Source organism: Pelophylax lessonae (assembly GCF_965119305.1).
Source record: "Pelophylax lessonae genome assembly, chromosome: 1".
Taxonomy (NCBI): domain Eukaryota; kingdom Metazoa; phylum Chordata; class Amphibia; order Anura; family Ranidae; genus Pelophylax; species Pelophylax lessonae.
This window is the reverse complement of record NC_138768.1, coordinates 334,538,442-334,610,530: the sequence shown is the minus strand read 5'-3', so window position 1 is coordinate 334,610,530 and position 72,089 is coordinate 334,538,442. Positions and strand designations below refer to the sequence as shown.

The window sequence follows — 72,089 nt, the reverse complement described above, 5'->3', positions numbered from 1 at the left end:
TACAAGAGGTTAACTTGGAAGAAGAGTCAGAGCAGGAGAACAGTTGCCATGGATAGCCATGAACTGATGGCAATGTATAGTAGCCAGTCTGTAAGCATGGTACCTGGTGTGGGTGAAAGGTCCTTCGGTAATGAGGGGGTCGGTGTTCTGGCCCCCCTCCCTAGCAGTTGGTTCCCCCAAAGTAACTGGGACGAACCCACGGCATGGAGAGCCCATGTACCTGGCTGCATTGTAAGGGAGAGTGAAAGGAGTTTACTGAGTGCACACATGAGGTCCGTGCTAGATGCACAGTGGAGCCCCATTCTCTCACTGGGAGTGAGGTGACAGAGACATGCTGGACTAGTAGAGTAGGACACAGGCTCAGCGGTGTCCCTCCTAAATGCTACATATAGAAGGCAAGGTGTGTAGTGACATGGGACACAATGTTTCATTGAGGAACTCTGTATGTTAGACAGCTTAACACAGTGTACAGCTCATCTCTAAGCCGGTGTGCCACCTTAAAATTGACTTTGATGTGACCGGGCCCCGCCTGGTCCCAGGCATTGGTGAGCACGTACACAAAAATAGGCACCCCCACATGCAGCGTGAGTAGGCCCCGTCCACAAGCTCACTTTCTGGCTGCACGGCATTTCAAAGAACACATAATAAAGTGAAATAAGTAAAAGGTTTGATTTTAGCACAATTACAAATTTTGTTCATTACTAGTTCCCTGACTCATTTTACTTTTTGCATGGTATTGCCTTTTAAAAGAAGCTATAATAGTTTGAAGTACATGTAACTGTCTTTTTAGGGGAACAATTTATATTTTGTTTAACAGATATACTTTATTGTTTTATACCATTTTTTTTTTTACTAAATAACATAAATGATTAGTCTCCCTGGAATCTCAGGTGTTTAGAATGAAAGGGGTATGAAGATCAATGAATGCATCACTGCTCTTACATTTTTATTACCAGAGGAGCTAAGTAGCCCGTAAAAAATATGTAAAAAAAAAAACTACCTACTGGATCAAAAAGAAAATATGCAACATTTCATACTTAACTGGCAAAAAAAAATAATTTTGAAGTCCTGATCTTTATAAATAAAAAAAAAATGTACATCACTATACAGTAAATTACCTTCCAAGAAGATTATATACTGTATATTTCAATCTGACTAGAGGCGTGGAAGGGTCTATCTTTATTGCTACCATCTGCATACCTTTTCAAAGCAACTTAGAATCTCATAAAAAAATAAAGCCAAATTCACACCTTTGCATTGTAATAACATGTGAACTGCAGTTTGATTTGGTGCCATTAATTTTAAATATCATCCTGAGACCAAAGATTTCCAAAGCACTACAATGCACCTGCTTTTAAAACACCACACCACACATAGTTTGTAAGTCATCAATCCCTTTGGTGTGCTGGGAAAAATGGGCTGCCTTACTGCAACTATATAACGCATAATTACATTCACAAAGGTTTAAATCTGGCCTAAATTCATGTATTATTAATATTAAAAAAAATATCTGTCTGTTTGTCTATTTCATCTACGTGTATTAAAAGTACATTTCAGAAAAATATAGGATTTCTCCGTGGTACATATTCATGGAAGGAGATTGCATATCATATATTTGAGAAGAGTCTACAGTCTCACCCAGAACCAGTGTGATAAGCTTGCTGAATCTGACTGCAGAGAATTTAAGAAAACTCAATTTCAAAACACAGTCTATTTAAAGTGTTACTAAACCCACAAAAGTAAAATCTGTATATGCAGCAAAGCATGCTTATTATACTCACTGTAACCTAAGAGGTAATCCTCCGCATTGTGTAAAAAGGCTGATTGATATTGTCTGCTCTGATCCTCCCCTTCTTTTAACCATCCCCAATGTATCTCCTGATAGTACAGAGCCTTGGGGGCACTCTGCACATGCTGTTTGTGAGGATGGATGTGATCAGCACAGGGACAATCAGCACTGTCCAGACAGAATGTTAGGGTTCATGCAGCCTCATAGGACAGTCAGAGGAGAATGAAAACTCCTCCTTCAAGCTTTAACCAGTGCTTGGCCAGACACTGATAGAAATCACAAGACTGCTATAACTGTTGATGAGAAAAAATATTTAGCAGTTTATATTTCCAAAAAAATTGCCATTCCATGTTCAGTGTACTGTGGGAGACCAGATATAGTGGATGCAGGGTCCTGGGTTTAGCAACACTTTAAGTATGTAAATATGTATGAACTGTCTGTTGCTCCCACCCTCCTCGAAATCTCCCTTTTCTCTTTCATTCACTGACAGACACAGCTCCAAATCTTCTTAGACCCTTGAACTATGCTGCTCTCTCCACAGGAGTAGGACTAGGTGGAAATTTGGCTACGCCTCTGGGGCAGTCCCAGGGGGTATACTCCCACTTCCTGCTGTAGGACTTCAGTTTTTTCTGCCTAGTCAGGAGTAAGGACCTGGTTCCCTGCTGGGATCTCTGGTCCTGGCTTTTCTTCCTTTTTACAATTTTTTCTTTGTTTATTATTTTCTGTTTCTATGAGAACTACAAACAGGTGCCGGACTGCGAGATGCTCTGGACATCCTAGATCCTTACGTTCTTCCCAGTCTGTTCAGCGAGCGCGACCCAATTGTTAGCCCCGCGCTAGGTTGGCTGTGGCATAGCCCCACTGGATGGGGGCTGGCCGGTAAGTGAAACACCTCACGAGGACGCCTAGCCCTGGTCACGACATTGGTCACGGCCAGAATCGTGGCGTACCTCTAGCCTGCAGCACCCCCATTGCAAGATGGCGTGGTGGACTTTTAGGAGTGGTGACTGCTCCGTTATCAGGTGTGGTGAGTAGTGTCCCCCCTCTCCTCTGGGGAAAATTGAGGTGGACATGGGCCCTTCCCTCCGGTTGGTAGGCCCCTTCTGTGTCCATCCTTCCCTCATGGTCCCCCCCATCACTAGCAGGGTCCCCCTGCACAGGTCACCCTCACCTACCCCCCCACCCCCCCCCCCCCCTTAGTCCCCCCTCAGGGTGCACAGGCTGGTGTGATGTTGATGTATGTAAAACTTTTTTTTGCTTTCATAAGAGTAGTTCAGTGTCACCATAGTAACGTTGAACTACTCTTGGGGGGTGGAATCGGTTAAGGGATTTTTTTTTTTTTTTACACTTTGTTGTTACAATAATGATCATTGTAACAGCAATCTTTTCAACTGTCATGAATGGGTTAAATTTATAAGAGCTGTGATTACTAGTGATCTGTGATTGGCTACAGCTAATCACATGGTACAGGATGCTGTGTTTGAACCAGGTACCATGTGATAGCTGTGGGCCAGTCACAGCTCACTGGTATAAGAATCAGAGCTGTTATGTGCCTGCTTCAGTTTAGGAGCGCAGTACACTCCTAAATTGGAGCAACACAATGATATACATGTACGTGATTGTGCCTGCAGGTGCCACCGGCCACAATATATTTACTGTGGCAGGTCGGCTAGTGGTTAATTGTCACAGACATAACTTCCCATCCCCCTCATAAACATTACTTCAAAAGGAAGAACTAAGTAGGATTTTTTAGCCTGGAGCATTAACAGTAAAGAGCTTTAACCTCCCTGGCGGTATGATTGTTTCCGATTTTAGGTGCTGAAAGCGGTACCATTATTTTGCTAGTAATTCTTAAGGACGAGCAGCCCAAACCAACTATTTACATATGATTTTTTTTTTACTGTGCGCTCTTCTTTATAACATCTTGGGTATGATAAAGTTTGAAACAAAATCATAAATTATAATATAATAAATAACTATAAATAAGTTAAAGTGTATATATATATATATATATATATATATATATATATATATATATATACGTATACATATATTATATACTGTATATGTATGTGTGTGTATACATATATATATAGATATACGTGTATATCTATATATATATCTATCTATATATATATATCTATCTCTCTCTCTCTCTCATATATATATATATATATATATATATATATATATACAGTATATATATAAAAAGTACAGTAAAACTGCAGGAAAGGGCACTGGGGGGCAAACTAATGTCAATTTATTTTATTTTGCAATGTAATCCAATAGAATTACAATATATCAATGCGTTTGTGTGTTATACTATTTGAATTTGCCGCCGGTTCCACCCCCCTGCGAGCGTCACATCGCAGGAGACGGAAGCCGGGGCTCACAGCATCGGGCGGAAGATCTGACCGCCGTATGCTGCAGGGACCCATCGCGGGATCCCAGGGACAAGGTAAGTAACCTCTACCAGGATCCACCGATGCTCCCTGGCGGTACCCCGAGTGTGGCTCGGGGTTATCGCTAATGGCACTAAAATTTCACCCCGAGCCACACTCGGGAATACCGCTAAGGAGGTTAAAGGACATGTAACAAAGGGGTTGATTTACTAAATTGGGAGGGTGAAAAATCTGGTGCAGCTGTGCATGGTAGCCAATTAGTTTCTAACTTCAGTTTGTTCAATTATGCCTTGTACACACGTTCAGATAATCGTACGACTTATCGTTCGCATTTTGTTGCATGATGCTAACAATGCGTACTTAGCATATGATTTTTTTCGTATGATTCTGGAAAAGCTTCTTGGTTGCGTAGCTGCGTATCAGCTGCGTGCCTCGTACACACGTTCAGATAATCGTACGAAAAACATTGCTTTCGACTTGATCGCACGATAATCTGATCGTTAGTACACAGGTTTCGACAGCCGATCATGCCAGTTTGTCCAACAAAATCAGAAGGGAGAAACACGAAAACTTATGTCGTATGATAGCCTAGCAAACGACAATCGTTTAATCAGTACAGTACGCGTCCGCTAAAAATCGATAGACAAAGACCACGCATGATCAGAAACACAAAAATAACCCGGAAAAAGGCTGGCTGCCATTGTTTTTGTTTTGCACTACCTGATACGTACATAGCTACACAACCAGGAAGCTTTTCCAGAATCGTACGAAAAAAATCATACGCTAAGTACGCATTACACGCCCCCGTGAGGAAGTCAGAAGTACGAAACGCGTCGGGGCGTGGCCAGGCGGCGTAACCTCATTCCTGTACACAAGGAGTCTGCACACCCGGAAGGCGCGCAGTCCACGGCGTGGAGCCTGGATCCCGGTCCCGTAGGGTGTACACCTCCCGTTTTTGATATGCTGATTTTCAAGTGAAGACATGTGAGTGCAATATTACTTGTGTGTTTAATAAAGAGAGTTCAAACGTTATCACACTAGTGGAGCAATTTCTCTTCCTCTACATGTTCTGAACCTGATTGGTCCTAAGCCATTACCTCGGTCTTGGAAGTTTAGTGGATGATGTTATTACTGGCCTGTTTGCTCTGTCACGAGAGTGGCTGAGCCTGTGGAGTCGGTGAGTGGGCATTGCTTCTCCCCCTTCAGAGCACAGTGGTGACGGTTTTGGTGACCCCATACATCTGCACTTACAACTTGTTTCTTCCTAATCGATGCTTTGTGGACTATTGCTGCATATCATTTTATGAACTGTACCGCATTGGTGATTTAAATGTGCAAATGTTTTACATTGTCAGTTTTATCTGACGGTTTGGTAGGGGCTGTGATTGTGTTTCTCCCCCTTGCGCTACAGGAATATTTATCATCTATTTGATATTATATATATTCTTTTTTGTTTTATGTTTTTATTTATTAAGTAGCAGCATCTATTACCATACTATTCTGAGAGATGCCTCCTCATTAAGCGCTTGGTTGCTTACTATTAGTTTGGGTACCGTGTGTTTGTAAGCAGATTCTACATAAGTACGCATTGTTGAATTCGATATTAGTATCATGCAACAAAATGCGAACGATAAGTCGTACGATTATCTGAACGTGTGTACGAGGCATTAGGCTTTGACAAAAAAAACTAGAAGCTTATTGGTTTCTATGCAGAGCTGCACCAGATTTTGCACTCTCCAGTTTTAGTAAAAAAAACTCCCATACTTTATATAAAGTAGGTGGTACCCCAAAGTGGAAATATACTCCAAGGATTGGTTTCCAACCCTCCCTGTCTGAGTTTGCGCTACTAGATATGTGAGTGCTTCTTGGGTTTTTTGTCATCAGGCTACTGTTTCCCGAATTCACAAGGCTGCTACCTGGTTCTCTGTTCATGAATTCTCTACATTTTACAAGGCTGACCCCCACTCCTTCAACCTCGGCACCAATGCTGGCAGCACTCGTACATCTATTTCCCAAAGATAACCTCTGGATATGATGCTGAGCCCGTGCACTCAACTTCTTTGGTCGACCATGGCGAGGCCTGTTCTGAGTGGAACCTGTCCTGTTAAACCACTGTATGATTTTGGCCACCATGCTCAGTTTTAGGATCTTGGCAATCTTCTTATAGCCTAGGCCATCTTTATGTAGACGTAAAATAGGAGTAAGTAATAAATCACCCACTCACCCAGCGCTAAGAAAGTATAATATAAACTAAAAGCAGCCGCTATAAAAACTAATCAAATAAAAAAGGTGTATAATGAGAATCAGGAATAGAGGCTCACATACACTAGCAGCGCTCCAATACACTAAAATGCCCTTTACGAAATGTGTGCAATATAATGCACCCTATAGTGTCTCATGAGAGTGCAAACCAATGTCCATACAAGGTAATGCAATACACACAAATGCTGCATATCTGTCGAGAGTTCATAAAGTGCACTGGATCCTGAGGTTAAAACCTATAGACCACCAATAGTAATTTCTGTCGTATCTGGACCACCGTCACCACACCTCCAAACGTGTCCCCCTTGGTAGTGAACACTCACCAGACGCTGGGTAAAAGACCGCCTTGAGAAGGATACTGTTCCATATCGTGGTATGTGGATATATGGCAAAAGATCACCGGAATCTCCAATAACAGATAATTACTTGCACCAGAGCCTCAATGCACTATATGCATAGCGAAAATCATCAGAGCATGTGAAGAAAAAAAGGGGGAGGACCAATCGTGTAATTCCGTAAAACAATACACTTTATTAAAATATCCCCATTCCCCATATAATACACTCACAAAGGTTCAACTTGGTAATAGCATGTAGAATACATTAGAAGTCTGCAGTGTGTCGGTGACTCACCGCTACCTCTGATCGCCAGCGGGAACTTGAGAACCTGAACACCGACTTCAACGTGACAGTTGATGAATGCGTGCTTACGCCCTTACATGTTTCGTCACACCGGACTTCTACGAAGGGCGCGAGCGCGCACCATCACGCTCCCCTAGATTGCATATTAGCGAGCACGCATTCATCAGCTGTCACGTTGAAGTCGGTGTTCCGGTTCTCAAGTTCCCGCTGGCGATCAGAGGTAGCGGTGAGTCACCGACACACTGCAGACTTCTAATGTATTCTACATGCTATTACCAAGTTGAACCTTTGTGAGTGTATTATATGGGGAATGGGGATATTTTAATAAAGTGTATTGTTTTACGGAATTACACGATTGGTCCTCCCCCTTTTTTTCCTCACATGCTCTGATGATTTTCGCTATGCATATATTGCATTGAGGCTCTGGTGCAAGTAATTATCTGTTATTGGAGATTCCGGTGATCTTTTGCCATATATCCACATACCACGATATGGAACAGTATCCTTCTCAATGCGGTCTTTTACCCAGGGTCTGGTGAGTGTTCACTACCAAGGGGGACACGTTTGGAGGTGTGGTGACGGTGGTCCAGATACGACAGAAATTACTATTGGTGGTCTATAGGTTTTAACCTCGGGATCCAGTGCACTTTATGAACTCTCGACATATATGCAGCATTTGTGTGTATTGCATTACCTTGTATGGACATTGGTTTGCACTCTCATGAGACACTATAGGGTGCATTATATTGCACACATTTCGTAAAGGGCATTTTAGTGTATTGGAGCATCTTTATGTAGAGCAACAATTCTTTTTTTCAGATCCTTAGAGAGTTCTTTGCCATGAGGTGCCACGTTGAACTTCCAGTGACCAGCATGAGAGAGTGAGAGCAATAACACCAAATTTAACATACCTGTTCCCCATTCACACCTCAGACCTTGTAAAACCAAAGAGTTACATGGCACCAGGGAGGAAAATGGCTAATTGGGCCCAATTTGGACATTTCCAATTAGGGATGTACTCACTTTTGTTGCCAGTGGTTTAGACATTAATGACTGTGTGTTGAGTTATTTTGAGGGGACAGAAAATTTACACTGTTATACGAGCTGTACACTCACTACTTTACATTGTACCAAAGTGTAATTTCTTCAGTGTTGTCACATGAAAAGATATAAAATATTTACAAAAACGTGAGGGGTGTACTCACTTTTGTGAGATACTGTATATGTATATTTATTTTTTCCTTATTGTGATTGAACTAGATGAACTGGTGTCTTTTTTTTAACTAGACTATGTAATATACCCAGGTTTCCCTTAATAGTACAGAGGCTGGCAGTCACAGGCACACCGAAAATTCAGGCTAACTCAGCTCAGTAGATTGTTTTAAAAAAAAAAGGCCTGGATTATTTCATAAATGTACATATTATAACTGGATACTAACACTTATAGGTAAAGATGATCCAGGGAATATCTGATTGCCTCTTGGGGAATCAGAAAAGGATTGTTTTCATCCGCTGGAACAAATTGGTTCATGCTATATTGGGTTTTTTTTTTTGCCTTCCACTGGAGCAACTGTGGGCATTGGATAGTGTATATGGATGTTTTATATTTTTATATTTGTGTTTTTTTTTTTTTTTCTGTTGGTTGAACTGGATGGACTTGTGTCTTTTTTTTTAACCAGATTAACTATGTAACTATAATGTCTGGTTCGATGGATGTTGTAGCAATTCTCAATTAATTCTCACGGTGCTCATAAGATATTTTGGTTCTAATTTTGCCTTTCATGTGTTTCATCCTTGAAAATAGTTGCTCATAAATATAGGTGCTGCCAAAAACTAATGATATGAATATGGTGTGATTGTGAAGAGTGGGAGATTTTTCTTTGGAAAATAAAAGTCCAGTAAAGAGAAACTGTCAAATTTTAATTCAGCCGCATGTGTTTGCTGAGTGTAATCGCATTTGAAAAAAAAAACAAAAAAAAAAAAAAAAAAACAAGATTTTTAAGTAAGTTTACCATTTTTTGTTGGGCCACATTCACAGCAGACTTGGGCTGCAGGTTGGACACCCCAGCTTTACAACAAGTCCTTAATTTCTGTATCTATAAACACTGAATAAATAATTAAAAGTTCACACTGGCAGTGCATTTTTATATCTTGGGAGTCTGCCAGACCTTAATATAAAAAGCCAGCAAGTGTTTCAGCTGTCGGAAAAAGCTTCACACTATTGTCGGTGTGTGAGTCGCAGCAATTTCGGCACCCGCAACTAGCAGCAGTCAAAGCGCTTGCAGTCTAAACTGCCTTTTAAAAACACACAGGGTTGCCATTTATTCTTAATGGCACCCCCATGCATCCAAAAACGCAGCGCTTTTGCATGAACTTTTGGGAAATCACATGGTACAAAAGTACCATGCGATTTCTCTAGGGCCGTATTTTGAAAATGGTGCATGCACCTTTTTTCTGTGGGAAAGGCAGGCACACCAGCCCATTCAAATAAATGGGCTGCCGCGCAAACCCGCAGCAAAGTGAACCATGCCTTAGTCCATCTTCAATCTTTAAGAACAAATAACTTCACATTAAAAGCAGCTGGAGGGGTTACAGTTTCCCAACAAGTGGTAAAGCTCCTTTGCTGCTTGCTAGGAAACTGTAAATAGTTTATTGTCCATAATCTGGGCACGGGTGCACTTACATTTTGGATATATTGTGATTGGTTGGAACCTCCACTATCTTTATATCCCATGAGATTTCCTGTTTGGTTACCAGGAGAGAAAGTGAGGGAAAAACTGAACTTAACAAAAAAAGCACTTTGTACTTCAGGGGATCCAATACCTCCCAATGATGAATGACAAAGAACTACAATAGATCGTGTGACTATTCAATTATCAAATCATGTGAATAGAAAATTTGTGTTTACTTCTTTCATCTGCACGTGACTGGATAATTGAAGTTAACATTTATAGGATCGGTGAGGCTTATTTACAAAAGGAATTGAGAACCATTACACACAAACTTTTGTGAATATTGACTTCAATTATCCAATCATGGGCAGATAAAATAACCACGTAACGATCACCCTATAGCAGGTATACTGATACGGGGTGGCTGTTCTGTGCAGAATCACATACAGTATCTCACAAATGTGAGTACACCCCTCACATTTTTGGAAATATTTTATTATATATTTTCATGTGACAACAATGAAGAAATTACACTTGGCTACAATGTAAAGTAGTGAGTGTACAGCTTGTAAAACAGTGAAAATTTGCTGTCCCCTCAAAATAACTTAACACACAGCCATTAATGTCTAAACCACTGGCAACAAAAGTGAGTACACCCCTAAGTGAAGATGTCAAAATTGGACCCAAAGTGTCAATATTTTGTGTGGCCATCATTATTTTTCAGCACTGCCTTAACCCTCTTGGACATGGAGTTCACCAGAGCTTCACGGGTTGCCACTGGAGTCCTCTTCCACTCCTCCATGACAACATCACAGAGCTGGTGGATGTTAGAGACCTTGCGCTCCTCCCCCTTCCGTTTGAGGATGTCCCACAGATGCTTAATAGGGTTTAGGTCTGGAGACATGCTTGACCACTCCATCACCTTTACCCTCAGCTTCTTTAGCAAGGCAATGGTCGTCTTGCAGATGTGTTTGTGGTCATTGTCATGTTGGAATACTGCCCTGCAGCCAGTATTCTTCTTCTTTACACTTTTTTACATGAAAAAATATAATAAAATATTGTGAGACGTGTACTCACTTTTGTGAGATACTGTATATATACAGTATCAGATTCTGCACTTCCGGCTAGGGGGCACGCCGCTTCTGTGGTGATTAGTCAAAGCAAAAAATGATCAGCAGGTGCCAGCCAATGGATGTAGGCTGGCACCCACCGATCGTGGGAAGACGCACAGGACAGAGCTCTGCTTACGTAAACAAGGCAGAGTTCCATTCTGACAGCAGGGATGGGATAGAATTTAGAAAACACATCACATCCCTTAGTTAAAGTACTTCACAAAGTTCACAAAAACACTGGCTAGGCACACATTTAACCCTTTGATCGCTCTAGATGTTTAACCCCTTCCCAGCCAGTTTCATTAGTATAGTGAGAGTGCAAATTTTTAGCACTGATCACTTTATTAGTGTCACTAGTTTCCACAAAGTGTCAAAAGTGTCAGTGTCCAATTGTCCACCGCAATATCGCAGTCCTGCTATAAGTGGTTGATCACCGCCATTACTCGTATAAAAAAAAAACAATTCCAGTATATATTCCATAGTTTCTAGACACTATACATTTTGCGCAAACCAATCAATATATGCTTATTGGGATTTTTTTTACCAAAAATATGTAGTAGAATACATATTGGCTTAATTCTTTTAAGAAATTAGATTTTTTTTTATTGGATATGTTTAATAGCAGAAAGTATGAAATATATATTAAACCCTGATAACATCCACCTGTTACCCAAGATCACATTGTCAGTGTATTTTATTTGCATCTGTGTGTTTTAATATTAAACTGTTTTACACCACCGGAGGCTTGGCGTTTCTCTTTCCCTCCCCTCTTCTATTGCAGCACTTGGGTTCCCACCCAATTTTAAGGGCAGCTCCACTCTTGTCCAGAATGTCAGCCAGTGACTTATTGACTCAAACAATTTCTTACCTCCGGGAATACACAATTTTATACTAGCTTAGCACATCGGGATAATTGTCACATTTGCACTTTGGGTTTAATATTGTTGGTTGGATATAGACAAGGTTAGTGTTGAGTGTGCATTTTGGTTTCCATCCCTAGAATACTTCCTATGCACAGAAACTACTTGCAGAAGTCTTTGGAAGCCTGCCCAAGGACAGAACCAAAATGTGGAAGCTTCCAGATATATAGGATTATTTCCTCACCACAGATGCAAGGTTATGATATATCTGTACCATATTCTAAGGGAGTAAAAATATGCTCCTGGCTGCATGGATATATTAATACAAGGCTATCATATCAATTCTATATAATAGACCTATTTATTTTACATTGTGTGTATAGAACCCTATAGAGCCCAAAAAAATCTGCTGTTATTAGGAAAAAAACAGTAAATGTGGCATAGGGTATTTATGAAAAGACAATCTGTTGCACGCAAAATAGTCACATATTTGTCACCAATACTTTATTATACATGGTAACTTGCACAGTTTAAAACAGACCAGCAAAAATAATGTATAAGATATTTACAACCTTGCAATTGCTACCTAACTGTACACAAGGCAAAGTGATCATAATAACACAATCGTCATAATAATTGTGCACTACAGACAATATTTAGTCGACATATTACAGGAACAGAACAGTGAATGACATCACAGGTCCAGTGAAAATAAGAAATTTTACAAAACATATCAATGTACTGCAAACAACACCCTTTATTACATTAAGCATCAAATTTCATTTCAGTAGTAACTTAGCTGGAATCTGAAGTACAGATTTCTTGGGCAACTATAAGTCTTTTCAGCGTGGCAACCTCAGCAGATAAATTTGCAATACCTTGTTTTAAATACAAGCTCTCTGGCTCAGAAGCCTTGTAAACATTGTCTGTCATACCGACAATTCCAGCAGTTTTGCAAATATTTGGGATTTTATCAAGTTCCTTATGGTGCCACTGTCCTTTAATAGGCCAGTCTGGCATATTAGTCACTTGAACGGATAAAGGGGACAAAGTTGTATGTACCACATTTTCCCTACTATGGTTCTCGAGTGGAAAGTGCTTTTTTGAGGACATGTCAATTGGCAAGGGCAGTTTTTGTGTGGCATCAAGCTCACTCTCCAGTGCTTCCGCTTTGACCTGCATAGCTTTAGTCTTAATTCGCAGTTTGTGGGGCAGTGCAGAGGAATTCACTTCGGGAACTTTTATGACTGTTGTATGACCATTTTTTAGTTCAACAGGGGAATGAATGGGACCTTTAGGGACCTGCTGCTCATCCTCCCCATCAGACGTTTTTCCCACCACACCCTCATCAGTCTCTGATGTCCTTGGAGAGTTACTGGAGGAACTGTTGATTTGCAGTAGAGGGGGAGAATGGGAATAACTAGGAAATGTGCTTCTTATAAAGTTCTGATAAATAGATGGGGTGTAGGAAGGGTTTTCCTCTCTAGATTCCCGAGGAAAGGGCTCTATCTCTAAGGGTTCCTGCTTTATCCTTGAGAACTTCATTTCTGGCGTTCTGCAGCTGTTGTGAAAGGGGTTTGGTTGAATATGTTCTCCCGATGATGTCTCAGATACATCTGACAGAGAACTCTGAGGGGAGTGCTTGATTACAGAAATGCAGCTACTGGTCATGAGAGGGTGTTCATGATCTCCTGAGAAAGATGTCGCATTGGATTTGGCAGTTGCGTATTCCTGAAAATATACAGCTGTGCTGTTTGTAACCTTTTGTATCTCTTGAGCATATGATGCAGAACTTATTAAACCAAACTTAAGTTTTAAAGACAGCAGTTCAGTTTTCAGGTTAGCGTTCTCCTCTCCAAGTGCAAGGAGTTTATTTTCTAAAACCATGTCATTCAGCCTGCGTTTCTCTCGTGATCTTTTTGCAGCCTCGTTGTTTTTCCTTCTCTTCTCCCAATACATTGCATCTTTCTTTTCATCAGGAATGAATTCCCTTTTCCTACGACATGATGCCGACTTGTTTTTCCCACCAATACCTTCGTTGTACAACATATCATTGCTAGAGTCCATTGATTCAGATATATCTGTCATATTGGAATTTAACACAAGGATGTTCTCTATGCCACTCCTTGCATCTGTGCACTCCTCTTTTTTAATGGTTGGCATGTTCCTTAGCTGCATTAGCACCAGTTGGAGTCAGTCCCCGTTCACAGTTGCTGGAGAGAACGATTCCACAGCGTTTATTATAGTAAATCAACATGAAGACATCAGGTATACGAAATTCCATCTGCTATCAATGTTTCTTTCCAAGTGTTGAAGTTGTACATATATAGCCATTTTCACGAAATTATCTGTATAGGCATTTTCACCTGCAAAGAAAAACAAGAACACTTTAAAATATTAGCCAATTAAATAAAAGACAAACTGAATGAATAATCATTTAACTTATACTTAAGGGCTTTGGAAAGTCTGCCTATGAGTTGCCTAAAAGTCCCTCTTGTGAAGAAGAAGTTATGATACCACTAGAGAAGTTGGTTTGCTAGTATGACCACAAGTTCATATACTTCTGCATTTTCACAGACCATAATATGCAAGCCCTGTTTGCGGTTCATATGGAACAATGATCAGGTGCACTGATCTTGTTATAAACCCAGATATATTTAAGGTCCCTTTCACACATACGGTCCGTTTGTCATCCATCTGTTGACGGATGAAAAAACGGACATCGATGCATCTTTATGTAAAAACGGATGACAACAGATGATCGATGTACATTTTTTGGAACAGATGAATGCCCTATTTTTCCTCCGTCAAAAAAAATGTATCGGACGAAAAACGGATGTAAACGGACAAATGGTCCGTTTTTCATCCGTTTTTTGCATTGGTAGTGGATGTTAAAAAAACGGATGAAAAACGGATGAAAAAAACGGATGAAAAACGAATACATTTTGACGTGACCGAACTGATGAACTGAACGGACCGTATGTGTGAAAGGGGCCTAACTCTGACATACACGCAACATCCCATGTCTCATCTTGAAGTATGCAGAAAACAGAAGGAATCGAGACTGCGTAGAATGATTAATTGGTACTTGAGATTCAAAGAGAAATAAAAAAGTAAACTTTTGTGGAAAAAAACCCCTTGTTATGAAAACAAAACACTACAAATCATAAATGAATATCTCTTTGCAAAGAAATGATCTAGTCTAGTAGTAGGTTGGTCTATTTATGTCATGTAAATCAATAAACCAGTAGTACAAGGGTATTACTGGTTTTATACATGAAATGCAGGAAGTTTTAAAATCGAATGTGTTATGACTGCCCTTTAACACAAACTACCTTTACTACTATATTTAGTAACTTGGGATTAGCACAGTTCACGGATCAAGGTCAAAGTTAAGAATGGATGGAAATACAGGTAGATGTCAGACAACATCTGACAGTACGTGTGCAGAGTCAGGTAGCTTTTATTTTACACCACACTGTCAGCAAAATGTAAACATAACTCTTGTTAGAATAACTTAACTTGTGATTTGCTATCAGTTTTCATTATTTAGATTAACTGCAATTAGAATTTTCAATGTTCACTGATGAATAAATTATTTCACACGCACAGTCTTTCTGTATACTATTCTATATGCAGCAATTAAAAACTTTCATCATCTCATTTAATTTACACCTCCAGCGGTGAGGCAGTGTTAACAATATGTTAGGCATTACAAACTACTGCAAACCAGGAACCTAAATGATTGTAATTACATGACAAACTGGGTTCTACAGTCTGAAAAGGAATTCAATTCCCCATAGCAGCCAATCAGATTTACTTTACATCAGTTTAGCATAGTCAGCAAATTTTATGCGGATTTCCGGAAGGGATCTTTGCATATTAGCTTTTGCTTCATTAAACAATAGTGAAATCTATATGCCAACATACTGAGAATTAAAGTGGTTGTAAGGCCTAAACATTTTTTACACTAATGCATTCCTTGCATTAAGGTAAAAAATGTTTAGGTGTCAGCATCCCCCCCTCACCCCCTTTTACTTACCTGATTCCTCATTCGATCCAGCGCCATGCCCGTCTGCAGCCCTTCTCTCCCCTCACTTCCAAGTCTTGCTGGCTTTGCTGTCAATCAAAGCTAGTGACGAGGGAGCAGGACTGAGTCTCACTATCTGTGTCAATGGACGCAGCAGCGGTGCTTGGGTGCGAGCACAGGCAATACCTCCATGGGGGCACTGGACAGTGGGGAGGAGCCAAGAGCACCAGCGGGGGACTCAAAAAGAGGAGGTTTGCGGCCACTCTGTGCAATAGGCAAGTATAGCCATGTGTGTTATTTATTTATTTTTTTTTAATTTACCTTTACAATCACTTTAAACTAGACATAAATGGTTCAAATCTCGGCCGGTTCAGCAGGGTCCAGCTGAGATTCAAACCATGTATGGGCAAGCTGAATGTAGAAAACAAAACAAATAATCATCCTGTTGGATTTTACATGAGATTATTGCTAGTGGCTATTATAGCAGCTAGCATTAATCACTGTGTTCTCTGGGCGGGAGAACACAATGGGACACACTGACCATCTATGGTCGGCTTTACCGTTTGCATATTGCTCAGGTTATCCTAAAGAAAAAACAAAAGAGTGATTTCTAGCTCCAGAAAACTGTTAAGGGGATTCATGTCTGATAACTCTATTGCTGCTAATTAAAAATAACAAACTGCAATCATGTGACTTCCTTGCGCAGGCAATTCATACCACAAAAGATTAGCCAGTATGTGAAATGGATGGCTTGCCGACTACGACTCTGCTTGGCAGAAAAATGATGCTTCTGCTTTTTTGTGACTTACAATGGTTTGTTAGATTTTCAGTGAAACAAAAATAGTAAAAGAACAACTGTTCACATGAATATATTGAGCCAGCTAATGCTCACTGTGTTTTCTGCCAAGGTACACAAAGGCAGCCAACAAGGTTAGCTCTTCACTCATTTACAACGGCTCATTAATCTAATTTTATCTCTCTCCGTAGTATAAAAAAAAAACACTTGAAGTGTAAAAAACAATTTGAAAAGATAAAGTCAAGAGGCAAATAGAATGCAATGCACAAACCATCTTACACATTAACATAAATAAAGTAAATTTCTTTGTTCTTATGCTAGACACAGTTTTATCCTGCCATAGATCTGATGATCCTCTGTTGTAAATAGCAGTGCTTTGTCTACTTGTCCAATCCTTTCCCACCATAACAGGACATAATATTCAACTGATAGCATACACATAGATGGAGCACATCTATACTGTATATGAAAGGTTAGAAAGAGATCAAGACTGATAATTTCAGGTGGATAAGTACACATTTCATTTATGTACCAGTGCTGATGGTGACCTGTGTATTCATTTTGTTTATTATTGGAACATCCATGTTTATGCAACGTAAATCACCATTCTATAAAACATGGTACCCTTGTACCATATAAAGGAACTCTCATCCTAAACCCACTTAGGTCATTTACTTAACCATCATTACTGTGAAAATATATTTTAAGTAATATACAACTTTATTTGCTAAATTAGCTTATAGCAAATTACCACAAATATGTGAAAATAGGTATCACTGGGGTAAATTGTATTCTTTTCTTTTTACTCCTAAATGTCTTCCCACATAAAATTAAATCCAGTTATGTTAAAAAGAAAAATTATTTATTTCTAATGCCTCAACCTCAAACCCAAATGAGTCCAGTTAGGTTAAAATATAAATGAATTTGGAAGAAATGAAACAAGGAATATGTAAAAAGAAAGTATTCCAATAATTGTGCTGCAACATGTGTCCCAAATATAACCACTGGGCACACAAACAGGTGCTGATTCTTTCCCAACAGACGCCATGCCCACTGATTAACTAGTTTGGAATGTGGCATGGTGCCTTATTTGTATTTTGAGCAGACAACTGCCAGACTATGTCACATGTATTTCCAGCATTGAAAGATAATGTAATCTAAATATATAGTGATCTATATGTATGCAGTTTTATATAACAGATCTAGGTCTTCTATTATATACAGATAGGCTATAGTAGAGGTTATTTTATAAGAAGCGGCTCTATTCCCTTGAACTAACCTACATGTGATAGAGCCTATGTACACAAAGGTAAATGCAACCTGGAGGCTTTAACTAAACTCATAAAAGGTCATCAGTCCAGTTCCGACTGACATGCATTAAAGTGGGAGTAAACTCCCATGCATGAATTTTACCTATAGGTACTGTAAATATCTCCTAAATGTGCACAGTTTAGGAAATATTTACTGTAGATGCAGCAGGTGACGTCACCAGAGCATGCGCTCTGAAAGAAGGGCATTCCCGTTGCGTACCTTCAAAGTACTGTGCCGTAAACAGCAGCTCCTATGTGCATGCGCAGGAGTGACGTCATTGTAGCTCCGGCCACTCACACAGCCGTAGTCCGTGAAACCGGTAGGAAGAACGGAAGAAGATAGAAGCGCCTTCAGCAGTGACAGCGTACCACTGGAATGCTTTGTTCAAAGGCAAGTTTCACATAATGTACTAGTATACAATGCATACTAGCACATTGTTACATTATCTTGCAGGCTTAGAAAAAAAAGAAAAGCCAGTGGTTTACTACTGCTTTAAATAGGGAAAAATACAGAATCAAGAATAACCGTTTTACAACCATTTTATCTTTTTTCAGGATAAATTTTATGTCAATCAAGACTTAATCTACAAGCTGCTTAAGGTGATCTTTTTGTGCAGCTTTTGGTGTATTCTCGGCAACAGCTATGGAGACCATACCCAGACTGGATGATTGTGAGGCCTGCCTGGAATGTGACTTTCAGGAACTAGCCTCCAGACCTTTGTGTACTGTGTTAGTTAATCACAGTGGGCTATCCAGGTCTGGAGCTGCTGCACAGCCTCTGGTGTGACCCGGTCTCTGAAGACTTATGATTAGGCTGTGTGGGCCAAGCATAGGGAGCTACTACATTCCTTAGAACTGTGCCCATTTTTACACCAGTTTTCCATTGATCTTCACAGAAAGGGTTATTATGCTGAGCAATTAGGTTCTGTATCACTAGCTGGAGTGTTGCCCATATGCTCTGTTCGCACCTTTCTGATTGTGGTACAATCTTCCAGCCAATGATTGCCAGGAGACATGCAGTTCCACCTGTTAGTCCTTGCTGCTGCCTACCACTCCAGGCCATTTAAAACTTTCCTGCTCTTAGCAGCCAGTTTGTGAGTACCCAAGGTTTTTACCTGGTGTTCTCGTTTAAGTTATCTCTGTTAAGCAGTGGTATATGTCATATCTGAAGTGCAAGAGGAGAGAGTCCCTCTGTATTGGGTCTTTTCAGTTCACAGCCTACTATCAGGTCTGGAGCAGCCTGCAGTGCCCTCTCTCCTGTCTGGACTGACATGTTATCCCTGCTTGAGACTCTACACTCCACTATGTCTTCCTTAAGCCAAGTATACACCTCCTGAAGTTCAGCCAGATCTCTTAGATTGTAAGCTCTAACGAGCAGGGCCCCCTGATTCCTACTGTATTAAAGTGTGTTGTAGTTGTACTGACTACCCTCAAGTTGTAAAGTGCTGCATAAACTGTCAGCGGTATACAAATCCTGTATTATAATGATAATAATAATCTGTATGTAGCCTTCTCTGTTCAACAGAAGCCGGTGATTAGATCACTTTCTACATCACAGATCAGTGTGTGAAAAAAGCCAAAGAAAAGAAAACTGATGCAGCCACCACATCTCATGACTGGTAAGCTGCAATAGATTGCATTTTTGGTTTTGCGTTTAATACCACATTAAAGCGAAAAAAGAAATATGCTTACATATAGAATCTTAATGCCAGAAGAGGCGCTATTGGTATCTTCTGTCATAACTGCCTGGTAGCGGTAACATACACCTTAATATACAGCCGAGCTGCGGCCTGGCAAATCAAGTGGCAGAACAGTCAAAACCCGGAAGGAAGACAGAAGGTAGAAGGAAGGGACTAGCGCAGCACTGGAGGGGATATGGCTACTAGCTCCTGGGGCCTATTTAAAATAAACAGAGGCATTTATTTCCGCTTAATAAACTCCAAGAAACTGATTTTACGGTAGGTACAAGAATCCTATTTTTTTTTTTCTACCCTTGGCATACCCATCTGGTTCACAGACTTTGCAATTCCACTTTTTTCATGGAGGTTATTAAAAACCATAAAGCACATGAGCTCCAGCAATGAAATTCCTATTCTTGTACAAAAAAAAAAATGAGATTTACCATGAAAATCAATGATTATCATTTACTGCAGTGATTCCTCATAAAACAGATCTTAATCCTTCTTCACATGAGTCAGTGCTGCTTGTTCTTTTATTTAGTTTGTGGTAATGACAGTAAGAGCAGTTCAAACAGTATAATAGCATTTCTTTCAACAGTACTTTCATTATGTTTTATCACAAAGGCTCTAAATTACCCAGCACATAAAGTAATATGCATATATATATATATATACAAAACTGGGGCCACTTGGAAACTTTACAACAAACTTAAGCCTGATTTAAAAAAAAAATTCTTATTGGATATCGGAATAAGCCTGTTTTCAATAACCAAACAGGATTTTTTTTTTTTAACCTTCCCAACCGAAAACCAGATTTTACTAGGATCAAGATATATGTGTTATCCTGCGTTTTAAAGAGGCAGCCAAAAAGAAATACATATTTTTTATTTATCTGTCAACTTAGTTTTTTTTTTTTAATGGCCCTTAGGCCACATGTCAACTGGGCCCTTAGCCTGTGTGCAGCCAACCCTAGCATTTTAGTGTAAGCAGGAGAGACAAGTGCAGTGTGCCTCTAGCCTCTCAAAGTCTATGGAAGGCTGAAAGCTACAGCAGCTAGAAGGACTGAACGCTGTACCAAGTGGTATTCACATTTAAGGCCCTATGCGTTCAGGGATGAATGGCTGGAACACGAGTATTTTGCAATCTGGGCATTTGCACTAAATTGCTATCATGGGCCGCACACAGGTCAGACAAGAAATGTATAATTTGCTAAACATGGCTGGGCAAACCTCTTAGGCTCCTTTCACATATAGGCGATTTTCTGCTCTAAGCCTTAGCTCTAAAAATGCCCAACAAGACAAATCCCATTCATTTCAATGGCCCCGGTTTACATCTGAGGGTTCTGTCACCTTAAGAAAAAACGCCCATCGATCAAAAAAGTATATGAGCTTCTTTTTTGGCAGATTAAAGGCGTTTTACTGCTTTTCATTGGTCACTTCTCAACTCAAAATGCCTGTACAAAAAAAAAAAAAAAATAATGACATCTATATGCCTTGCCCCTGCATTGGGACTGTACTGGGAACCGCATGCCAAAATTGCTGGATCCCTTAGAGACCTAGCCACCTTTGATACAAGCAATGCACAAATAGACCTGAAAAATCTGTGTCTGACGCTATACCTCAGTCACTTACAAACATTCACTATCATTAGGCTATCCTGTGATGGTGGGACCACGTATAGCCAGACTTTATTTTATTGCAATGGTTTGTTGAATAGTTGAATAATTCACACTGGCAGTTTTTTTGTGGTTGCAGACAGAAACATTAGCTATGTTTATATATTAGACTCTTTTCTAGAATTGATCATGGACTGGACAGCTCTCTCGCTGACAAGACTAGTTGCTAGAAATCTTCTCATCACTCCTTAACTCGGAAACCTGTTCCCAACTCATCCGTTTGAGGCTTGTTTGTTTGATGCTTAACTGTGCTGTGATTAACCACTTCTAACCTGGGCCACTACTGGCACTTCGTTCCTACATGTAAAAATCTACTTTTTTTTTCTAGAAAATCACTTAGACCCCCCAAACATTATTTATATATATATATATATATATATATATATATATATATATATATATATATATATATATTTTAGCAGAGGCCCTATAGAATAAGATGATGGGTGCTGCAATTTTTTTATGCCACGATATTTGCACAGCAGTTTTTCGAAATGCTATTTTTTGGGGGAAAAAACACATTATTGAAAAAATAAAACAAAAAAAACACAATATTTACCCCAGTTTTTTGTATAAAGTGAGAGATAATGTTACCTCGAGTAAATAGATACCTAACATGTTATGTTTTAAAATTGCATCTGCCCATGGGATGGCGGCAAACTACGGTGCCTAAAATTCTCCATAGGCGTTACATAGGAGGCCTGGTGCTAGAATTATTGCTCTCACTGTAACGTTCACAATACCTCATATGTATGGTGCAATACATATGCATGCGGGAGTAACATATCCGTTCGCATTTGCGTGTAAGCTTTGGAAGATGGGGGTGCTTTAAAAAATTTTTTATTATTTATTTTATACAAAACTTTTTTTTATTTTTTTGGATTAACTTTATTGCTATCACACGGGATGAACAAAATCCCTTGTAACACCATGGGCCGTGACAGGTCCTCTTTATGGAGAGATCTGGGGTTGGTTAGACCCCAAATATCTCTTCTAGTCTCCATTGCAGCTGATCAGACACAGATAAGCCAGGTAAGCAAAGAGGCAGAACCTGAAGCAACGACACAGTTGTCGCTCCCGTTTTCTAGGGTCACAGAGAGAGAGGACCTCTCTCTCTCTCTTGTTGCGCCGATGCCACCCGCCGCATTGCTCCCATGCCCTGTGATCGGGCAGCAGAGCCTGGGAAAGGCAGCTGTGGAACCCCCTTCCGCCACCCGCAGAAATGATTGAGCCACTCTAATCACTTCTGCCTGTTAGGGAATTACCGGTTGAAAAATGTAATAAAGGCAGGTATCATCCCGGTATACCTGCCGTAAGCCAAGGACATCCATGGATGTCCTACTGGCAGCAAGTAGCCAAGGGCTGGTTCATACCAGAATTGCGGTGTGGAAAAGGTGCGTTTCCAGCATCAGGTTCAAAAGGCACTGTGTTTGTGATCTGCTGTGGGTGCCAATCTATTGTTAACTACACCCCAAACACAGATTGCAAACACAGTGCATTTGCAGCCACCAAACTGTATAGTACTGCAGTATTATGCAATTTGGTGCGGTGCGTTTTTTTAAAGTGGTTCAATACGTTTTGCAGCCCATTCAAAATTAATGAGTTGCAAAATTGCGCCGTACCGGAATGCGCAGGAATCCCATACAAATGCAGACGGCATTCCTGTGCAATTCAGGTGTGAACTAGCCTTAAGGCTGGCCATAGACAAGTCTGTTTTTTGTGTAATGCACTAGTTGAATGAGGTGGATAGGTAAATGCTTCCCGCTGTATCTTTGTATTTTAACATCGGAGAGATTTCCCTGCTATCAGAATACAACGATCAGTGCTGTAGGCTAAAGTATGCAGCGCTGATTGAGCTGAAAATTGTCAACAGTGAATCGGTAGATTGAATCTGTTCAACCACAGTGCCCATACATGGATCAATATTTGGCGGTCCCCACTGAACCAGCCGAATTCTGATCCATGTATGGCCAGCCTAAGTCAGAATATCCCTCTGTGGTATAACAAGCCCATTTAAAAGCTCTTGCTTTCTTTCTGATGTTCACTTCTGAATGGGCTAATTGTTGCAATCAATGAATGAAGAGTATAAGAATCAAGTCAATATGGCTGTTTAACTTGGATAATTCAAATCAAATACCTTCTCTTCTATCTAGTCTTAGGGCTCATTCACACCAGCTGCATTGGGGCTACACTGGCAGCTATTTTCAGCACAACCCCAATGTACAGTATAGACAAAACAAAATGCCTTGTTTCCAATTGTGTCAACTCACACCAGCTTTGCTGTAGTGTGCACTGAAACATTGCAACACCACTGCAGTGAATATAACTATATTGAAATGTTACTCCTGACATTCAAATAAAGTTCTTTAATAAAAAATAAAAAAGGGAAAACGTGTAATGAACCGAGAAAGGCACTGTATCTCCCAGCGCAAACAAGTGGCCATGCAATTAGTGTAGTTCGCATGTATGAATAAGCTATTATAGAAAGGAACAAGATACACACTACTACTACTACCCTGAATTTGTTGTTGGATAATTTGGAAGTGTTCTTGATCCCCCTAAAGTGGTTTGTAACGCCAAAACATTTTTTAAACTTTATGCATTTCCTGCATTAAGGTAAAAAAAATCCTAGCTGTTGTATCCCCCCTCACCCCCCCCCCCCCAAATACTTACCTGAGAACTATTTTGATCCAGTGCCCGCTTGCAGCGTTGCTTCCCTCTATCTCTCTTCCCAGGACATGGAGACAGCAGCGGGAGCCATTGGCACCTGCTGCTGGCAATCAAATCCTGTGTGGAGGGAGAGGAGCAGAAGGAGGGGCCGAGCCCCGCACTGTGTGTGTCACTGGACCGGCTCAGGAGTGAGCTCAAAGGTGCACCCCTTAGGAAGCGGCTTTCTATGATAGTGCACAGAAAGGAGGAGGAGACAGTGCAAGGGGGTTGGACCCCAGAAAAGGAGGTTCAGGGCTGCTCTGTGCAGTACCACTGCACAGAGCAGATAAGTATGACATTTATTATATAAAAAGAAAACTTTAAAACCTCTTTAAAGGGGGAACCTACACAGCAAATCAGTTGTTAATTGTTACAGGCAATATTTAAACTTGGAGCTTATATCATTCAGGCTGTATATGGCAATTCTTACGGTTTTAATTGTCAAATGACTTTTAGCTTTGACATTACACTATGAAAATTTTTAGAACTACTTCAAAGTAAACATTAAGTTTGGAATTGGCAGTTATTTAAAAGTAACTAGAGCAACTAAGTAATTGTTATGTAATGAAGAAGGTAAAATCTGTGTTTTGTTTAGTTTAATAAAATGGGTTTCTTTATTATATCTTATTGCAGTTTACTTACATGGAGTGATGGCAGTCAATTCGATAACTTGCAGTGTTTTTTTCATGTCACTGAGTGCATAAACAACCTCAAACTTTTTTTTGAGGTTTTTGTGGTGAGGTACTGTAATACATCAGGATGTTTCTAAGTTGTTTCTAACCTTATAGACTGTACTGTGCTGGATACCTTCATTGTATGGATTCGGAAACAATGATACGTCTTTAATAGCTATAATACAGCTAACCACAAATGAAACAACTAGCACATAGAGAAGAGAAATAGTGTATACCAAATGGCAAAGTAACACATTGATTTGTGAGTAAATGCTGTGTAGTGGGGGCCTTTAACTAATTACACTCTTATACGTGACACACATTTATGAGGTTTTAGTCATACTTAGTGTTTTAGGGGTTTTACCTTGGTGATTTGGGGGCATAGTTGACTTTTTTCTGTGCATTATGCCTCGTACACACGCAACGATTGTTGGCCGTGAATTTTCGGCCAACGTCCGATCGGCCGATTTTCGGCTTGTTAGTATGATGCTTCCGACAACCGACTTTGACTTTTCGGCCGAACAAAATCTGGTGTGCATGCTATAAAATTTGTGTTGGCCGTCAACAGAACGGCCGATTTTCCGTCAGTCAGTACAGATTTCGGCAGACAAAAATCAGATGAGCAAGACTGGGCTTTCTCAGAGAAGAAAAAACACACGGAAAGTTAACCAGCACATGACATCACTTCTGAAGTTGGTTTTTGTTGGCCGAGAAAATTCGTGTGCAGTCTAGAGCACATTTCAACCAACACAACAACACTGGACAAAAGACGGCCCATAATCGTTGCGTGTGTATGAGGCTTTAGGCAATATGTGTTTATTAAGAACATCTAGGGGTTGATTTACTAAAACTGGAGAGTGAAAAATCTGGTGCAGCTCTGCATAGAAGCCAATCACCAACAAGCTGAAGTTAGAATCTGACTGGCTACCATGCACAGCTCCACCAGATTTTGATCTCTCCAGTTTTAGTATATCGATCATGTTACAGAAATGTTGTAAGAATTATTTTTTCCAATTATTTGAATGCGACAGGTCCAGGTATTTGGTGGCTTGTGGGCCATGTTACAGCAATGTCTATTTAATGAAATGAAAAGATTTCCCCATTTGCTGTTATTCCCCTATGTTGGGGTTCAGTCACATAAAGTTACATATTACCCATTGTGATATGAAAGTGTACATGTATGTACAGAAGGGGGAAATCTTTAGGTTGCCAGATTGTTATTTTACAAAACTGATGGACATTAAATCCTGAAATCAGCAGGATCTGTAGGAAAGTGGTATGTCTGTGGGCACCTGGAGATTTCAGAGAATTCCCCTCCTACCCTTTCCAATAAGCACTGGGTGTATAGTGGAAGTCTATAACTTCAGTTTGATTTTTCAGTAGATAGATATTATTTTCCAAGATAACACTGGCACGTAGGGGGTATGAAATTATTCATTATGATTCTGCAAAAAAAAAACTGTCTAGCAGTTGGAACATGAAGAGATGCTACCTAGTATCCTAACAGCCACCTGCCTTCTAATGCCTTTGACACTTGCATAGGTTTAATCAGTTTGAGCTTATGCACAGAGGCCTAATAAAATACTGATATCTATTTTTGCTTGCATTGGTCGGTAAAGTCCTTCTGTTTACTCGTGTTTAGTCACCTAAACATCTATGAAAATTCTTCTTCCATTCCTGTAGCTCAGTCTTCAGTCCCAGCATGTACACACGTACATGGGTTTTCTTGTGTACATGCGTAAATTACCCATAAATATAAACCACAGACACAGATTTTTCTACTTTGATTGTAAGCAGCGCGCATTTCAGCGATTACTGAGCACAACACAGCAGTGAGCATCGGCCTATAATCTACAATACAGCTGTATTTAGTCATTTTAAAACACTATACACTGTATGGAATGTAATTGTTTTACCTCTGTGAGCATGAGCTCTTAAAAATAAAAGAAAAAGAGGATTTACATGTTAATCTGAATAAAAAGGGAGCTGTACAAAACAAGGCACTAATTACCTTTCAATCAAATCTACCAGTAAGTCATAATGACAGAATTTATAGCAAAATAAGATGGACAACAGTCAAGTAGGGGTTTCTCTCCAAAAACCAAGGCACTACGAGCTGGGTGATTGGGTTCTTTTGGTACTCCAACCACAGATCTACCTCCCCACCCTGGTGGCTGGCTCCACTACTTCCAAGGGATTTTGCCAGCCACTCTAGCAAAAAGGATCCATCTTTAGGTACCTCTTGTTCTTCAAATCTCTGTGTCTCCAATCTCAAGCCCCTACCCAACTTTATGCAATCCTCCTGGAAGCAGACATTCACTACCAGCCTCATTACATTTTTGCCTGAGAAACAGACCTGAGCCATCATATCACTGGAGACATCCTCCACAAAATATTTACCCTGATACACAAGCTCAGTATCGTGCCCCTGGCTCAGGAGAAAAACTTCAAAACCAATACCCCTCCTTCATACATATAATATTCCCTTCTGCCTTGGACCAGTGCTGGAACTGCAAAAAAGAGGAACCATGCAATGTGCTCATGCCCCTTGATCCAAGCACTCTGGTTACAAATCTTCACTACATATGAGAGAGTAACAAGCTTCAAACTACTATTGATATCAGAAATCGCACTGTTGAGTGCGTCTATGGGCTGCCTTTGTCAAGTCCATCTAAAATCTGCTAGCTTAACACTACCATCCCCCTAGACCAGGGATCCTCAAACTACGTCCCTCCAGCGGTTGCAGAACTACACGTCCCATGAGGCATTGTAAAACCGACATTCACAGACATGACTAGGCATGATGGGAATTGTAGTTCCTGAACAACTGGAGGGCCATAGTTTGAAGACCCCTGCCCTAGACTGACAATGCTGTCAGCTTTACTACTTCATCCAGAATGCAGACACCTAAAGTAGACCACAGATGATGCAATTTTCTTTCCTGCAACCAGGGGCGCAAGGAGTCATCCCTTCAAAGAGAGCACTATGATTACTGCTAGTGGCTAGGACCACTGGCAATAATTGTATTCTACAAATTTGAGATGCTGGTTGTACACAAGTCATTTGATGGATTGACTTGGGTACAATCAGCCTGCCCATACACGGTTTGAATTTCGGCTGGTTCCTGCTGAACTGGCCAAGATTCGAACCGTCTATGGCCGGCTTAAGACAGGAAGTGTGTTACAGGCAAGGTCACCAGGTGAAATAAAGGAAAAGAAGCCTAAAACTCCCCCTACCCACTTTTCTGTTCTTTGTTTCTTATGGTATCTCTTCTGAAACATAGGGTGATCTAAATGCCCACAACTGACACCTTCTACCACAGCAGCTCATATCACACTCTGTCCATCAAACAGACTTTTGTGTAAAGCCTAATGTTGTTATGATTGCAGATTTTATGTCCATCGTCGTGTCCCACTGTACATTCTAACATTCCATATGATGACTTTCTGCTGAAAATACCTTTAGTATTTAAAACAAAAAAATGGACAACAGAACATTATTAATGCAGGTCTTAGGAAGCTCATTATCAGATTTTTTTTATAACTGGCCACACCATAAACCTGACATGGCACCAACAGCCAGAGGATGAGTTAACCAACTTGATAGTCTGCTTTATAATTATTAGGTAATACTGTTATAATGGTAGATATGAGTTTTATGCTACCTGCCTTTCACACAGGGTGGAGTCTTAGGTTGTAGGACACGTTGTTGTCTTAATTACCAACAATTCCATGTTTTATCCATGGAGTTTTTTATATTTTATTTTATTGATGACCTACAAAAAACAACCTCTGTTGTGAATATCTGGAAATGTATTATTATGAGAAAGGAGAAAACACAGCTCAAAGTTGCCCAACACTTGCTAGTGATTGTCACCATAGATGCCATGTTTTCAAATATACACAATTCCAGTTATCTGATATTTTGTTTACACCTTGAATGAAGATCTGTTAAGTAAGTAGAAGCTAATGCTGGCCATACACGCACAGAATTTCGGCCGTTTGCAGACTGAACAATTATTCGTCAGTCGAAAGCGAATTGCCCACTAACTTACAGAATAAACTCTTTTACATAATCGTTTTCAGGATCATAATGATCGTTCGATAACATGCACAATAGGAGTCAGAATATTATTTTTGTTTCAATTTTAACATACACGTAACAACTTTTGCAGAAACAATAAAAGTTTTCGCTATGGATCCATCGACATTAGCCGGGCACACGATCAAAATCGTCTGTAAACTTGTGTTGACTAACGGCCCGATTTTCGAACGATCTTTCCTAAAACGACCATTTTCGGCCGAAATTCTGTGCGTGTATGGCCACCTTAAGATAAGCTATTTTTTATTATGGAAGTTACATGCTATCATATATTATTGGTACCACTTATAATAGAAATCTATGAATGAATGAACTACAAGTCCCGTCTTCCCCCAAAGCAGACCGACTTGTATTTCTCAATGAAACACAAATGCATGATCCACTGTTTGCTGTTGCAATGCTTTGCAAGGAAAAATAAATAAATGCACATTTTTTTTTTTTTTGCTGTAAATATATGTGCATTTATTCTTTTTTTTCCAAAAAGATGGGGTTAGCTTTTAACCAATCAATCAATCACTGAAAGGTAAAATACATGCATCAGGGAGGTACACCTGCCGTGAATGTTTGGTGAATATCACAATCACTGCTGTACACATACAGTTATATTTTTTCACATAGCATATTTTAGATGTGTGGTTTGTTTTAATAAATAATATAAATAGCTGTTATTTAAAATAAAACAAAACTAGAAATTGATTATAACTTGGTTGTAGCCCTGTCCACTGGTCAATTAAAGTGGTATTTAACCCCAAACTAAAAATATAATATATTGCAGCTTACTAATAGTTAGAAGTGGTGGCTGCATCAGTTTTCTTTTCTTTGGCTTTTTCCTTAGTTTTCACCTGCCCAGTAACACACCTCCGGTATTAGTGAGACATCACTCTGGAGGAATAACCACGGGAGGCACAGCAGACAGCACCATTGTCAGTCTGCAGGGAGGGTAGTGTTAAATGTATTAGCAGATTTAAAACCACAATGAAATTCTCAAACTCCAGCTGACACTTAATAATCAATTACAGCAAACTTTTTTTTTTGGGATAAAGGTTTTACATAAATTAATTAAAGCTAATCATTTTATTTAACCCTGCCAGAGTTAGGTAGTTTCTGTCATCCATGTAAACTTATATATTCTGCTGGAAAGCTTGTTCTTTTGAAAAACAACAGACTTGCTGGCTGTTTCACCAAATGAAAATAGAAGCACAAAAGCCTAAAAAAGGAAACTAATGCAGCCATTACATCTAAGAATTAGTAATCCACAATGTAATAAATGTTTAATTTTGGGTTTCATACTGCTTTAAGCTGTATGACATTACCATCTGGAAATGTATTCCATTGTAGCAGGCCTGTAGAAAAGTGTGCTGACATATATAGAGTTATGATATAGTACCACAATCTGCAATTCTATATTGTGAAATATCATAATGCACATGATCAAGTCATTATTCATCATAGTGTGTGGCATTTTACTTCTTTCTATAATTTGGGTCACATCTATGTCTCTGATATTTGTAGCACAGATTGCCTCAACAGGATGTTTTTTTTCTTGTAATAGTCATCTGTAGTCAATTTTCAGTAAAGGCTAGATCACTATACTTACACTCAACTGATCCCATCTTTTACCACTTGTGGCCTAAACACCATGAAAAGGTGATGTATAATCAGAAAACATGAAATGAAAGGACAGTGCAGAATATCTATCCGTGCAGCAAAGATTAACCTGAAGCTAATGTTTTTGGGACTCTACAAACAATGCACGGCAATGGTTTGAACATAGATCCAAAACACCACTTACTACTGGTAAATGCAGTGGAACAGTAGCCATGTGCAATAAAACAAGTGTTACATTCACAGCAGGAAACTATTTTAACAGGGAAAACTATATCTTATGAGAATGTAAATTAAAAAAATAAGTGTCGTTTATAATGGAAGTAACTAATAAGGCATGTACGATCATTCTTTCTCAGATCATTTATGGTGTACTTGCAGGACACCTTCGCATGTGACCCCTGTCACATGCCTGATGAAGGGGTCCTACGAGGCTCTGAAATGTTGCTTTTGCTGTAACAGTTTGATTTCTGAACCAATTCTGGAGATCCATGGTGTGCTGGTGACGTTCCCTCTGGGAAGGTTTGCACTCACACTGGAGTGAACCTACCTGGACCACAAATTAAATGTTTCCAGGACCACCTCTTCTAAGTGACCCTGGGCACGGTAAACCTACACCATTCCCGGGCATGGTTCTGAGTACTCACTATACGCAACCAGTCCATTCCCAGGCATGATTAAGAGCCCATTCACATTAGCGCGACTTGCCAGCCTGACAAGTCGCGGTAGGTCGCGGTCCATTGAGTAGTACAGGACCCGTTCTAATAGGAGCGACACAAGTCGCTCCGACTTAGAAAAAGGGTCCTGTACTACTTCGGGGCGACCTCGGAGCGACTTGCATAGATTTCCATTATGTGAAGTCTCTGCAAGTCGCGCCAAAGTCGCGGTGCACGCGACTTCACAGGTCGCCCCCGAAGTCGTGTCGCCTCAATGTGAATGGGCTCTTAAACTGCCAGTGGGAGTACACCTCAAAAGATAGTTGCGAGTACATTATCATTTTAGATATCAAATGAAAATTAAAAAGAATTTGCACATTCAATACACAGTATAATCCAGTTTTAGAAAAAAATATTATATCCATAATGTCTAGAAACCCATACCATAGGTGCCATGCACTCAGAATAATTTAAACATTCTAGCTTTAAGGAACTGTTATTTTTATTTTCTCTTTGCATTTAAATAGCAATAACCTAACATTTTGTCATCAATAACGACTTTAAATTGTTGCTTTTATGGCAATATTTTGTAAATTAGTTGATAGGTTCACAAGGGCAATTTGTGACTTTTACACCCTGTTAGTAATAGGTCTAGATTATGTAACAATATGTGTAACTTGTGCTGTGAGCAAATATAATTGACCCCTACCCTTGGAGGTACTTGGGTAAGCGGATCCTACGCAGGTGTGCTAAGAACGCAAATAGGCATTGTGTAGCTGGATCTCTGTTACAACTAATCGTAAGGTTAACTGAATATAAAACCTTGCACTTTTTCCTTCACAAATAGAAAAGAGCTTTTTCCAGACACAGACTGTCAGTAAAATTGGTAAGGAAAGCCTGGCAACAAATTTATCTTGGCAGCATGAATAGTTAGACTGACTTGAGAAAAAACTGTAATAGTTCTTGAATTAAAACCAGTTCTGCCACCGAGGAAGGAAATTCTGTTTTCCTTGTACATCTGAATGTCTTTTAATCAATTGTTGATAAAGAATTTTATTTATTTATTTTTAAATTTGTGTTAACATTAAGCGGATAAATATTACGCTCTTTGTGAATCAAAACTTTAAACAACTTGGTGCAGCATGACGACAATTCATAGGGATATGAATAGTCCAACAATTGGGGCTCATGCACAATGCAGCTCAAAGAAGCCTCTCCTACGGGCTTTTGAGCTCTCGTTTTTTCTGCCTGGAAACTCCCCTCTATGTTAGCTAATGTGCCCATGCACACTATGGCCTTTTCAGGAGTTTACAGGCAGAACCCCCCCAAACTCGCGTTATTGAGAGGAGCTTTCAAACAGAAAAGATACCTAAGTACCCAAAAACGTGCAAAAACACCCGAATGAGCATGAAAAAGCTCAAAGAAGCTTGAAAACACACAAAAAAATAAGAAAAATTAACTGAGGGGAGGGTTTGTGAAAATAAAATGCTTATGCTCAAAAAACTCAAAAATTTGCAAAAGAGCCCAAAAAAGTAAGAGCTTCTTCAAGAGCTCAAAGGCAGCTTTTATTTTTTAGCTGCAGTTTGCATGAGCGTTTAGAGTCCTTTTCCTTCAGGTGTTCCTTTAGTCCGTTTTTGAACTGTGATTACATTAACCAAAAATGAACTGCGTTGTATCCCTAGGGGTGCAGGGATGTAAGAGGATGTGCATTCTGCCATACCCACCCACATCCGTGTCTATTCAAGTTCATGGGACCAAACACAATAAACTTGCATCCAGGTCTGCTTTTACCGGCCTGAACGGAAGTGGACAGATAAAGGCCAATCACACATATAAGGATTGCACGGGTCCCTTATATTGGAAAAGATATGTTTCTGCTCCGATCCAACACAGCAAGGAATCAGTCTAGGTTCCTCTGCTGAGACAGAATGGAGAACAACCTTGTGAAGGGGGGCTACATAATTTAGAGTGTTATTACCATTTTTAGATTTTGCATAGGCATGTAGATCGAATAAATAATGACTTTTTTCTCTATGAGTGCCTGCACTGCTCATCAAATCATGTGATGTTTGTGTGATGCGAATTCAGCTATACAAATTGTATGTCTAAATGCGCATCGCATTCGGGCCAAAGTCGTGCAGGACCCTTTTTTTGGTCTGCACCAGAATCGGATGGCATGGGTGTTCACACCCAAGCCATCCAATTCCTGTCCGAATTGACAGTTTGCACTGCGATATATGAACTAATCTGGGGGTGTCATTAACTTTGGATTGACACTCCCAGCAGTTCACATATGGCAGTGTGAACTGCCTGCGAGTCGGGTGCGATGCGGGAAACCGTAGTGGATTTGCAGGTTTCCTGCATTGCACCAATGTGAACTGGCACTGAAGGTTAAAGACCATAAATGTAGCCAGCTGCAAGCATCAATTAGGCTTATTTTTTTACGTGTTTCATATATTCAGGGCTGTTCTTTTTGCCTCCTAGCAAATATTCAGACACAAACCTGCAGTAGAATTGACAGTTGGAGAATAAACATCTGAATCTAATTGGTTACTATGGTGCAATGCAGACTCTTATGCCCCGTACACACGTGCAGATTACCTGCAGACTTTTGTCTGCAGACTTACCTTTTCTATGTAGTGCAAGGGCCTGCCGGATTGCATACAAATTGAAAGTGTTTAGGTTTGACTTCATATTATATGGTTTTGGTAAGTCTGCAGACAAAAGTCTGCAGATAATCTGCACGTGTGTATGGGGCATAAGCATGTTGATAAAAAAGGTAATTTACTCTTAAAGTAGAACTGTAACAGATCACAATTGGATGCAGCCAGCTTTTGCATCTATCACTCCATCTGGTCCAACAAATATCACTGTGATGTTAGATACGCAAGGCTGAATTCACAAAGCTTTAACACGAGGATAAGATCTTTAGTTTAGCCATGTGACTGTCATATTTAAATGTCATTAGCCTCAGTTGAAGATCACTGCCACATTTTGAAAAGAAAGAATCCTTATCCGGGTGTGTTAGCTTTGTGAATTGATCCGATATCACTTCATGTCCTGGTGAAGTAACTACTTTTGGATTAGGGACTGAATATCAATCAGAGCCACAAACTGTTCTCTTCTGTTGTGCACATATGGATTATTTTTAAAAGCTTTAAACCTTTAACCACTTTACCTCCGGAAGGTTTTACCCCCTTCCTGACCAGGCCATTTTTTGCTAAACGGCACTGCATTACTTTAACTGGCAATTGCGCGGTCGTGCGACACTGTACCCAAATAAAATGTATGTTCTTTTTTCCCCCACAAATAGAGCTTTCTTTTGGTGGTATTTAATCACCTCTGCGGTTTTTATTTGTTTCGCTACAAAGAACGACCAACAATTTTGAAAAAAAAAAAAAACAATAATTTTTTACTTTCAGCTCTAAAACACATCCAATAAAAAAAAAAATGGGAAAAAATCTAAAATTTCTAAATCAATTTAGGCCAATATAAATTCTGCTACATATTTTTGATAAAATAAAATCCCAGTAAGGGCTCTTTCACACGGGCGTTCCGATCAGATCCGCATGTCAGTTTTTTAGGCGGATCGGATGCCCCATTCAGCCCTATGGAGCAGCAGATGTCAGCGGAGACATGCCCACTGACACCCGCTGCCATCCGCATCCGATCCTGTCCGTGAAATCCAGACGGATGGAAACCCTATTTTCCATCCGTCCTGGGGATCGGATCAGATGGGATCGGATGAGAGCGGACAGGCGGTCCGCTCTCATCTGATTCCCCATAGAGAGCAGCGGGGCTCTGACACCTCCCTCTCCGCACACAGTGCGAAGACCGAGCTGTCATCCGCCGGCTCAGTGGGGATCGGCGGATCGATCCCCGCTGAGCAGAGCACGGTCCGCAACGGAAAGCGGACTGTGTGAAAGAGACCTAAGAGTATAATTGGTTTGCGCAAAAGTTATACCGTCTAAAAACTATGGGGTATTTCTATTTTTTACTAGTAAAGGCAGCAATGAGCAACTTAAAGCTGGACTGCAATATTGCGGCGGATAAATCAGACACCTGACCCTTTTTGGGGACCAGTGACATTATTACAGTGATCAGTGCTAACAATATGCGCTGTCACTGTACTAATGACACTGGCAGGGAAGGGGTTAAAATCAGGGGTGATCGTGTAGTGGGGGAGGTGCTTTTACTAGTGGAAGGCATGGATTGGTGTTCTGCTTTACAGAAACACAGAATCCATGTCTTCTGTACTGATAGAATGGCAATCTGTCTTGTTTACATAGGCAGACTGACATTCTGTCAGTGTACCGAACGATCAGCGGGTGCTGACGGAGATCGGGTCTGCGGTACCCCCTGATCAGCTCCCGATGTGTACGTGCACTCACGCCCGATGCCCGGAAGTGCGGGATCACGTATATATACACATCATCTGCACCCTGTGCTATGGGGCAGTCAGCAAGTGGTTACGTATTCCTGTGAGATACACAGCCTGAATTTTTTCTGTTCTCAGCTATTATTAGTGCTTGCTATCATACTTCATATATGCACTGTGCTTTGCCCATCTCTTTCTTTTGCTAAATATTTTTTTTTTTTTTATTAGTGGGGAAAAAGCAACAGCGCTCCCTTTTTCGCTGTCTTCTTGAGAGAATTGCTATGTTAATGAATGACTACACACAAACATTGGGAATACGTGACTGGCAAAGCATCACTCCCTCCTCCAGGGCTGCCTTGCCCGATCTGTGCAAACAAACAGTGTTATCCTGTCTCCAGGATCATATTTCAAAACTGATTAGCACAGGGTGATCCTGAGCAGGAACCAACAGACAGGAATGGAAAATGGATATTTGGAAGCTACACAGCCTGTTATGTCACAGCTAGTTAAATGCACACCAAAACTAGGCTAGACTGAGAAAACGTGCATTTTAGCTGCCTGGGATTGTTAGTGTCTACCAAAATAAAATATACAGCCTAGCCTTCATAGGCTGAGACTACTGAGGCTGATTTACTAAAGGAGTTGAGAATCTTCACTCAAAAAATGTGTGAATATTCACCTCAATTATCCAATCAGGATTTTTATTCAAGCGAGGGCTAACTGATTTGAGATTATTCATATTTTTCTTTGTCTTGTTTTATTTTAATGTTGCATGATTATACAGGTCAAAATCCTTTATTATTACCAGCAGCAGATTCAAATATTTGTGTGAAAACTACTAAAATGTTTTATTCCAGCACATTGATATCTAAAATTGAGTTTACACTGCCAGAGAGTTTGAACATTGTTCCCTCCCTAGAACAAATCATTCGGTTCCCCATATTTAACAATATTTATTTGATAATCAGAAATTACAGTATGACATAATTACATTTTCCTGGTTTTAATTAACTGATCTGGACGTTCACGGCTCGCTCCATTGGTTTCAATGGAGCAAATCATTTCAAACTGCGCATGAGTTAATATTTACAGCCAATTACCACCATTCCTTCACAACAGCACTGAATTATTTTACAGATCTATCAAAGAAATGCCTACCAGCAATGGCAGGCAAACAATTCCCAAGTTGGCTGCATGCATGTGTATTGGGTGTAATGTAAGATTTTAGGGTCTACCTCTATTTGGGTTACCACCTCATCCCTTTAATCCAGGACACATATTAATTACACAGGTTCTGAAGCTGATATAATGCACAAGTGAGTTTAATTACCACCTTAATTAGCCACAGAACCTGTGTAATTAATATGTGTCCTGGATTAAAGGGATGAGGTGGTAATAACCCTAATATGACCTTTTTTTTTTTTTTTTTTTTTTTTTAATTAAACCAATTTTGCCCAAATCTTTTGAGCTTCTCCATGCATATGGCAAAACCACCAGAAACCAACTAAGATCTGAAACATGAAAAGGTAATTTATGACAATATGGGATAGATTTACTAAAACTGGAGCACTCAGAACCTGGTGCAGCCCTGCATGGTAGCCAATCTGCCAATTAGATTTGGCAATAAAACCTAGAAGCTGATTGGTTTCTATGCAGAGCCGCACCAGATTTTGCATGCTCCAGTTTTAGTAAATAACCCCTAGTTCTCAGCTCTAGACCTAGTATGCTCACCTGGGCAACCAAGAAACTGAGATAATTACCAAGCTAGCAATATTTATTAAATGACCACTGCAACGAAAATGATTCTCACAAATGTGACCTGATAAAGGGTACTGGACTTGAGAAATTATTATTATACAGGATTTATATAGTGCCAACAATTTACTTAGTGCTTTACAATGTAGAGGGGGGGAAAGTATAATTACAATACAGTTCAATAGAGAAGGCATAGGAGGGCCCTGCTCATGGAGCTTACAATCTAAAGGACAACTATTTTAGAACATGTCTACTTTAAAGGACTATTATTGTGGAATATTTTGAATTCTGACAAATATATGTATGTAGTTAACTCATGTATTAATGGCACTTTTCCACTGCAAGTACCGGCTCAGCTCTACTCGGCCCTGCTTGGCCCGGTTTGCTTTTCCACTGCTGGTACCCCATGGTACGGTACGGTATGGTTTGCTTTTCCACTAAAGTAGTACTAAAGTTAAAGCGGAGTTCCAGCCTTTTCACTCACCTGTCCAACGGTCCAGCGATGCGGCCGCCCGAAGCCTCGATCCTCTTCCCTCTGGTCTCGGCGGCGCCGGCATCACTGCTGTGGGCACCCGGCTGTGACAGTTTGCGGCTTCACAGCCGGGTACCCACTGCGCATGCGCGAGTCGCGCTGCGCGTCTTGATTGGCCGGCAATCTTCTGGGACCTCTGACATGTCCCAGAAGATTGCAGGGAGGGAGGGGGAGAGGAGAACTTCCGTTCAGGGCGCCGCGGCGCTCTGAGCGAAAGTGGGAGCGGGTACCTGTCAAAACTAGGTACCCGCTCCCCCCCCCCAAAAAAATGACATGCCAAATGTGGCATGTCAGGGGGTTAGAATTCCTAAAGCGGAAGTTCCACTTTTGGGTGGAACTCCGTTTTAAGTGGGTGGGATAACAACGATTCTCTGACCAATCAGTGGCTAGTAGTGACTGCATGCAAAGGATTGTGGGATATAGTACCGGTATGGTACCTCTTGGAACCACAATCGAGGTGGTACTGTTTTTGAGAGTCGTACCATTCGGGTTCCATTCAGTGGAAAAGCGCCGCCGTACTGTACCGAACCGTTCCTACACCGTACCATGCGGTACCAGCAGTGGAAAAGCACAAAAGCGAGCCGAACCGTTCGGTTCCATGCAGTGGAAAAGCACCATAACAGTATTTATTATAGTCCCTTTTCATTTAACATGCATTATGTACGCTTTTCTCAGCATCTGCATGTGGTTTATGCTTGGGACCGAGTGTAACACAATAGCAAGGGTGCTTTCAGGGGTCACTTTTTATCTCATAGTTTAAATCTTACAAAAACAAAAAAATAAAAAACTGTTGCTGCAACTGCTTAGGCATCCCTCATAACAGCCTTGTACTTTGTCCCCACACCTGTCACTGTCTTTCTGCTGAACAGCTTAAATCTGCATATAAATATGAAGAAAAAGTAGATTACGGCAGAAGAGATCAGAAAAGGGAATTTGTATAAGGATACTACTATAACTTTAAATAATACGGTGTTGAAACATGAATTTTAGGAGACGTATTTTAGCCATAAAGTGCGTCAGTGTCGGGGTCAAGTATCTGGTCTTGTTTACTTGAGTGAACATTGATGTGTGAAACCAAAGGCTTGTTGTGTTTACTGCTAGAGCTCAATAGCTGTGGAGCTACCTACAATGCACTGCAAGCATCGTGAGTGTCTGATTCCTGTTAGATATTTCAGGATGAATCATCTTTCTAGGCCTGAATATGGAGGTGTAAAAAGTAAACAGTGTCTGGGGTTACTATGAATAAAAAAACATGTTTCTTTTAAGGACTATTAACGTAATTCCAGCAATTATGTCCAAAAAACAAACATAATCCTACTTTAAATCTGCAGGCTATAAAAAGCAAAGCTCTCCTTTAATTACTTTCATTAAATATCTCATTACTATCTTATAACTGGCTGTGTAGTAGAAAATAATACACAGTAGCCTAATACTCAATTCACACATTAGACTGCCAGAATCCATGCTGTCATAATATTATCACACATCGACTCCAACTCCATATTAAGTAGATATCAGTTAGCACTACTGTATAATATGTGTACTTCATGTTTTTGGTGCAAAGATAGTTGTAAAAAGGCAGGCAGGATTATTAGGTGATTGACTCGAGCATACGTTCACAAAGCTGCCCTCATCACATCAATCTAAAATACAAAGCTTAGATATATAAAAAAAATCGGTTGCTGATATAGAACTACATAAGACAGCAGAAGCCATTAATATTAGGAAGCCACAATTCTGCTGAGGATTGCCTTTCTCCAGCAGCAAGAACTGCCCTGATTCACTGAGACAGTTGCTCAATCCCAGTCAATAGGTTCATTGTTAAAAACAGTTGTGCTGTGCAGTCTGCATCCCATCTCTATGGAATAGATGTACACCGCAACAGGGCTTTGACAATTGGGATTTCTACCAACCAATCCTTTGTAGTGAAAATACAAGTTCAAGGCTATATGACTGAGCAGTGTCCCCTTCCACATGGCCAGGATAAGGCTTGCATATTCCTCCCTGCAGGAGAACAAAGGAATGCAGAGCCCAAGCTCCCCCCGCTCCTCCCATTCACGTGTTCAGCCCTCAACCACAACAAGCACCCCACCACATATACACTGCTGGATCTCATTGTGTGTGCAATTATTTATGATCCACCAAGGACACGGGGACTGTCTACGACATTGTTACATGCATGTCACATTCACGGCGAGTGACGGGAATGCCAAAAAGCCAGCACATCCTGCACTGCCCTGATTAGAGCTATAGAACAATTAGATGATCAGGGAAATTATTCAATGAAAGCCTATCGGTGGGGAAAAATGAAAGAACGCGCCGCACTGTCCTGGCTAGAAAAATTAAGACGATGGGGATCTAGCCTTAGGGGATTAAGATATATTCAATGAATGTCTATCGGTGGGGAAAAATTAAAGAACGCGCTGCACTGTCCTGGCTAGAAAAATTAGGCGATGGGGATCTAGCCTTAGGGGATTAATATATATTCAATGAATGTCTACCAGTGGGCAAGTAATTAAAGCACACCCTACACTGCCCTGATCAGGGGTCTAGAATGGTTATATGATGGGGGAATTTAGTCAATGAATGTTATTGATGGGTGGGGGAGCAAAAAAAGTACACCCTGTACTGCCTGGATTACGAGTCTAGAATGGTTATATGATGGGAGAATTTATTCAATGAATGTGTACGGGTGGATAGTAAATAAAGCACAACCTGCACGGTCTTAATCAGAGGTCTAGAACAATTAGGTAGTGGGGATCTAGTCTAGAGGGGTTATTCCGTCATAATCAGAGGTCTAGAACAATTAGGTAGTGGGGATCTAGTCTAGAGGGGTTATTCCGTCATAATCAGAGGTCTAGAACAATTAGGTAGTGGGGATCTAGTCTAGAGGGGTTATTCCGTAATAATCAGAGGTCTAGAACAATTAGGTAGTGGGGATCTAGTCTAGAGGGGTTATTCCGTAATAATCAGAGGTCTAGAACAATTAGGTAGTGGGGATCTAGTCTAGAGGGGTTATTCCGTCATAATCAGAGGTCTAGAACAATTAGGTAGTGGGGATCTAGTCTAGAGGGGTTATTCAGTTAAAGTCTATCAGAAAATAAAGCTCAACCTGCACTGCCTTGGCTAGAACAATTAGATGATGGGGATCCAGCCTGAGGGGATTGAGATATATTCAATAAAAGTCTATCAGTGTAGGAGTCAACAAAGCTCTACCTGCACTGCCTTGGCTAGAACAATTAGATAATGCACTGTCCTGATCACGGGGCTAGAAAAGTTAGATGATGGGGCCATTTTTTCAATGAATGTGTATGGGTGGGTAGTAAATAAAGCACACCCTGCACTGTCCTGATCAGGGGTCTAGAACAATTAGACGATGGGGGATTTTTTCAATGAAAGTGTATGAGTGGCGGAGTAATTAAACAATACCCTGTACTGTCCTGATCAGAAATCTAGAATAATTGGATAGAGGAAATTATTCAATGAATGTGGGGAAGTAATTAAAGTAAACCCTGTACTGTCCTGATCAGAACAATTAGATGACGGGAAAATGATTCAATGGATGTGTATTAGTGGGGGAGTAATTAAAGCACACCATGTACTGTCCTGAACAGGGGTCTAGAACAATTAGGTAGTGGCATTCTAGTCTAGGGGGAGTTATTATCAGTGCACTTGGGACTGATGACTTTGTCTATATATCATCATCCTATTTCCACATGTAATCCCCCAGATGAGCCAGGCTAATGACACCGTAATGGACGCTAAAGAGCCAACGAGCGATCCACGACACGACTCTAACACTATGCCAAATATAGAGCCGTGTGTTATTTTTACCCAGCATGGCAGCCCTTCAGGAACATGATCTCACCCACCCATTGTCTGCTCTCCACTCCCTATCCCTATTATCCCTCCATGCCATGACTTTCCTCCCCCTCTGTAGTGCTGAGATTGTCCCAGTATCTTTTGTAAAAGGCTTAGAAAATCGCCCCATCAGCTCCCCTTTCACACACACAGTCAGCGAATGCTGAGGTTACATAATACAACATTTCCAGGAACTCCTGTTTGTGTGTGTGTGCCGGCAACAGGAGACAGGACCTGGTACGGCTCATCGCTGCCATTCACAGATGACACCGCAATTCCTTCTCATTCATTTACTGATCATCACTATAATTCCTTCTCAATCATTCACTGATCATCACTATAACTCCTTCTCATTCATTCACTGTTCATCACAATAGTTTCTTCTCATTCATTCACTGATCATCACTATAATTCCTTCTCAATCATTCGCTGATCATCACTATAATTACTTCTCATTCACTGATCATCACTATAATTCCTTCTCAATCATTCACTGATCATCACTATAATTCCTTCTCAATCATTCACTGATCATCACTATAATTCCTTCTCAATCATTCACTGATCATCACTATAATTCCTTCTCATTCATTTACTGATCATCGCTATAATTCCTTCCCATTCATTCACTGATCATCGCTATAATTCCTTCCCATTCATTCACTGATCATCACTATAATTTCTTCTCATTCACTGATCATCACTATAATTCCTTCTCATTCACTGATCAGCACTATAATTCCTTCTCATTCATTTACTGATCATCACTATAATTCTTTCTCGTTTGTTCACTGCCCATCACTATAATTCTTTCTCGTTTGTTCACTGCCCATCACTATAATTCCTTTACTGATCATCACTATAATTCCTTCTCATTCCCTCATCACTGTAATTCCTTCTCATTCGTTCACTGATCATCATTATAATTCCTTCTCATTTACTAATCATCACTAGATCTGTGCTACATAGGGTGATGCTGGATCCATGGTAGCCTCCAATCAGGATAGTTTGTGAACAATAGAGGAAGATTCCCACACATGGTTTCCTTGTAGTGGAGGATGACATGCTGCTTCATTAGGTAACTGATGGATCTCCTGCACCAAATCTCACAATCAATACATAGAGCGACAACAACAAGCTGGAGCCCCGCCGCCTCCCTCCAGCTCTACACACAGCACACGGGTTATGCAATGTATGAAAGAACGAGTGAGCCGAGCCCTCCCCCGACTCCCAGACAACAAAAGGACAAATCATTCCACCAAACACTTCACCTACCGACCCGCACTGCACACTCTATAGGTGACGATCGCAGCACCCCACACATACACACTCTATATACACTGTATATATATATATATATATATATATATATATATATATATATATATACATATATACACACACTCTTTATACACATTGTGTGTGTGTGTATATATATATATATACATATACACACTCTATGGGTGACAATCACAGCACCCCACACATACACACTCTATATACACTGTATATATATATATATTATATACACTGTATATATATATATATATATATATATATATATATATATATATATATATATATATATATACACACACACACTCTTTACACACATACACATTGTGTGTGTATATATATGTATATATATATATATATATATATATATATATATATATATATATACATATACATACTCTATGGGTGACAATCACAGCACCCCACATACTGGATATATATATATATATATACACACACATGCACACTCTATTGTACACACACATACACATTGTGTGTATATATATATATATATATATATATATATATATATACACACACACACTATATAGATGATGATCACAGCATCCCACACACATACACACACTGTGTATATATATATATATATATATATATATATATATCTATACATACACATTATATATATATATATATATATATATATATATACATATACACACATATATATACACACACACTCTATACACATTGTATCTATATATATATATATACACACTATATAGATGACGATCACAGCACCCCACACATACCCACTCTATATAATATACACACACAATATATACAGACTTCCATACACGTGCAGTGCTCTCCACTGTTTTGATGTCAGTGTTGATGATAATTGCAATCAGTGAGAGGTGGATGCTTGTGAGAGATCCATTCACCTAGAGCACACACATGTATATGTAAATCAGGAGCCAATCCCAGAGGAAGCACTGCTGACACATGTCACAGATCAATGGCTGCATTCTCACATTACCTGTCAGAGCTGCGATCAAAGGCAAAAAGTATCCTTAGGACATGTTAGTATCCAGAGATGAGCGATGAGCTGCAGTAAGGAAGGGATGCTAGGTTAGGAGAGTGATGGTGAATCGGGCGGTGAGTGCAGTGTGTACGAGCTCCCGTCCCTACTCCAGTCTCCAGCCTGTAGAGATCTGTGTTAGTAGGTCAATACTCCTCAGTGTTACTCTCTGTGCACTTCCAGGCTTTGCGCTGACTCAAGCGAGCTCCGCCCATCGGGCCAATGGTTTGAGCGGCGCTTTGAGTCGGCGACCAATGGGAGTGCGGAGCCGGAGACAGGGGGCGGGGGGTGGAGAAAGAATGAAGAAGTCTGCTTGTGAACACAGTGTGACTGTAGAACGTGGAGCTCTTGTCCTGTGGATTGCATAACCAGAGCCGGAGGGAGAAGGATGGGAGGAAGGGGTGGGGGGGAACATTTACGTAACCGGCCGACGGGAATACATAGTGCTGTGGCGGAGGGTTAACCCCTTCGAGGCACAGGGTGGCACCGACACAAGGGTAGCCTTTGTTTATATGGGGAATGAATGAATGAATGGAGAGGTTGCAGTGTGTGAAGGGACATGGTGGGGGTTAGTAACTGTCAGGGTGGTGATGATGATGACGTCACTGAGGACAGAGGGAACGTCAGCGGGCTGAGTAAATGAGCGGCGTGGTGTACGGTGACACGTTGTAGTCTATTGTCTATGATCAGCGCTCTATCCTCTTCCAGGAAAGCAGCCATCACATTATTCCTTTCTACCTGATCCTGTCATCTATCTAGTCACCCCATTCAATCAATTCCATAGCCCAGGGGCGTAACTGCAGGGGTTGCAATCGCTACCGGGCCCCATGCTCCAGGGGGCCCGGTAGCAAACCAGTGGGTGAACTTCCAGGATCGCAAAGGTCACACTTGCGACCGGACCCTGGCATTGCACCACTGTGGGGAGGCCCCAAGATTGCAGAAAGGGGGCCCACAAGATTGCAGGAAGGGGGCCCACTGCAGAACCTGTGAAAGAATCCTGCTGCGGGACCGTAATAAAAGGCCATGCAAAGAGTGTAAAGAGCCCCAGGATTAGTGGGAAGAGCCCTGGGCTTGAAGGTAAGGGCCCCGGCCAGGGGTCTGGGGGGCCCTTCATGGTTTCTTGCATCAGGGCCCTGAAGGTTCTAGTTACGCCTCTGCCATAGCCCTTTCCTTTGTAATCCTCACACATGAACAAAGCCTACCCCGCTATAGTGTGTTATTGTCTCAATCCAGAGCACTACACACCATCCGAAAAATACCGCTTTCATAGCGATCGTACGATAATCTGATTATTAGTACACAGCTTTCAAGAGCCAATCATGACAGTTCATGCTAACCTGATGGTCAAACAATACATGGGATGACACCAGACCTCTGGATCTTTATTATCGGGGTGATTATAAACTTTTTGTTTGTCCCCAAAATATACTCTCCTACATGATCTAGCTTGAATTATAAGTATCAGATACAAACCATTGCATTCAACTCGCAGGCACACTGCCATATGCAAATCGCTGAGGGTATCAATACAAAGTTAACCACTTTAGCCCCAGCCCTATTTCGGACACTTTTTGTTCACAAGTTAAAACCAGTATTTTTTCCTAGAAAACTACTTAGAACCCCCAAACATTATATATATTTTTTTAGCAAAGACTCTGGAGAATAAAATGTCGGTCATTGCAAAATTTTTTGTCACGCGGTATTTGCGCAGCGGTCTTTAAAACGCCATTTTTTTGGAAAAAATTTGAAAAATCACATTTCACTGCATTTAAAAAATACTAAACAGTAAAGTTAGCCCATTTTTTTTGTATATTGTGAAAGATGATGTCACGCCGAGTAAATAGATACCAAACATGTTACGGTTTAAAATTGCGCCCCCCCGTGGGATGGCGACAAACTACGGTCAATAGAGATCTCAATCTGCGACGCTTTAAATTTATTTAACGGTTACCAGTTTAGAGTTAGAGTGTAGCTCTTTTTTTTTAATTATTGCCCACGCTCTGGCGATCGCGGCGATACCTCACATGTGTGGTTTGAACAGCGATTTCATTTGCGGCTCGACTTGCGTATACGTTTTTTTTTGTGCGCGAGCTAACGGTGACGGGGACGGCTAAATTTTTTTTTTTTTTCCTATTTATTTTTTCTTTTTTTTTAAACTTTATTACAGGTTTTTAAAAAAAAAAAAAATCTGATCACTTTTATTGCTGTCACAAGCAATGTAAACATCCCTGGTGACAGCAATATGTCGTGACAGGTACTCTTTATGGAGGGATCGAGGGTCTAAAAGACCCTAGACCCCTCCACTACACTTCCCTGTATGCAAAACGCCGAAAACGGCATTTTTGCATACAGCCGTTTTTCAAATCTGCCGCCTTTTGCAGCACAGTAACCCGGACGTGACGTCATGGACGCCGCCTCCGGGTTACGTCATCGAAGACCCGATCGATGCCGTTTCCGGCATTCATCGGGACTCCATCCAGCCGGCGGACGTGCCGGCTGGGTGCTCGGGGCTCCCGGTGGGACGCGGAAGGCGGCGGGAGGGGGGGGACGTCCCCTCCCGCCCCCCCGGGTAACGATCGAGCGGCTCCCGAGCCGCATCGATCGTTACCGACGGAAAGCCGACCGTCGGCTTCAAACAACGGTACCGGGATGATGCCTCTAGCTAGAGGCATCATCCCGGTATAACCACTCAAAGTCAGCCGACGTAGAGGTTACGTGACTGGTAGTAAAGTGGTTAATGACACCCTCAGATCAGTTTGTATATCGCAGTATGAACTGTCAGTCCGGACATAAATCAGATGGTGTAGATGTAAACACCCATGTGATCCGATTCTGGTGTGAGCCCAAAAAAGGGTCCTGTGCGAGTTGTGGCCAAATGTGATGCAAATTCAGCCATACAATCTGCATCGCAGAGACATCGCATGTGATTTGCAGAGCAGTGCGCTCCAAATCACATGCGATGTCTGTCATCACACATATGTAAGCCGGGACTTATATCCTCATTCAGTGTCATCTCCCTTTACTACTCTTCCCTCTCCCGTGCAGGCCATGCTGGGCTGATCACTCAACTGTGGGGCTAAAACTCCTGACTAAGGTGGGCTTTCTTTTTTGACCCCTTGTGGGTTTAGCGACGTAGGTCGCAGCAGCTTTGCCAGATGGATGTTTGGTAGCAGGCAACAGCAAAAGTCCTGTGTATTTCTTTTAAAATGATACAGTATTCTATTACTGTTGTGCGGCTTTATAGGGAAAAAATCATGTGGTACTCGCCCCTGAAGAAGAAAATGTTCAGTTCAGTAAATCCAGCAATAGTATTATATAGAACCGCGCTGATATTTTAGTGTATGTTAATGTCTTGTTTTTTATATACATTTTAATAAAGTATATTGTTACATTTTAAATTATGTTGATAGTGATGCCCTTAACCACTTTACCACCGGAGGATTTTCCTGCTAAAAGACCAGAGGGTTTTTTGCGATTTTTTACTGCGTGACTTTAACGGACAATTGCGCGGTCGTGCGACGCTGTACCTAAACGAATTTCACGTCCTTTTTTTCCCACAAACAGAGCTTTCTTTTGGTGGTATTTGATCACCTGTGCGATTTTTTGATCACGCGCTATAAACAAAAAAAGAGCGTAATTTTTGCAAAAACAACAATATTTTTCACTTTTTTTTATATGAAATTCCCCCCAAAAAAAATGTAAAAATCAAAATTTTTTAACATTTTCGGCCAATTTGTTTTACGCTACCAATGTTTGGTAAAAAAAATCGCAAAAAGCGTATTTTGATTGGTTTGCGCAAAAGTTATCGCGTTTACTAACAAAGGGAAAGATTTTTGTCATTTTTGGTGTTTTTTTTTTAAACGAGTAATGGCGGCGATCTGCGATTTTTTTTGCGGTACTGTGACATTGCGGCGGACAGATCGGACCCTTGACTGACATTTTTGACACTTTTGGGGGTACCAGTGACATTACTGCAGTAATCAGTGCTATATATATGCACTGTTACTGCAAAAATGACACTGGCAGGGAAGGGGTTAACAGTATTGGACAGGGAGGGGTTAAGTGTGTCCTAGGGGCGTGATTCTAACTGTGCAGGGACAGGTCTACTAGTGTAAAAACAGAGATCAACAGTTCTACATAGTAGAACTGTCTGATCTTCACTTTTACACAGGGAGAACTGACAGGCGGCTTGTTTACACAAGCCGCTCTGTCTTTCTCCCGCTGTACCGGCGATCGTAGTGTGACCGGCGGACATCGGGTCCGCTAGTCACACTACCGCACTCCTCCGAGAACGAGCCGAGGCGGGCGCACGCCTCAGCGGGCGCGCGCCCGCCCGCCCGCTATTGGCTCTAGAAGGAGTGACAGGCGAGCGACGTAGACCTACGTCACTCTGCCTGGCCGGGGCCGACTGCCGCAGTAAATATACTATGCGCAGTCGGCAACCGGTTAAAAATCCCGCCAAAGGGGGTTCTGTCCATACAGTCCAGTTACTAGGAATGCGGGCACTATATTCTCTAAACAGTAATCAACCCCATTCTCATCTGATATTGGTGTACGTTTAGTAAACTGAGAAGTTTTCTCTCAGTTCACTTCTCGGCAGTTCTCAGAGAAAAAATATCTCCTCTGGCACCCAGTTTAGAAGGCGGAGAACTTCACTTCTCACAGGGTGATCAGAGGAGATGTTTTTTCTCTGAGAACTGCCGAGATCCGTGTATAACTGGGTAGACTGCCTGTAATCTCACGAGATATTGTGTGACATTACAGCCGCCCCTAAATTTAAAAAGTGAAACTAAAGTTTAAAAGAACTCGTAATGACATGTTCTGACACATGAAAACATATCTATACACACACATGCACAGTATATATACATATATACAGACAATATATATATATATATATATATATATATATATATATATATACACACACACACACATATATATATATATATACATACATATATATATATACCAGTGCATACAGTATGTATATATATATATATATACACCAGTACATACAGTATATATATATATATATATATATACACACACATACACCAGTATATATATATATATATATACAGTGGGTACGGAAAGTATTCAGACCCCCTTAAATTTTTCACTCTTTGTTATATTGCAGCCATTTGCTAAAATCATTTAGGTTCATTCTTCTTCCTCATGAATGTACACATAGCACCCCATACTGACAGAAAAACACAGAATTGTTGACATTGTTGCAGATTTATTAAAAAAGAAAACTGAAATATCACATGGTCCTAAGTATTCAGACCCTTTGCTGTGACACTCATATATTTAACTCAGGTGCTTTCCATTTCTTCTGATCATCCTTGAGATGGTTCTACACCTTCATTTGAGTCCAGCTGTGTTTGATTATACTGATTGGACTTGATTAGGAAAGCCACACACCTGTCTATATAAGACCTTCCAGATCACAATGCATGTCAGAGCAAATGAGAATCATGAGGTCAAAGGAACTGCCTGAAGAGCTCAGAGACAGAATTGTGGCAAGGCACAGATCTGGCCAAGGTTACAAAAAGATTTCTGCTGCACTTAAGGTTCCTAAGAGCACAGTGGCCTCCATAATCCTCAAATGGAAGACGTTTGGGACGACCAGAACCCTTCCTAGAGCTGGCCGTCCGGCCAAACTGAGCTATCGGGGGAGAAGAGCCTTGGTGAGAGAGGTAAAGAAGAACCCAAAGATCACTGTGGCTGAGCTCCAGAGATGCAGTCAGGAGATGGGAGAAAGTTGTAGAAAGTCAACCATCACTGCAGCCCTCCACCAGTCGGGCCTTTATGACAGAGTGGCCCGACGGAAGCCTCTCCTCAGTGTAAGACACATGAAAGCCCGCATGGAGTTTGCTAAAAAGCACCTGAAGGACTCCAAGATGGTGAGGAATAAGATTCTCTGGTCTGATGAGACCAAAATAGAACTTTTTGGCCTTAATTCTAAGCGGTATGTGTGGAGAAAACCAGGCACTGCTCATCACCTGTCCAATACAGTCCCAACAGTGAAGCATGGTGGTGGCAGCATCATGCTGTGGGGGTGTTTTTCAGCTGCAGGGACAGGACGACTGGTTGCAATCGAGGGAAAGATGAATGCGGCCAAGTACAGGGATATCCTGGACAAAAACCTTCTCCAGAGTGCTCTGGACCTCAGACTGGGCCGAAGGTTTACCTTCCAACAAGACAATGACCCTAAGCACACAGCTAAAATAACGAAGGAGTGGCTTCACAACAACTCCGTGACTGTTCTTGAATGGCCCAGCCAGAGCCCTGACTTAAACCCAATTGAGCATCTCTGGAGAGACCTAAAAATGGCTGTCCATCATCGTTTACCATCCAACCTGACAGAACTGGAGAGGATCTGCAAGGAGGAATGGCAGAGGATCCCCAAATCCAGGTGTGAAAGACTTGTTGCATCTTTCCCAAAAAGACTCCTGGCTGTATTAGATCAAAAGGGGGCTTCTACTAAATACTGAGCAAAGGGTCTGAATACTTAGGACCATGTGATATTTCAGTTTTATTTTTTAATAAATCTGCAAAAATGTCAACAATTCTGTGTTTTTCTGTCAGTATGGGGTGCTATGTGTACATTCATGAGGAAGAAGAATGAACCTAAATGATTTTAGCAAATGGCTGCAATATAACAAAGAGTGAAAAATTTAAGGGGGTCTGAATACTTTCCGTACCCACTGTATATATATATATATATATATATATATTCACACATACATACACCCACAAACACACATACATACATACAATATATACATTCATTTTGAACCCACTGGTGCTGATATATAGGAGGAAAGAAGTCTTCTTCCTCTTATCACACAACTTCTCCCCCTGATTCTCCATCTCTGAGCTGGAGAAGCAGGAAGAGGAGATCTTCAAAGAGAAGCACAGTGATAAGGTGACATCATGTGTTACTAAACTGGCCGTTTCTGTTGCAGTGAATGCAAGCCATTTGTGTACTGAGATGAGAAGAGAAGACTATGTTCTCCACTACTCTTCTCATTAATTTAAACCGGCAATGCTCTGAGACAAGCCGTGATCATCCAGATCTCGGCTTATCTCAGTTTACTAAACATACACCATTGTCCGCTTGGGCAAGGAATCTGGATAACAGATCATACAATTTTCATTGAAAGGGGACCTCCACTTTAGTGGGGAAAAAAATAGCAAATAAAGAAAAAATAATATAGTGTAATCAATTGTGACACAAATCATATTGTAATTGAATGGTATTAAAAATTACCTTTCCTTTCCAATTTACAGTCATTGTAATTTTCTGAAAATGCAATATGGCTACCTGGAGGTGTTCTGTACACGGAATGTGTACTGACCACACCCCAGAAACATCATTTCCTGCTCGTGTGATTGGCTCACCACTTTTCCCAGAAGTCCGCCTAAGATACAAGTCATCGAGGAATTGGAATTGTGCATTAGCAGGAGTGGCAACCTGAATGCATGGAGTAAATAATGTGCCACATCCTAATGAAAATTGTTGAAGCTGGGGATATAGATATGGACTTCCAAGACACTTGTATAAAAAGGTATCAAAACTGATGTACTGTATACATAAAAATGATAATTTAAAGAGCAAACAACATAAAACATTGTTAAACAAGACAAGTGTAACAAAATCATAACCCCTAGTAGAAAGTACAGTTAACTAGCCAAGTCCCCTAAGGGGATAGTGATACAAATACCAAGAGCCCCTCAGGGGATGTCAGCGTGACTGCCATGCTGTTTGGGGATCGATGGAGTATCAGCTCAACATGTTTCGCAAACTTTGCTTCTTCAGGAGCGTGACTCCCACTGAACGTAAATAGAAAACTGGAATGGTTGGTAATTGCAGTATGGATCCACCGGAGGTACAATATGGCCAGTGAAGCTACTAGGTAGACCTAAAGATATAGGTATATAATATGAAGGGGTCCATGAAAAGGAAAATTATTTCCACAGATTCTTGTAAGTATCAAGGGTATTAATTATATGCTGGAAGCTTCTTAGTGACACAGATCACCCCATATATAAGCAGTAATGGCTGTAGTATTCCCAAGAAGGACCAATACAAGGTGGTATGAGGTCCATGCAGTAAAAAAAAAAAAAAGAATCTGATGGTGGATCCAAAATGCAGCCACCAAAACCCTATAGGGAAACTGCCGCCAAGTATATTATATATATCATATGATATACTATGGAGGCGGTTTCCCCATAGGGTTTTGGCGGCTGCATTTTAAAGTATGACAGAATAAAAAATCGGAAGTGATGTAAAATGTTGTAGTGTATTTGTATTGTATTTTGGAACCACATCTGTGCTGATTAAAGTGTAACTCCACTTTTGTTAAGAAAAAAACATTCCCCTTCTGGGCGATCTCTGTACATTACAAGGATTTTAACAAACTTTGTTGCATATTCCTACCTTTTGTTATTCTGAAGAAATCACTGTTTGTTCCTCTGTACTAATGTGGGAAAGTGAGTCTAATGGGAGTGGTTTCATAATTATCAATCAGCTGTGCACCTGCAGGGCACTAATATAGAAAATTGCAGGGTTTGCATCCTTTTAGGCCTGGTTCACACTGGTGCGACATACGTTCTGACTTTTGGACCACGTGTCGCATGATGTGTACAAATCAATGGTTCCCCAGGAGAGCTGTCTTAAGCGGTCTGACACAAGTCAGTCCGACTTTGCAAAAGGTTCTTTTCACTACTTTGATTCACTACTTTCACTACTTCAGCCCATGCAATATCATTTGTGTTGGATCAAAGTCGGATTCTAGTCCCAACCATCTGACTTGTGACATCCGACCTGGTCCTTACAGTAACAGGAAAATTAATTTATGTCACACTGGGAATGTTTTGATTTGTCAAAAAACAAATCATGCTATCTCAAAGTTCCCTTCCCTTCAATTAGCTCTCAGAGCTTTCCTCACTGAGCTCTGCAGAGTGTAATTTCAGCTCTCCGCCCCCTTTTTTCTGAACTCTCAGACAAGCTTTTTAAAATTCCAGACTTTGAATGGCTGTAGAGAATACTACAGATAAACAGATACAGTTTATGTAGGGGGTTTTTTTTAATATCTGTGTATCACCTGAGGCCAGTCATTTTACTGGGTCTATACAGCTACATCTAAAAAAAACTGAATATCATCAAAAAGTACATTTATTTCAGTAACTCAATTCAAAATGTGAAACTCATATATTTTATATAGATTTATTACACACATAGTGATATATTGCAAGCATTTTTTTTTTCTTTTAATTTTGATGATTATGGCTTATACAGCTAGTGAAAACCCAAAATTCTGTATCTCAAAGAAATTAGATTATTACATAAGAACAAAAAAAAACATTTTTAGTAAAGAAATGTTGGCATACTGAAAAGTATGTCCATGTACAGTGTAGTATGCACTCAATACTTGGTCGGGGCTCCTTTTGCATGAATTACTGCGTCAATGCGGCGTGGCATGGAGGCGATCAGCCTGTGGCACTGCTGAGGTGTTATGGAAGCTCAGGTTGCTTTGATAGCGGCTTTCAGCTAGTCTGAATTGCTGGGTCTGATGTCTCTCATCTTCCTCTTGACAATAACCCAAAAGATTCTCTTGTGGGTTTAGGTCAGGCGAGTTTAATGGCCATGAAATGCCAAGATAGCACAACCCCCCCCCCCCCCCCCAAATTACCCCTTTTCCTAAAGTAGACACCCCAAGCTATTTGCTGAAAGGCATGTTGAGTCCATGGAGTATTTTATATTTTGCCACAAGTTTTGAGAAAATTATTTTATTTTTTTTTCACACAAAGTTGTTACTTAAATAATATATTGCTCACACATTCCAAGGGTACATGTGAAAAGACACCCTAAATACATTCTGCTGCTTCTCCTGAGTACGGAGATACCCCCCATGTGTGAGACTTTTTGGTAGTCCCCCCCCCCCCCAAAAACCAATCACTGCCTTCAGAGCTTTCTAAGGGCGTAAATTGTTGATTTCACTCCTCACTACCTATCACAGTTTCGGAGGCCATGAAATGCCAAGATAGCACAAAACCCCCCAAAAGGACCTATTTTTAGAAAGTAAACACTCTGAGCTATTTGCTGAGAGGCATTATTAGTATTTTGCAGATCTCGCTTTTGTTACAAAGTTTTAAAAATTGAAAAAGAAAAAAAAAATACATTTTCTTTTCTTTCTTCATTTTCCAAAACAAATGAGAGCTTCAAAATACTCACCATGCCTCTTAGCAAATGCCTTGGGGTGTCTACTTCCCAAAAAGGGGTCATTTGTGGGGAGGGGGGTTTGTGCTATCTTGGCATTTCATGGCCTCCGAAACTGTGATAGGTAGTGAGAAGTGAAATCAACAATTTACGCCCTTAGAAAGCCTGAAGGCAGTGATTGGTTTTCGGGGGTCCTGTACGCAGCTAGACTGCCAAAAAGTCTCACATGTGGTCTACTGCAAGAATTACTGCCCTCAATCTGACGTTTGCGACGATACCTCACATATATGCTTCAATTGCTGTTTACATATGACACCAGACCGATGCTTGCATTCGCCTTTGCGCGCAAACACGGGGGGACAGGGGTGCTTGAATTTCTTTTTGTTTTTATTATTTTTTATTTTGCTTTTTTGTTTTGTTTTGACATCTTCCCTTTCATTTTTTTTTAAACCTTCTTTTCGTTATTACAGGGAATTTAAATATCCCCTATTAAAGCAATACAGTAAGTAGTGACAGGTACTCTTTTTAAAAATATTGGGGTCTATTAGACTCTAGATCTCTCCTCTGCCCTTAAAGCAGCTGACCACACCAAGACTGGTGTGATACGATGCTTTCCCAATTTCCCAATGCTGCTGTTTATATATGGTGAAACCAAAGTCATGAAAACCTTGCAGCTTCCGGTATCTTAGGCCATAGATAGCCGTTGAAGCCATTCTGGTCTCCAATCAGCTCTATGGCCAGCTGACGGAACTACCGGCTGCAGTCTCGGGTTACCCGGTGGGACAGGAGAGTCAGAGAAAACCGTGGAAGGCGGCGAGGGGGGGGGGGAGTCCCCTCTCACTGCTTGTAAAAGCAGTCTAGTGGCTAATTTTCTGCTAGGATTGCTTTTACATGAAAGCCGACCGCTTGCTGTAAAAAAGGATACCAGAAAGTGTGTGGTATGCCCACCATTAGACCTAACAGCATCCACCCACTTCTAATGATGGGCATACACACAATGCTATTTTTTTTTTTTTTTGTTTCGCCCATGGGCTGAACGGGAAAAAAAGAACATAACAGATTCCTCCATTCACATCAATCGATGTGGATGAAGAAACCTCTGCCAAGAAAAGTGTTAAAAAATATATGGCGAAGCATAGGGGAGATCCACCCTCTGTGTCTACCCCATCCCCTATGCTTCGCCATATATGCTCTTTTTTTAACTGTGGTGGTGAAATCATCTCCTACAGCGCTGCAATCATTGATTTATGTAAATGCTGAGAGCAAACGCTGTTGCTGTCAGAATAAACAAATCAGTGCTGCAGCTGATGGGCCTACCTGCAAAGCAAACAATGGTTAACAATAAAACACCGTAACAATAAAACAATTATAATATATTAGTATACAGTGCAGTAAAACAGTAGAATGGTGGTATCTGCAAAGAAAACTATGGTTAACAATGAAAAACAGTAACAATAAAATATTACAGTATAACAGTATATTGTAAAGTACAGTAAAAGTAGAAAAGTAGAGTAAGAACAGAACATTAACTCAATAAAACGACAACTATTTTTGGCTTTTCAATTTTTTAATTTGCTTTAATTTTTCTTTTTTTTGCTTTTTTTGTAACTATAAAAAAACTGTTCCAGGTTTGGGTCTCTCATAATGCGAAAGCCATCTAACATCTTTCGAGACCCTGTGCGAAAGTGTGCCATTGACTGTGCCGTGCTGTATCCTTTACTAATCCTCTACTAGTGTGTGGTAGTGACGGAAACAGTCCCAGATGCAGAGACCAGGTTGGCAAGGACAGGAAGGACAAAAATAGCGGGTGTCAAGCCTATATCTGCGTTTTCTACAGACATGACATCTTCTTTGGGGTGCTCTTTGGGTAGGGGTACCTGGGAGGACATCTGGAAAATGCCTCTCATGCAGCCGGCTCACTGCATCTGGATTCTGAATTTAGGCCACAGCACCTTCTGGATACAGAAGGGCTGTGGTAATCTCTTCCTTGGATTTTAGGAAGGATCCACTTCTTCCTTGCACTTTGTATAGCACATAAGCGCTAATGTCAATTGGAATAAGTATACAGACACTTTTTTGTACCAGCGTCTGGCCTTACGGCACCATCATCTGGGCGTTAAAGTCCACCTCTCCCATGTTAAGGTTGTATTCGTGAACACAGAGGGGCTTCTCAACAATACCAGTCGCCGTTGCAATTTTGACTGTCGTATCTGCGTGAATGGAGGACAGAACGAAAACATTCCGTGTTTTCCTCCACTTCACTGCAAGAAAATTATTTCACTTCAAGCAGGCTCTCTCCCCCTGTCTAAGTCTGGAATCTACAAGCCATTGGGGGAAGCCCTGGCGATTAGGTCGCACGGTGTCACATGCGCCAATTCCAAAAAAGTGACTAAAAAGTGGAATGCTTGTGTAATAATTGTCCACGTATAAATGGTACCCCTTTTCGATTAGGGGTGACATCAAGTTCCAAACAATCTTGCCGCTGCTCCCATGTAGTCTGGGCAGTTGGGGGGGGGGGGCTCCATATTGCTATCTTTTCCCTCGTAAATCCGGAAGCTACATGTATAGCCTGTTACCCTGTCACAGAACTTATATATCTTGACCCCATATCTGGCACGCTTGCTGGGGAGAAACTGTTTGAAAGCAAAGTGGCCAAAAAACTGAATCAGAGACTCATCAACACAGATACCTTGTTGGGACGTATACAAGGCTGCCAACTTCTGGTTGAAGTGATTTACGAGGGGCCGAATTTTGTGGAGCCGGTCATATCCAGGGTCACCCCCGAGGACAACAGAGTTCATTGTCACTGAAGTGCATGAACCACAAGATTTGCTCGTATCTAATCCTGGCCATGGCAGCAGAGAACACGGGCATGTGATGAATTGGGTCAGTGGACCAATATGACTGCAAACCACTCTTTTTAGTAATGCCCATGAGGAGGAATAGGCCCAGAAAGATTTTAAATTCGGAAACAGTGATTTGTTTCCATGCAAATTCTCTGGCAAGGGTCAAACTTGGATTTGCGGCGATTAATTGATTGGCATATAAATTGCTTTGGTCAACAATAGATTTGTACAGATCTTCAGTGAAAAAAAGGCTCAACAAAAACCAAGGGGAGTAAAATCGGTTGTTTCCACCTGAATTCCGGGTTGGCCAGTGAATGGGGGAGAAGTACGAGCGCTGCAGAAGTGGTGGGCTCCAAATCAGGATTTGTAATTGCATCGGGAAGGACACTATGGGCTCTATGGGCCTGTCTTCAAATTATTGGTGGCTGTGGGACACTACTACAAGCTAGCCACCAGACCAGCTTGAACTGCACTTATGGGACTCACCATGTCACCAAATGTTACTACAGTGCTGGTTTGATTATGAGTCAGCCAGAATCCCCCCCCACCCAAAAAAATTAAGCAGTAATCCGCATGCTCACCTCCTAAGCACAGAGCTCAAATCCTCTTTCTCTCCATATGCCCCCAGCACAAGTCCCCCCCCCCCCCCCAAAAAAATCTTTCTCCTCCTAGCACAAATTCTCTACCCCTCAAATTACCCCTCCAAGCACAAAACCTCTCCCTACCCACTCCAAATACCCCTGTTCCAGCGCATATTCCGCTCCCCCATCCTAGCACAAATCCCCCTCCAAAAAAATCTTCCCCCTCCTAGCACAAATCCTCTACCCCTCAAATTTCTCCTCCAAGTACAAAACCTTTATCCAGTCCAAATCCCTCTTCCAGCACAATCCCCCCCCCCTCCCCCCCACACACACACACATACATACATTTCCCCTCCTAGTACAAATGCCTCCCAATTATCCCTACTAGCAGAAATCCCCCCCCCCCAAAAAAAAAAATATTTCCCATCTACCATGTTATTTTTGAGTGTGACTCACAGGTAAAAAGGCACCTGGCTGTCAATTGCTGTTTGAACCGCTACCTCAAAATGTAACTGCTAGTGCTAGCAGAGATCAGGCCTGACTCTGCTAATGCTGCAGTTTAGTGTGCTGTGTATTGGAAGTGACAGTAATCTGCTGATTCTGCACTTCTTGGGGGGGGGGGGGGCGAAGGGGCTAAACGCTGGTGCTGACAGGTGTCGGGGCTGTTCCTGCTAATGCTGCATTTTGGGAACACTATACTAACTGTCGGGGATGCTAGTATAGTTCTGATCAGATTAAAGATATTGATCTGTTCAGACACTATACTAATAATGGAGGTGTTTAGTGTGTGTGTGTGTCACTGGCAATCAAAGGGTTAAAGTTTATTTAACCCTAATCACAGCGGGAGGGCGGGTCCGAAACCGCATGCACAAATTCACATAGATCTACGTAATTATGCACAGCCGAGCCGCAGTAAATCTTCGTGGGGCAGTCGGCAAGCGGGTAAACCTGGGTGCTTGGAAATGATGCAGGGTTTCAGTAATTCCCCTTGTGTATGTAGCATTGCTGAATAAGATTTAGCAATCCTTGGTTGTGTAACACTGGGCAACCTTTTGATTAAATTAAACAGGTATACATGAATATAGAGTTATTATGAAAAAGCTCTTTCAGCTAAAATTAGTTGTTGGGTTCAAGTTGAGTTTAAATTCAAGGTAGAATTTCTGAAAAGAAACGTGTTTTGTAAGTTTGTATTTCAAAGCTTAAAAGCATTCTATTTTTAAATATTGAGATGCTAAATCAATGTTTGTTGTGGTATGTATCTCAATCTAAATTTATCACAAACATGCAAACAGTGAAGTAACCAAGGGCTCGTTCACACTGAAATGCGGTGTGGGAAACCCGTGTTCCATGCAATTCTCCCGCACTGTGTTCAAAATGCATCGGGTGTGTAATTTGCTGTAGGTGTCAATATAATCCTAACAACATCTCAAATGCAGATTGCAAAGGCAGTGCATTTGCCTGCACCAGATAGTGTGGTACCACAGTGCCTATGCAGTGTGTTTTTGAAAACTACTTTTGGTGCGATCCAATGCGATATTAGCCCAATCAAATGAATGGGCTGAAAATCACATAAGGATCGCACAGAAATGCGGATCGCATTCCTATGTAATTCAGGTGTGACCCGGCCCTTAATGAGGAACTTTACTCCCCCCATCCCTCCCCCTTACCTCTATAGTTGGGCGGTACACAAAAAGCATACGTACATGCCAAGTGATCCATCGGTATGCACTTGGAATCATCCATTCTACAGCAGCTCACCCAGTCATGTACCGATATCTTCTTCTGACAACAACAGGGGCTGGCTGTCTCTTCCGGTTTCTTGCAGTCTTCTGATGACACGCATGTGACACAGAGCATTATCTGGGAGCTAGCTGCAAATTAAAGCGGAGTTCCAGCCTGGGGAAAAAAATTAAAAGTCAGCAGCTGCAAATACTGTATGCCACTGCCAGTGGTCAGAGGAGGCCTGTAATGCACACACAATGCTCTAGATGAACAGTGGTCTGAGGGGAGGCCCCACCTCAGGCCTGCTGTACTTGTAATGTACACTACACACTCACAGTGAGTGCTCTATCTGCTCTGAACATGGATGGTTATCGTCAGTTGGGACTCGGGAGTGGAACTCTCGTTGGGACTCGGGAAGCCTGACTGTAATTCACAGTGCTGCTCTGATCTCTGCCAGTCATATTTGTCATGGTGTGAGACTCGGAGGCCTGTAATGCTGGCTGCACACAGTTGCTTGCTTGCTGGGAGCGGGAGCAGGTGGAGCTCCGTGGAAACTGGAAGTTGGTTCTTGAGGGTAAACATCCCTGCCTTACCTTTATTTAGTTTTCATTCGTTATAGAAAACGGAATTGATTTTCGTCATAGTTTTCGTCAGTGGATGAAAATGTGCTGTACTTTTCATTTAGTTTTCATCACTGTAAAATGGCGCTGATGAAAATTTTGAAGCAAAAGTTTTTACTGACGAACTGAACACTGGTATCCACTCCCCCTTCCCACTGAAAGGTGCCAAATGTGGCAGTGAAGGGGGGGGGGGGGGAAGCATACAAGCACAGCTTCCCCTTTTGGGTTGAGCTCTGCTTTAAAAAAGTATACATTTGTGTGAGAAGAAAGGGTTGGAAGGGTAATGAGAGTAAGTGGATAGGGGTGAAGGTATTCTTTAAGTGGATACATTTATTAACAGAACACAAAGAGATAATCATGGTTAAGTAATCAAAACAAAAATAAAACTGCGCTTATGGTTATACTAATACTACGTGAAAAGCAGCTAACACAATAAGTGCTATATATCGAACAAAATTATAAATATTCTCATAATTAATAAATCTGAGTGGTTGTAAAATGAAAAAAAATAAAAGTACATGCTGTAATTCTACACTTTTTTTTTTGTTTTTTTCCTTGTTCCTTGTTTTATTTTATTTTGAATGGAAGCGTCAGGGGCTGACAGCCAAATGGCCTTTTCAATAAACATATATTTTGAATTCTTATTGTAATATCATACAGAAGATTGTTGACATATCTAGTTAAGATTGGTTGACTGTTATCTCAAGTCTGTGGGTATCTTTATGCTTATAAATGCAAATACATTGCTAAACATGCAAATATGGCCATGGGTGTCCTCAAGGGGGGGCAAGTGCCCCCCCCTCCTGGAATCTCAACTTCCCCTTTAAAGTGGTTGTTAAGCCTCTTTATACAATGCTGTCTGGTCTCTTCAATAATCCTGTGTGCCTGTGCCCCTGTGTCTGTGTATGTGGTTTACAAAATAAGCCGCTCTTTACCCGCCAGCTCTATCCTCTCTTTGTCTGACAGCTGCCTGCAGCAGGCAGGGCCGAGGATTTCCTGCTGACGTCAGTCGGGAGGGGAGGAGGAGAGGCCGAGGGGAGGAGAGAGGCAGAGGGTCATATGAGCGGCAATCGGCACTCTAAAAACTGGTAAACAACTGCTTATTTTTATAAAACACCCACACAGGATTATTAAACAGACTGTAGACAGGATATGAAACTTTATATGAAGCTACAACAGCAGGTGGGGAGGGGGAGGTCACTGACACAGGAGCAGACAGGCAGCAAGGGAGGAAAGAGAAAGGACAGAGGAGGACAGGAGGGCTGCGGGTGACACAGGCACGTAGACTGACCATGGTGTCAGGGCTCAGCAGCCATGGTATACCGTGGGCAGTTTACAAAGGGGAGGACAAATCCATGCAGGATCAGTCCGGTATTTTAGGTGATTTAATGGGCCAAATTACACAGCACAAGCACTATGCTGTATAACATGCTTTAAGGGAACAGGATCAATATACCGTATTTTCCGGAGTATAAGATGACTTTTTACCCCAGGAAAATCTTCTCAAAAGTCGGGGGTCGTCTTATACGCCGAGTATACTATTTTCAAAGTACCTTCAAGAGAGATGCCGAGGAGATTGGAGCGATGCAGGGACTTTTTCTTCTGTTTCGGGCGCATGTACATTATCGGCGCCGCGTCGCATGTTCAGGAAGTTCTGGATACCGTAGCTGCTCTCTGGCTGCGGAGTGATCTGACTGTCATGAACTCTATTGCTCAGGCGACGGGACTACGGTATGTGGAGGTGACTCGCAGGGAGCGGGAGATTTAAAACGAATCCCGATGGCGGCGGGTAGCATGGCACTGGCAGCACACAGTGAGTAGGGACTATAATTGCATATTGTAATGTCTTAAGTACCACACTGTAGAATCCTAAAGTGCCTTATGATGATTAGCATTAGGATTTTCAGTCACACAGCGCACTAGCTGCTGCATTACTCTGTCACAGTGTGCTACATGGCTTTTGGGTGCTAACTTTGTTAATTTATAGCTGTACTGAATGATAGACTAGAACACAGTTTAGCAATAACAAAATCGGTACCCAAAAGCTATCTGGCACACTGTGACAGAGCCATGCAGCACCTAGTGTGCTGTTTGAATGGTTATCTCACTTTCTTACAGTACCTTGGAGACATACAAGAGATCTGAGAAAATGTTTTTCAATGGTGTTGCCTTGCTTCGGAAGGGGGGTAGTCTTATATGGCGAGTATATCCCAAAAAAAATATTTTAACTTGAAAAGTAGGGGGTCGTCTTATACGCCCAGTCTTCTTAAATACGGAAAAATACGGTATATTTTTTTTAGGTTAACAAACGCTTTAAAAATAAATTCTACCGTTTCCCCTTTAATAATAAATTCTTGTGAGTCACGGCTCACGTGGTGACTGGCGTTGCCTTCATGACATTGTCGAAAAGGGGCGGAGCATGGGTGACCTTAAAATGATACCCCTCCCCTGAAAAAAGTTCTGCGGGCGCCCATGAATATGGCTGCTTGATGTATACAAGACCTGACCTAAGTGAAATTCCTGCTTACCCTTGGGAGGGTTCAGTAGTTGTTCTGAGTGGTCCAATGGCCACACATGTGTGACTTAGGGTGCACAAAATAACAGCACATGTATTCAGCTGCCAGTTAGGAGAATGAAAGAATCGTGTTCCATGTTGAGCAGCTAAGGCTACAACCAGTGTTGGATTATCAAATCGTCAGAGTAGGAACAGGCCTATGAGCTCCATGCCATTTAAAATCCCCATGGCAACAGATTCAAATAATATTAATTTGATCTTGAAAGAAAATGACAATGAGGTTTTCCTAAATTGTTTTCAAAAGATAGAACAAATGAATTAACTCATAAAATTGAAAACTTTACATTAAAGACTTTATAGAGAAAATACTGTATTAATGTAATGTACCCAATAACAAGTACATAATACCATAGACATCAGATTCACATTACAGTTTTTTTCATAAAAGCTCTTCTTTCAGCTATCAGTTTGCAAAAGTTTTGGAGCAGCAGCTGACGTGCACTCTACTTAGTTCAATGTTCCCCCACTAGAGCATGTGCACCAGAAACCTGCGTGGGGGGCCTCAAGATTTTAATTGCTTGGGGGGCCTCCACAGATTTTAACCTGTCACTGCCTACAACATGTAGTTTGCTGTACTGGGCCAGCTCTAAGGAACAATCCAGATTGTACAATTCTGGCTCTTAGATTGTAAGGCTTCAGCGCAGTTTATGTTCAGTACCAGTTGGGTAACTATCCAGTTTTAGGACATATTAGGGCTTAAGTTAAGGGAAAAGTTCCACTGTTAGTGACTAGCTTAAGTTTTTAAACAAAGCAGTTCCCAGATCCAGAGGAGAAGGCAGCTGCTTTGTGTGTAGTTCAGCCAGGGGTGCTATAGCTTGAATTTTTTCAAAAAGCCATCCTCCTCTCTTGCATATTACTTACAAGATATTTGTCCTCCACATACATTTTGGATGAACGATATTTTGTATACATTCAATTACACCACCTACTATATCACTTCACCGAATATTAAGTCTGGACACATGCTTCGTTCTTGAATTGGATAAGTATATAGTATTGACCCTGGGCCTACCTTGCTTACACAGTGTCCTATCTCAGTCAGGCTCACAAGAAACACCAGCAAAACAATTTAAAACCATTTTCCTCCAGTCCATCACTTCATGCATACATACATTCAGTCTTACCAGCCCACTGCTACAAAAATGTATTTGGTCACATATATTGTCTTGCTTGAAATTAAATATATAGCTTGATTGTGCCATCTGTTCTTTTTTTATTTATCAGGCTCATTATAAAGTTAGAAAAGGATACATATGGGTACCTCATCCATGTTATCAAAGACAAAGAAGGGGAGGTCCAGCAATATATACTGCTGTAGCTTTTGACTACATGGCCCATGTTATCCTATCAAGCATATGGTTTTATGGATGTTTTTTAAACAATTTTTGTAATAAACCTTTTTTACTCCATTGTGATCTACTGTCATTCTCTCGTACCAGTAAAGTCAGCTAGGTTTTGATCCACTTCTTTGTCTACTGTATTATGTCTATTTATCAGGCTCAGTTTACCACAACCAATAATGAGATTCGCTTGAAAGCCAGTGAGGGCATAAAAAAATGTAAAACAAAAGTCAGAAACATTTACTCAACCAACATTCATGGAAGCCAATGCGGGCATGTGCGTATGCACTTATCATGCCATGCGGCCTGCTGTGTGTGTGTGGTCAAGTGTGTGCAAGGGAGGGCGTGCATTCTCAACACTGGTATTAGTGCCAAACAACCTATTTAAAGCGCTGCACTGCATAAGGATATTCCTGAGCAGTCTTCAAGTCATCCCTGTAACCTGACCAGTGCTTCTGTCTCCCTGATACACCTTGGCTTATGTCCCATCTTCAGGGCAGCCATCAGAAATTTTGGGAACCCTTACATAGCTTTAGGACTAGCCCCCCCCCCCGGAGCTTTACCACCAGCATTCCCCAGGGCCTGCCCACTGGCCACCCCACCGAATCCGCCCACTGGCCATCCCACGAGTCAGTGCACCCACTTTTATTTTAACACTCTTACAACTTAATATATCCTCCATCCCATGTCCTCCTCTAGTCCCATCTCCTCCTCCTCCAATCCCATCTCTTCCATCCCACATTTTCCTCCTCCTTCTCCAGTTCAATCTCCTCTATCCTATGTCCTCCTCCTCCAGTCCCATTTCTCTCATCCCATGTCCTCCTCCATCCCACGTCTTCCTCCTCCTTCAGTCCCATTTCCTGCATCCCACGTCCTCCTCCTCTTCCAGTCCCATCTCTCCCATCCCATGTCCTGCTACAACCCATGTCCTCTTCCTCATCCAGTCCCATCTCCTTCATCTCATGTCCACCTCCTCCTGCAGCCCTGTCTCCTCCATCCCACGTCCACTTCCTCTTCCAGTCCCATCTCCCCTATCCCTTGTCCTGCTCCAACCCATGTCCTCTTCCTCATCCAGCCCCATCGCCTCCATCTCATGTCCACCTCCTCCTGCAGCCCTGTCTCCTCCATCCCATGTCCTCCTCCTCCGGTGGTCCCATCTTCTCCATCCTATGTCCTCCTCCTCCAGTCCCATCTCCTCCATCCCATGTCCTCCTTGAGTCCCATCTCCTCCATCCCATGTCCTCCTTCTCCTCCATTTCCATCTCCTCAGTTGACCCTGGTGTCAACTGACACCAGGGTTGTGGAAAATGTTTTTCTCCTGAGAGGGTTTAACTCTCAAACTGCAAGAGAAACACAAGATGGTGCCTCTTGCACTGCTCAGTAAGGTTGGCTACAGGGGTGTTTTCTGAAAGCAGTGGGCCTGTGTGCAAAATCAGTCTCCTATCTGTGAAAAAGAATGTGCGTCATGCACTGGGTGTGTTTCTCATTGTGCCATGGCATTTTTGAGAACAGTTATGGTTAGGCAGGAATACCACTTTAAGAGCAAATGAAAGAACATACCAACCATATAGGGAATGCATTGTTTCCAATTAGGTCAGCAGACTATACATTTCCAGTGTGACAAAAAGGGCAGAATGAGGCATGTGTAAGGTGCTTTGACTGGAAAGGAAGGTTAAAGTGGGTAGGAGAGTGGTGGAATGAGGGGAAGATGGGTGGGAGTTGCTGTAACTTAGGGAGTTAGGTGGGTGACAGGAAAGTGCAGTGATTAGGAAGGCATAGAGGGAGGTGCTATATTTGTAAGAGAGAAGGTGAGGCGGTATGAGGGGGTAGATGAGGTGGTACAGTGGGGTAGTTGAGGCGGTATGGGGGGAGGTGGCATGAGGGAAGGTGAGGGGGGTATAGGAGGTAGGTAAGGGGGTATAAAAGGTAGGTGAGGCTGTGTCAGGGTAAGATGAGGCGGTATGGGGGGGTAGGTGAGAAGCTATAGGGGGGGCAGTATGAGGGGGAGGTGAGGTGGTATGGGGGGTAGGTAAGGAAGTATGGGGGTTAGGTGAAGTGGTATGAGGGAGTGGGTGAGAAGACATTTTTAAAGGTAGAAGGATATTCAGCTTACCTGAGTCTCTCAGTATAGCTGGTTAGCATGGAAAGTCTGTACAGAACCCGCCCTGAGTCCCAGTTTCCTACCTGCAGTGATGTCCAGGTAGGTCTGGGGGAGGAAGTTCAGTCCTTGCCCACTTCCTTCTCTGAATGTTGGGGTCTGGGGGTGGGGCAAGCACATGATTGGTTGCTATGAATGCCAATGTCCTAACAACCAATCACGTGCTTGCCCTGCCCTCCAGTGTCTGAAACTGAAAGAGAGAGAGGGAGAAAGATAAAAAAAAAAAAAAACAGCACCAAAGAAAGTCCAGTCCTACGCACATAGGTCTGAAAGCGATGCAAGCACGCAAACTCAGAAGTGACATTGAGATAGCTGTACCGCAAGGTGGTGGGATGCTGGTAATCCGGCTCATGCAGGAAGCGCAGTTACACTGATGGCTGGTTTTATTATTGAAGGCGTCATTTTATAATGTGTTTGTGAGTATTTTATATGGTTTTAATAATTTTTTATTTCTTTTATGTGTTGTTGTCAATTGTGGTTATTTAGAATTTATTACACATTTATCTAATTTGAATCACTACAAGTAGGGGGATGTGCAGTGCCACCTAATGTCTGTGTATTTTGGTTAAAGTTTAGAAACTGGTTTGGTATTGTTAATTCCTAAAGGGACAACACCACTATTTTTTGTAATATTCATATTTTTAATCCAGTTTTTTTTTTTTTCACAATTTTTTTTTTCGTATACTTGTAAATGGAGGTATATTGTTTTTTGACGTAGTGCAAGACTAGTTTACACTGATAAGAACATTTGTGAGGTACACTTATATGAACATTTTAAAATGTGCAACTGCCCTAGGCTATCCAGAGTCAGGCGGATCATGGGAGGTAAGTAACCGTGGCCCATATTCTTATAATCCACAACTAAATCACATAGAGAAAGCATTATATTGCTTGAGATGGCAGATGTCCACAAGCAAAATTCTGACATTTTTGAGTGGGCACAAAGAAATATCAGGACCCTGTACATGCCTAATGGAACAAACAAAATCATGGAAACTACTTGTAGAACTGATTAGCTGGTTTCTCTGGTTAAGAATGTAAGTTGAGCCAGAATTGGTGTTAATCTTTAAATAAAAAATGCTGCCAAAAAATAATAAATATATAGTACAAAATGCATATATAGTAAAAAAAATTAAGAACACTTCCCACCCACCAGCAACCTGTTTTTAGAGGTTGCTCCTGACATGGAACTTATAGTGACATTTTTGGGGTTGCCCTAGGGTAAATAAAGTCAGGTTAAAAGTATATAACACTATGCAATATAGTTTTGGTAAAAAAAAAAATCTAGCTATAGCTGGCCATACATATAGAAAATCATTCGAAAAAAATGATCAGGTTTCTAAAGATCTGTAGAACATGCATGCAATAACGCCATCATTGTTTCGATAATTATTAGCATAATATCGATCACTAACCCATAAATGTTGCATTTTTCATCAATCGATTATACAATCTGGGGTTACTTTTTAACTTGCGCATGTGCTGTAGATTTTTTCGAACTGTTTTAGAATGATTCCTGTACTGTTTAAAAAAATCAATAATTTGGGCCCAAAAAATCTGACATGACGGTTGTTTTTTTTGCCATAAAACTTTGCATCTCGATAATCGAAATTAGCCCACTAGCGTTTCGAAAGTCGAATGAGCGTATCAAACACTTTTTTGAACCATTTTCTATCCATGTATGGCCGGCCTATGAACCCACTAGAACAGGGGTAGGGAACCTATGGCTCGCGAGCCAGACGTGGCTCTTTTGATGGCTGCATCTGGCTCACAGACAAATCTTTAATAAAGGGGGGCGTGTCCGGACGTGAGCCTAGCTGGATGTGTAGTCCCAGAGCTCTGCTGCGTCTACCACTCAATCCAGTGCCATCCACATAGCTGTGCCCGGTGCAAAGGAGATTTCTGCACCCATCGACGGTACACTTTGTGGGCTACCCACCGCTACCCTCAGTTCGTCTCTGGGTGACCGGATTGCCGCGCTATGGACCACCAGCTCATGTGCTGTGCATCTGAGGGCCTTGGCAATCACCGCCCAGTAAGGAGACCTGCCATCCGCTCCCTGTGCCCCGACAGACACGATCTCCTTCCCCTCTGACACCCAGGGACCCGCGGGAGCTGCCTCTCACATCCACTTCTGAGGCCTTCAGCGGCCGGCCACCATTTTCTCAGGGCCTATACTCACCTCCATCACTCGCAGGCCTGCAGGCGCTTCACCACTCCGGCCTCATTGCATACCTGCCTGCTCTCTTCCCAACCGGACTCCAGGCACTTTCACATGGCTCCATCTACTCACTGTATAGCCCATGAATATGAATATTAAATAAAGGTTCCCGACCTTTGAAATATAGTGTATGGCTCTCACGGAATTACATTTGAAAATATGTGGTGTTCATGGCTCTCTCAGCCAAAAAGGTTCCCGACCCCTGCACTAGAAGCTTTCCTTTGCAAAAAGCCAGCTGACTGTAATGGTAGCCAGAAGTGCAGTGCTATTTAGGTCTCAATTGTAACAATAGTGTCAATGACTGATATCTATAAAAAAACGTAAAATGTGAAATTGCTACAATCAATCATACATAGTGAAGTGAGTGGTGAATAGTGCATAAAAAATAATAATTCATGGTTATCTATAAATGCTATCAGAAAAATGGTAAAGGACAAAGCAAAAGAAAAAAGTCCTTTAAATCCTCTTTGTTACTGTTTTTCCTTTTGTTTTTTTTTCTCTGGGTATCCATTGATTGAATACTATCTGAGAAGATAACTCTATGCCCTATTGTCACCTGTGGATTCCCCACTGAGTCACTTTTATTATGGTGGAATATTTAGTGGGGTGGAAAGCATAGTGGAAAGTCACGCAAGCGATTGCAACCATCCCTCTCCCTTCCCAACCAGGTGTAGATGCACCACTACTTGTCTTGACCCTTTAGGCATATGCCAAAAGTGGGTCCATTTGCTCTTGTAAGTCTCCTTAATGTTGGTGATGGCTGTTTTTATTCACATTTTTACGCTATTGTTACCTACAACTACTTAAATCACCAGTTGAAGATTCACTTTTCACTTTAATTTGGACTTTGGATATATGGACTTTTTTCATTTGCTTTGTCTTTTACCATTTTTTGATGGTATTTATATATAACCATTGAATTTCATTTTTTATGCACTATTCACCACTCACTTCACTATGTATAATTGATTGTAGCAATTTCACAATTTAAGTTTTTTTATAGATATCAGTCATTGATACTTTTGTCACAATTGAGACCTAAATAGCACTGCACTTCTTGTTTCCAATATTGTGCACGGACTGTCTTCTGTTGGGCTAGCTGCTTCTACAAGGCTAATTTGGGTGGTATATTTTGGCTATAACTGCTGTAATGGTAGCCAGTTAAAAATGGTAACTCAAATCTTTACTGCTGTCAAAAACACTTTCGAAAGCATGGAAGACAACCTCATTGCCATTCATGTAGTTCAAAAACAGTGTAACAGAAACCATGTTTTTGAAAAGCTATCTATACAGAATGGTAAACATGAAAAGTTTAATTATTTATTTGGTCTCTTTTGGTTGAAAATATTTTACCTTCCATCTTTAATGCCAGCTAAACCCCCATGGTCTTCTTGTATGTTGGCTTACCTTTTCTAGTAGTCCTTTTCCTGGCTCATTTTCTCAGACAACCTTCCTCACCCATTCCTTTTCTTCCCTAATAGACACCTCCCACCTCCCTCCTCCCACCCTCCCCATTATTATTATTATTTTATAGTCATTTACAGTGGGTACGGAAAGTATTCAGACCCGCTTAAATTTTTCACTCTTTGTTATATTTCAGCCATTTGCTAAAATCATTTAAGTTCATTCTTCTTCCTCATGAATGTACACATAGCACCCCATACTGACAGAAAAACACAGAATTGTTGACATTGTTGCAGATTTATTAAAAAAGAAAAACTGAAATATCACATGGTCCTAAGTATTCAGACCCTTTGCTGTGACACTCATATATTTAACTCAGGTGCTTTCCATTTCTTCTGATCATCCTTGAGATGGTTCTACACCTTCATTTGAGTCCAGCTGTGTTTGATTATACTGATTGGACTTGATTAGGAAAGCCACACACCTGTCTATATAAGACCTTCCAGATCACAATGCATGTCAGAGCAAATGAGAATCATGAGGTCAAAGGAACTGCCTGAAGAGCTCAGAGACAGAATTGTGGCAAGGCACAGATCTGGCCAAGGTTACAAAAAGATTTCTGCTGCACTTAAGGTTCCTAAGAGCACAGTGGCCTCCATAATCCTCAAATGGAAGACGTTTGGGACGACCAGAACCCTTCCTAGAGCTGGCCGTCCGGCCAAACTAAGCTATCGGGGGAGAAGAGCATTGGTGAGAATGGTAAAGAAGAACCCAAAGATCACTGTGGTTGAGCTCCAGAGATGCAGTCAGGAGATGGGAGAAAGTTGTAGAAAGTCAACCATCACTGCAGCCCTCCACCAGTCGGGGCTTTATGGCAGAGTGGCCCGACGGAAGCCTCTCCTCAGTGTAAGACACATGAAAGCCCGCATGGAGTTTGCTAAAAAACACCTGAAGGACTCCAAGATGGTAAGAAATAAGATTCTCTGGTCTGATGAGACCAAAACAGAACTTTTTGGCCTTAATTCTAAGCGGTATGTGTGGAGAAAACCAGGCACTGCTCATCACCTGTCCAATACAGTCCCAACAGTGAAGCATGGTGGTGGGGTGTTTTCTGTGGGGGTGTTTTTCAGCTGCAGGGACAGGGCGACTGGTTGCAATCGAGGGAAAGATGAATGCGGCCAAGTACAGGGATATCCTGGACAAAAACCTTCTCCAGAGTGCTCTGGACCTCAGACTGGGCCGAAGGTTTACCTTCCAACAAGACAATGACCCTAAGCACACAGCTAAAATAACGAAGGAGTGGCTTCACAACAACTCCGTGACTGTTCTTGAATGGCCCAGCCAGAGCCCTGACTTAAACCCAATTGAGCATCTCTGGAGAGACCTAAAAATGGCTGTCCACCAACGTTTACCATCCAACCTGACAGAACTGGAGAGGATCTGCAAGGAGGAATGGCAGAGGATCCCTAAATCCAGGTGTGAAAGACTTGTTGCATCTTTCCCAAAAAGACTCCTGGCTGTATTAGATCAAAAGGGGGCTTCTACTGAATACTGAACAAAGGGTCTGAATACTTAGGACCATGTGATATTTCAGTTTTTATTTTTTAATAAATCTGCAACAATGTCAACAATTCTGTGTTTTTCTGTCAGTATGGGGTGCTATGTGTACATTGATGAGGAAGAAGAATGAACTTAAATGATTTTAGCAAATGGCTGCAATATAACAAAGAGTGAAAAATTTAAGGGGGTCTGAATACTTTCCGTACCCACTGTATGTAGTTCAGCACTTTACCTACAGGCAGTCCCCGTTACAAACAAGATAGGGACTGTAGGTTTGTTCTTAAGCTAAATTTGTTTGTAGGTCGGAACAGGTAAATTTTTTAAGTGTAGCCCCAGCCAAAAGAATATTTTTAAGTTTTTTGGATAGCATAGGGAAGGGTTAACCCCCTGTACCATTTTTATTTTTTTGCTGTCTCTACCCCTGTTCAGAAGATTTCACCTCACTTTCTGTCCCTATGGCAATTGGATTTTTGAAAATTTTGGGTTGTTGTGGAAACAAGAATCAGTTATAAAGTTTCAGTGGAGACACCTTTTTCCGATGAGAACTCTTACAGGAGTGAATTTCCCTTCCTAGGGGTAGATTTCTCCTCACTTTCTGTCGTCTCCCTCCATTTGTATGTAGGAGTCATTTGTAAGTTGGATGTTTGTAACCTGGGGACCGACTGTACTGTACTTTGACATAAGCCGCTACGCTCAAATAGCTTACAATATAAGGTCCCGTGTATGCACATACAAGGGCCAATTTGAACAGGAGCCGGTTACCCTAACAGCATGTCTTTGGAGTGTGAGCGACACCAGAGGAAGCCCACGCAGGTAAGTTCTCTAAAATCCATGAATCAGAATGTCCATACTATTTTCAGCATGTCGCATCTTATTCCACACCCCAGAAATTGTCTGGTTATGTATCGTTGCGACCCTACTAAGTGATCTCCAATTTTTCTGCTGCACCTTTGTACGGTGACCTGTATGTACCGTTAGATTTATTGTCATTGCAATG

At 41.3% G+C, this 72,089-nt stretch overlaps 1 protein-coding gene across 1 annotated transcript; it reads right to left on the bottom strand.

Annotated features, from left to right (window-relative positions):
- Positions 1 to 12,218: 12,218 nt before the first annotated feature.
- NFIL3 (nuclear factor, interleukin 3 regulated) lies at positions 12,219 to 43,632 on the bottom strand. Its single transcript, XM_082243132.1, has 2 exons — positions 43,611 to 43,632; positions 12,219 to 14,104 (listed from the first exon to the last, which is right to left on the bottom strand). The coding sequence occupies exon 2, from the start codon at positions 13,914 to 13,916 to the stop codon at positions 12,534 to 12,536; it is 1,383 nt and encodes a 460-aa protein (XP_082099258.1). The 5' UTR covers positions 13,917 to 14,104; positions 43,611 to 43,632; the 3' UTR covers positions 12,219 to 12,533.
- Between the last annotated feature and the right edge of the window lie 28,457 nt (positions 43,633 to 72,089).

Excerpts from the sequence above, each read along its gene's own strand:
- NFIL3 (XM_082243132.1), bottom strand. The coding sequence starts at position 13,916 with ATGCAGCTAAGGAACATGCCAACCATTAAAAAAGAGGAGTGCACAGAT.